Source organism: Papaver somniferum, unplaced genomic scaffold (genome assembly GCF_003573695.1).
Source record: "Papaver somniferum cultivar HN1 unplaced genomic scaffold, ASM357369v1 unplaced-scaffold_118, whole genome shotgun sequence".
NCBI lineage: Eukaryota > Viridiplantae > Streptophyta > Magnoliopsida > Ranunculales > Papaveraceae > Papaver > Papaver somniferum.
Window position 1 is genome coordinate 5,301,808 of NW_020620825.1, and position 72,089 is coordinate 5,373,896.

The 72,089-nt window shown below is 37.3% G+C and overlaps 2 protein-coding genes and 1 long non-coding RNA gene across 8 annotated transcripts; 2 read left to right on the plus strand and 1 right to left on the minus strand.

Moving 5' to 3' along the window:
- Positions 1-4,250: 4,250 nt before the first annotated feature.
- LOC113330721 (protein RADIALIS-like 4) lies at positions 4,251-5,130 on the plus strand. Its single transcript, XM_026577550.1, has 2 exons — positions 4,251-4,629; positions 4,900-5,130. The coding sequence occupies exons 1-2, from the start codon at positions 4,325-4,327 to the stop codon at positions 4,922-4,924; spliced, it is 330 nt and encodes a 109-aa protein (XP_026433335.1). The 5' UTR covers positions 4,251-4,324; the 3' UTR covers positions 4,925-5,130.
- A 6,013-nt stretch (positions 5,131-11,143) lies between these two features.
- LOC113330386 lies at positions 11,144-12,709 on the minus strand. Its single transcript, XM_026577214.1, has 3 exons — positions 12,631-12,709; positions 11,630-11,838; positions 11,144-11,504 (listed from the first exon to the last, which is right to left on the minus strand). Exons 2-3 carry the CDS (start codon positions 11,816-11,818, stop codon positions 11,412-11,414), a joined length of 282 nt encoding a protein of 93 aa, XP_026432999.1. The 5' UTR covers positions 11,819-11,838; positions 12,631-12,709; the 3' UTR covers positions 11,144-11,411.
- Positions 12,710-37,318: 24,609 nt separating this feature from the next.
- LOC113330734 lies at positions 37,319-40,707 on the plus strand. Of its 6 annotated transcripts, none has more exons than XR_003350459.1 (10): positions 37,319-37,546; positions 37,640-37,738; positions 37,813-37,884; positions 38,014-38,099; positions 38,181-38,296; positions 38,889-38,957; positions 39,218-39,365; positions 39,684-39,785; positions 39,899-39,971; positions 40,123-40,707. It is a non-coding gene; the product is annotated as an uncharacterized LOC113330734 (long non-coding RNA). The 6 variants fall into 6 exon arrangements; XR_003350462.1 differs by having other exon boundaries at positions 39,235-39,365; XR_003350457.1 differs by having other exon boundaries at positions 38,181-38,957.
- Positions 40,708-72,089: the final 31,382 nt, after the last annotated feature.

Here is a 72,089-nt window from a genome sequence, read left to right on the forward strand (position 1 = left end):
ATCATCCCGGTAATTCTTTTGAGATACTAGTGTATTTGTATACGTCTGCTATACTGCACATTTACAACACACATTAAACGCATCGAGTTTGACAAAAACCATTTCCTTCAGAATTTCTTCTGGATCCTTTCGATCATTTAGATCATATCAACCATCTTGGTCTTTCAGTCAAATCTTAAACATATCACATATTTCATAGGTGGTTGTAAAGCATATATCACATAATTGAAATTAATTATGTACCTCATGCATTCCAATCTCTGGTCTTCTAAACAGAGTATCCCTGTGTTTTCCCAGGTTAAACGCGGATAAGCACATCTACTGATCCTCTCATCGTTGATGGATTACAAGATCACATGTCTTATCCCCCACATTTAAATACTTCTCTTTGCATGCTTATTCAAAAGAATTGGAAAATTAACTTTCTCATACCGACGAGTACCGTTGTACCTTCGCATGATTTTATTGATGGAGAACACACTTTGATTCGCAAAATCTAGTGTTCCAATTCCACATCCATCGCCTCATCTTTGCACCTAGTCATTCACCTGATTAACTTATATACAATCACAACCAAGGTTAGTGATAAAAATTAGTTATTCAAGAATGTGGTACAATTTCGACCTCTCTCTTTGTATTCGTTCTCATAATTTTGATTAGACACGCCAGTCATAGTCTGCTGGCTTGTCTCTCGTGCCTTCATGTTTGCTGATTCAAGATCTGTCTGGCACTCTTCCAGGAGGACATTGCAGACTCGCTAAATCTTTGAAGCTCATCAAAATATGATTGAATATTTTGATATTCAATTGATCTCAATGGCAAAACATTACCAACCATCCAACTAGCTTTCTTCCCACAGTACAAAAACTGACCAATGTACATCCCCTCAGCCGCAAGGAACAACTCCTTCTGATGTTTGTACCTGAATGGATGACGGAAGGTAACTCTAGCTAATGGTGCACCACGTCTTCTCTCTGTGTTGCTCAACAACTTCCGCGGACAGTCTGATTACCGTGAGAACTAATTTCTTTTGAGTTTCAAACTCTGTCAATCTCTGCATTTTCTTTCTCTGTCTCTAAATCTATTCATAGCTCAGCTTCCCGTCACTGCCAAACACGGCTTGACTTCTCTCTAGCCCCAAGAGAACCCTGACTAACTTCTACTTCGTTCAAGCCACATTTTGTTCGCGACACCTCTTATTCTTCGAACTGCTGGTCATCATCCACTGTAGAGATTCAGATATATCCAGGATCGTATTTTCTTTCCTTTGTGTCACCAAGCACAGGTATACAAGCACAAGTCCAGTGTGTCACCTAGCACAGACTCTTGCAAACAGTAGCGATCTCACTGTCTTCTAAGTACATTTTAAATGACAGTCAGGGAAACATTGGATTTCTCTGGACGCTGCTTTGGAGTTGGTCCCAGATTCGACATGTTGGCAGAGTTGTCAAGACGAGAAAAAAAAAGGCGGGGATAAAGCCAGATCCTGAGATCGATGCATTCATGAAGGCAACAGCCGTGGAAGGACAGGAGAGCAGTTTAGTCACAGATTATGTTCTTAAGATACTTGGGCTGGATATTTGTGCTGATACAATGGTGGGTGGCGCCATGGCAAGGGGTATCTCTGGTGGACAGAAGAAGCGTGTGACAACTGGAGAGATGTTGGTTGGTACAGCAAAAGCACTCTTTATGGATGAAATATCAACCGGGCTAGACAGTTCGACCACCTTTCAAATTATTAAGTTTATGAAACAAAATTCTGGCAACAGTCGTGAATTGTCGTTGAAGAACAACGTTGAGAAGGTCTGTAGAAAGATCCATAACAGCATCATCTTCCGAATCTTAAGCAGCATCTTCCGAAACAATCATAGCCCCATTCACTGAAGCAGAATCAACAGCAACAACGTCCACAAAATCCGAGCACTCAAAACATCTCCAGCAGGTTTATCTAAACCATGCAAAAGAAATTCAACTCCTGCACTGTTGCAAGGTCCTTCCACGACATCACCATGAACAACTCCTTCACGGCCTCTACACGCCTTCTTCCATCCACGTTGATGCATACATCAATGTTTCGCTAAAGAAACCTTTGGAAGACCTCTGCCATTAATCCATCCTGACAGCCATGTAGATGTTTGAATGGGAAGTGACAAAAGTTATCATCAGTTGTGTCTGTTTGAGAAGAAGAGCTTCCAAGTATTCAATTGTCAACTTCCGGTATTCACTTGTCAGTGCTTAAGTGTTCGTCGCAGCTCCTTTGTCTACTCGACACCAAAATATATAAGGCAACCGGCTTCAGCTCCTGCTCCGCTCCTGTCGATCTCCATTTGAATAAGGTGAGTCACGACGAGCATGACGATATGGAGGTGGAGACCTGCTAAAGCTACGGCCTCGTCGAGGTGTGATGCTACGACGTCGTGGAGGTGGAGATCTCCTTCCCTGGGGGCTATTACCACTGTAGCAGAATGGAGCAGAGGCAGAAGACAACAAACATCTGTGGCTTCTAGTGATGACCTATGTAGGATAAACTTCGCATCTTCAACTAATCCGTAATTGTGCAGGTGGGAAAGGACTACCGTCCTTCAAGTAACCGAATGCATCATACATGCCGGTATATTTATGTTGTTGTATATGTACCAGGCCAGATGCCCACTATTCCTGACTTCGATTATGGCAGTTGAATGACCATAAAGGTTGTACCTCAGTAGATTCGTAATGAAATAGCACAAGGACGTATTCCTTGCTCAAACGCCAATTAATTCTAGTACTCACTTGTCAGCTCCTTAGCATGTGTACCAAGTTGGAACGTCGAAACCCTCGTGTAGGTACTAGACCAGATGATGCTTGCTGCTGTCACCTTTTTCTCCCAAATATCAAGTCCAAACAAGGTACCAAAAGATGTGGTAGATTTTTATTGACCAAAGAACCAAACACACGACAACTGATAGATCTACGAACATTATCAGATTGACCCGCCTGATTTTCGTCATAATGAAAACGATCAGAACTTTGTGACATACCAATAAAACGATACAACAATAAATTTATGGTTTCAAAAGGTATGGGAATAATTTATCACTGGTAAGGTAACGAACAGCTACTTGAAATAAATTTTTGGTTCGATCTTATCACCTACTAACACGTTTGATATATAGGGCCTTAAAGAAGAAATTGAGAGATAAGCAATCTTTAAAACAAACTATACAACACATGCTGTTTACGAATTAATCTTTTCGATTCAGTAGGCTAGACACTAATTCATTAGTCAATTTTACAGCACATACAAGCTCTTTCACGTCCATAATAAAGCTTCATATTTAGCTAGATTTTATGTTCCCCTCATACACTTATTTAGTCTACAAAGTGCGCACAAACAAATCAGTTATGGATTCTGGGACGAACACCCATGTAAATAATTACGTGGTGCATATTTTCTTCTTAGGGTTCAAAAGAAAATTTAGATTCATGAAAAATCAAGACCTATGCTCCACTTTACCGGTCCTAATCATTAAACCCAATTCTGCAATTTTAATTGTTGTTTATGAAAATTCTTGTCTTAAGATGTTAGTGAATAACAATTAAAATTGATATTATATCAAATAACTAATTTATATAAGAGGTACTTATCTGATTTTCGTGTCGTCTCCGATTCAATTGTTGATGACTTGAACATCCCTGTTAAACATCATGGAAACAAGAAAACGGTAATGGTAGATTGAGGCGCATGTTCAACATACTGTCCTTAAGACAAGAATGCCCGGCTACACTCTAAAAAGATGATGCTATAGCCCTACGGGTACATCTGCCTCCAAGATACAACAATCTTAACAAGCTTGAATAGCACATTCAAACTTGTCCTTCTAGAACTTGGCAGCGGAAAACTCACGAATCGTTAGCACTTAAAACCCCCGTATCAAAGATCGGAAAAACGAAGAAGAAGTACTATAAACCCTAGGGGATATTAGAGAGGTTTTTCTATATATATATACAATAAAAAATAATTCTTCATATATATAAAACCCTAACCCGATAAAATTTGGAAGGTGTTTTTATTTTTGGAAAAACCTTTTTATTAGTAATTTTTATTCACATAAAACTGTATTTTTTCCAACATATATTCCAAGAATCCTTTTCCATTAGGATTTATTCTCGATTGAGCCAGCTGGCAAAAACCCTTCCTTCAACCCCCATATATATATATATATATATATATATTCTTCGTTCATATCACCATTCAACACCCACTTTGATCTTCCATTTCAAGTTCTCTATCTCCAGAAACATAAACCCCATTATTTTCTCATTCTCTCTCTCTAGAACTGCAATGGCTTCTAGGAGTTCAACAACATGGACTGCTAAACAGAACAAAGCTTTTGAGAAAGCATTAGCAGTTTATGATAAAGACACCCCGGATAAATGGTACAATGTAGCGAGAGCAGTGGGTGGAAAAACGGTCGATGAAGTCAAAAGACAGTATGAAATCCTCGTTCGAGATCTCCAGTATATCGAGTCCGGCCAGATTCCCCTACCCAACTACAAAAACACTACTGCAACTAATACTAATTACCATCATCACCATGGTTATTCCAACAATGGAAGCAACATCAACATCAATGACGAAGAACAAAGGTAACCCAAAAAGTTTTCAATCATTCCAACATTTTTCTATCAACCCATAAAAACTAGGACGCTAATGCGTTTCGAACTCAGGATGAGAACAAACACCCCAAGACTTTGCGACTGTACTAGAGAAGCCGCAATTTTTCAGTAACCCCTAAGATTGAAATTCTTAAACTGATTCTTGTTCACTTAATCCTATTTGATTTGACTTCAATCATGTATTAGAATTCCTGACAAGTTAATGCCAAATTTCCATTTCTCTGTTTCTCTGAATTGCAGGTTAAAGTATCTAAAGCTAAGATAAAAAACAAAGAATCAGAAGCAGTACAAAGACAACTATGGTACATCAAGAATTAAACCTTTTAAAATGAACCCAGCTATTTTCATTAATGCTTGTTTATTATTTACTTAATTTTGTTCCTGTGGCTGTATTATCTTCCTTCAAGCGATTCTAAAAATCGCCCAAGTGTACTTAAGAATGAAAGAATAAATAATAACCGTAGTAATAGATTTCAGCTTGTTCCTCTGCTGTCATTTGTGTATATGCTCAGGGATGAATTTCATTCCAAGACAAATTCCAAAGGAAACAAGATCTAAGTTCCATGAAAAATGAATAACATTACCTGACATGACATGACTGATTGGTTACGAAATTATTTGACAAGGTAACTCAAATTGTAATAAGCTAAAGGGTATTCATAAAGACGATCCCCATCATTATGATTAAATCATAAGTAATAGAGTTTTAAGTTAGTATATAGGATCTGAAGGAAAAGTTTCTTACTTGAAAACGATTTCTGAAAGCAATGGGAGAAGGCAGGAATATGCAGAGTCGGTAAATGGAAATAAGTGGCGGGAAGGTTATTTATTTACTAAAAGGCCCAAAATCTGAAAAAAGAAGAAGAGAATAATGCATACATTTGCATCGACACAAGGCACATACAGTAGTTGGGTCGTATACATAACTTTAAAGCATAATATTTCAGCAAAACTTTTATATCATTTATATAAATGGGATATACATCTTATAAACAGTTTGAGCTTTTCTTATTAAGGTCTCTCATCTAAAAGGCCCAAAATCTGAAAAAAGAAGAAGAGAATAAATGAACCATAATTTTGGGCATACCAAAATCTTTCAAGGCATACTGAATGAAGACAAAAAAGGTTGTTGAATAGCAAAATCAGATAATCCCTTAACCCAAATTTTTTTTAATGGCAAATCTGCCCTTTACGTATTAGTGTTAATAATCTTGATTAGTGATTAAATATTTTGTTTAGAGATTAAGATAATTTTCAGAATTATAAGAGTTGTTTAGATGAAAAATATGAGGAAAACAAATCAAAGTTTTGGTTTGGTTAAGAAGGAGAGAAAGAGAAGGAAAAAGTGAGAAAATTATAATTCTTGATTCAATGGAGGATGAGGAGGGTCATATATCATCTAAAAAACCTAGGAAAATACACATCAACTACACCAATGATTCCCAAATGGCTGATTTCTTAGATTATGAATCATGGTTCGGCGAAACAGGTTGAGGTTCGGCTCACATCTATGAGCCGAATCTACCAATTGATGAACGGTTTGGCTTACTGAATCTGTTTACTGCATGCGCCGAACCTATAATTTCCAATTCCCACCCTTTTGCTAGACACTAGTTCGGTTTATATGAAAGTTTCATAACATCCTGAATAGCCCGGAATAGAATCATTACTAATTCGGCTTACATATCCAAATTCGTATGTGCCGAACATAATTTTTTAATTTCTGGGTTGAAATATTGTTACTGGTTCGGCACATATGGAGAATATCGTATCAGCCGAAACCTCTTATGTTCAAGGTTCGGCACATAATATGATTATCGTCTGAGCCGAACATGAATTTGTTAATTTTTGGGTTAAAATATTGTTCGCGGTTCGGCACATATTGAGGATATCGTATAAGCCGAAACCTGTAAATGTTCATAGTTCGGCACATAATGTGATTATCGAATGCGCCGAACCTGAAGGACAAATGATTCGGCGTGTAACTAACATTAGAGGATAAGCCGAACTCTGTAAATTCGGCACATAACTGCTAAGCTATTCATTAAAACATGAAATTGACGGTGTCCATAACCCAATCCCAGCACCATTAAAAACAAAGTTCAGCACCTTAAAGCAAAGGTGTTTGCAACACCATAAAAGTGTACTTAAAACTTAAGAAAAAGTGTACCATAAAAGTGTACATAAAAGGGCATTTAACCACGACCCCTCTTCTTAGTTCCACGACCACCTCTTCTTCCACCTTGGTCTTCATCTTCCGACGCATCATTACCGGGTTGGACGGTAGCACCAACTTGGCTTGTACCTTCACCAACTTGTCGAGACCTCTTAGTGGTAGGCCTTTGTTCGGGTTCCTCGGGTCCTTGTCCTTTGTTGATGATTGCATCCCACTTGTGGATGAGGTAGTTTTGTTCTTCCACGGTCATTGTTGTTTTGCAACCAAGTTTGGCCTTCATTTTCTTCAACATCTCCCTACCCGCGACAACCTATTTTTCATTTGAGAACAACTTATAACCATGAGGTTGAAGACATTTTTACCATAACTAATATATGAAAACAGTATAAAGTGAAGTCATTCTTACCATAACCTTGAAAGCCTTGACTACATCTTCGGAAGTAGACTTGTTGGTGATCTTGATTGGCCTCGCCTTCCCCTTATCAGATATCTTTTGCCTTTTCTTATTGATAATGAAGGGATGAGAAATTTGGTTATACCAATCCATATAGCCCGGATCCTCTTCACATGGATCATCAAGTAAAGGTGTTAACTTGGACGCATCTAATGTGTGATTGTCTAAATTATTCCAAAACTCAACGGTGGGATCAGGATCATACTTTGGTTCCCAAGATGAAGTGGTGCTTTTAGTTCCCTTACCACTCTTTGGTAACAACCTGAATTTCTCGTCAAACAAAGGAACCTTTTGGACACATCCTAATTGACGGAGTACTCGCCTAGGATCGTATATAACATAACCACCGGGATACCACAATGGCCCATGATACATACCTACCGGCATATCCTCATCTTCAACAACTTCATATTCTTCATCTTCATTCTCATATGGTTGAAAAGCGACATCATCAACACCAAGACAGTCTAACGTCTCTCTCAAACTTGCCACCAACTTCTTTTTGTTCCTTTTCTTGGAGTCCTCGTACGCGTACCGTGCTGCAGTTGGCTCAGTATCAACATAATCGACATCTTTCTCAAATACTTTGGCCAAGTTCAAAATTGGGAAATGGTCATATATCCACACCTGCATCGAAAGAACCACATTAAAAAATCAAAGGAATTGAATTGATAGAAACAAGTTTTACTTGGAAACATCAAAGTAAGACTAAAGTTTGCAAACTCAGAGAACTGTTCGGCTTATATGGATCAAGTATTATAAGCCGAACCAAGTAAGAAAAAACTTCGGCTTAAAAGGTTTTATGGTTATAAGCCGAACCATACTCTGAACTCCCAAAAGTTACCTGGAGCAAAGTGAAGTTCCCTCCGATGTTTGTACTTGTCAACCTAGACGCGGTGGCAAGTTGGTCCAGCAGGTAAGCGAGCGTAGCCGTTCCCCAAGCAAACTTGTTACAAGTTTCAATATTCTTTACCAATTGGAGATAATTAGCATTTACCTTGTTTACGGTAGTGTCGGGAAAGATGTCTCTACCAAGAGTATAAAGCAAGTAGGCAGTTCCGGTTTGCTTCACTTTGACGGGATCCATTATCAACAAACCTTGTGTGACTCTTTCCTTTGTGTTCTCAAACTCCCTTTTCAAGTTAGTCAACTTGATCTTCTTATTCTTCTTATTTCTGCCACCTAGTATGAAAACGGTATCGACATCTTTAACTGATCGACAAAACTCCAACTCAGTTTTCATTGAACCCCAACCAAGGCATTCCAGGTACAAATTGTATAGCTCATCCCAACTCATGTCATAAAAACCAGCATCCACACTTACACCCCTTGTTTTAAGACCTGTAATCTTACTAGCCTCATCAGGAGTGATTGACATCTCTCCAAAAGGTAATTGAAATGTGTAAGTTTCTGGACAAAAGCGCTCGGTAAATGCAGAGGCCGACACACTATCATATTCCTTATGTCCATAATTGATAGCAGGCCATAAAGCACTGGCTTGTACGTAAGCAATCACCTCAGGAACCTCTTCATAAAGACTCCATTACGCTGCCCTCTGGTGTCTCAATACTCGGACTGCACGGTTGTGATCAGGAGTCTCATAAATTCTCTTTGCCCAAGAATCGACATAACCAATCAACATGTTTCCTCCATCTTCCGGAAGACCATGAGGCAAACCATCTGATCGAGGTGTAATTACGTCATCTTCATCAGGAATGTGTAAACCAGTGATCCGTCGATCATCATCGTTCTTCTCTTTCTCGGGTTCTGCCACCTTCTTACCTTTCTTGTCTTTCTTGGGTTTTCCTTGGGGTTTTGTTTCTTGATGAACTTCTTGATTATCATAAACTTCTTCATCTTCAGTTATTCCTTCTTCTTGTCTTTCAATTCTTACTTCTTCTAAAGTTCCTCCTCTACCTCCCGCTCCCAATTTTTTCTTACCTCCTCCTCTAGGATCGGGAGTTTTAGAAGTAGAAGGTGTTACCTCCATCTTCTTCCTCTTTGTAGCTGCATTGGTCCTGACACAAGTATGAAAGTTATAAGACTAATTCGAACAACAAAGAGATTTGGAAAGCCAAAAACTTGTAAGAAAATAAGAAGGCTCGGCTTACCCGAAATAACACATATGAGCCGAATCATGTCTTGAAATTTTTATTAGCTTACACAAAGAGTGGATCGGCTCATACCACAAAACAATTATAAGCCGATCCCATATATTCGGCTCACAACCGATACCGTCGAATAAGCCGATCTATGATTATGAACTCAAACATGTATTCGGCGCAAAACTAATACAACCATACAAGCCGATCCTAAGCACATGCAAAAATTCTGAAATTCAAACAACAATTATTCGGCACAAAACTAATACTACCATACAAGCCGATCCTACGCACATGCAAAATTATTAGCCGATCCTATATATTCGGCTCACAACCGATACCGTCGAATAAGCCGAATCTATGATTATGAACTCAAACATGTATTCGGTGCAACATGATATCATATAAATAAGCCGATCCTACACACTAGTAAAATTTATGAAATTTTAACAATGATATTCGGCGCAACCCTAATACTATCGAATAAGCCGAATCTAGACTTATGAATTCAAACATTTATTCGGCACAAAACTAGTACTACCATATGAGACGATCCTATACACATGCAAAAATTCTGAAATTCGAACAACAATTATTCGGCACAAAACTAATACTACCATACAAGCCGATCCTACGCACATGCAAAATTTCTGAAATTCACAAAACATATTCGGCACAAAACTAACACCATCGAATAAGCCGATCCTAAATATAAGTCTCTGTGTCACCAAGTTCGGCTCAAAACGGATTTCAGATATACGCCGAGCCGTTCAAATGCACTTTCAGGGTTCAGTTTCAAGAACAGCTCGGCGCACATCTAAGATTTTTTTTGCGCCGAACCATACCCTGTAACCGCCGCAGAAACATGATTTTGACGAATTAAATCAATCAAACCAATCAAAAACATCAAATACGATATGGGTTTGTAAAACTAACCTTCTTATTCTCATTTGTGGAGTTGGTTCTTCTTCAATCTCTTCTTCCGGTTGATTTTGTGGTTGATTTTGAGTTTCTTCTTCACTCTCTAAATCTTCTTCTTCTTCTTCAATGGGTTGTTCAATCGCTCGATTAGAACGAGATACTGGCTTACGGCGAACCATTATATAGATGAGTTTAATCGTCGACTAAATTTTCACGAATCGACGATTAAATTTTCGCGATGATACGATGAAAAAAAAGGAAGAAGAAGGGTTCGGCTGTTGTGGAGGAGGAAGAAGAAGGGTTAGGGATATGAAACTGATTTTGGTTTATTGATTATAGGTTTTTGTATTAGGGATAGGGATAGAGTAGTAGTAATTTAGAGAATTTAAGGACATATAGGTAATTGAACCACCCCATAGGGTACCCCTTATAAGGTCACCCAAATTAGGACTAGTCCTTTGTATGTCTTGAAAGTTTTAGGCATGCCCAAAATTAGTGTTCGAATAAATGCATGCATTTGAATAGATATAAGGCACATACAGTTGTTGGGTCGTATAAATAACTTTTAAGCATGACATTTCAGCAAAACTTTTATATAATTTATATAAATGGGGATATACATCTTATAAACAGTTCGAGCTTTTCTTATTAAGGTCTCATTTTTCAAGCGAACTCAATTGAAAGATCGTAAGACAATTCCGGTCTTACTCATTTGATAAAACAAAATTATAGTACAACTAAATTTTGAAAGTAAAGAGCTTTTACCCATTTGATGAAACAAAATTATAGTACAACTAAATTTTGAAAGTAAAGAGCTTTCTGTGTGGACCATTCAAAAATCGCTACGCATTGGTGTCTTGACAAACTCATTCCAACATTTCTACCTTCTAGGTGAACCACATTACAAGCACAACTATATATTTCCACATTTATTTGGTCGAGGCCTGTAAGCTTCCGAGACCGTAACTCTAGAACTAAAAAGTACAGAAATTAAGCTAAAAAAGTGGATAAAACTAGATGATGCATACATACCACCATCTGCAGTGCAACAATAAACCTGACCCCAAATCTTTGACTATATTAACTGGGAGAGATTTCTTTAGTCGGATAGAGTTGTTTGAAGGGGCAGAACACTCTCAACTTCTTTGGCACCTATATTCTTTTCCGCAACAGCCTTCGACATTCCAAACATCTGACATCCACATAAAAATATTATTAATCCTTGTTATAAACATGTATTGTTGAATTGTTAAATGTTTCAAACCGTGCATCTTGACAGAACCAATTTTTGCGTTCAGACTAACTACACTCACTAACCTTCTGAATGGTGTTTTTGAAACAAGTTTTGTGTTCGTCCATAGAAGCATTCACAAACTCATCAATATGATCCCTTAAATCTGCTAAGAAACTGGCATCGTCTGACTTTTTCTTTCGACAAGAAGTGCTGACTGGATTTACAGGAGTTGGCAGCAGTCCTGATTCAGGTTTGCTTTTTTGAGATTCCATTTTAGGTAATACTGACTTCACTAAAAGAATCAAAAGAGATAATTACAAGCAAGCCACAAATTCGTCAACTCCATGCTATTTACACATCATGAACACTATAAAAAAAATGATAATAGATGCAACTGCTAGACATGAAGTTGTTCCTAATGAGCAAACAAGACAAGTTCTAACTACACCCGCATGCTTAGGAATTAGGATCTCATCCATCAGCTGCAATCTTATTTGGAAGGACAATGTATTCAGGCAATTTGATGGGAGGGAAATAAATGTTCCAACCATTGTTTCATGAGCTGATTTTTCAAGTAAAAATGCTCCCCAAATGGGAAATTCACTAGCATAAGTAAGTCGGGGTCGTATGCCTTTTGACTCTGCAAGCCGTACTACTAAATCAAAATTGCTCATGGGTTAATTGTGCTTCCTCATTAGACAACCAGCCAAATTCGGCATATCAAAGGAAAATACAAAACAAATGAAAACTACAAATCTGGAGCGTGGAATCAAAAAAGAAAGCCTTAAAGAAAATAGTAATATCAAACCCTACACTCTCAGTCAAAATCGTTATATTAGTCGGCTCATAGACTCGACCAAAATTCACAGGCATGATTAAGAGAACTAAATCTTTCGACCCTAAAAACATTTTATTAGCAAAATCAAACCATAAGTTACCTAATCATTGATGTTTTCCTTATGTGCTATGTCAGCATCGAAAATGAATCAAACGAGATTGAACCAACAATGTTCGAAATGAAAAGGAACATCAAAGAAAGAAACAATCAATGATAACAAGTACTAAAGGATAAAAAACAACTTACCTTCCTCAAGATAGTTCCAGGGTTTTGTTCGTTCAACCTCGAAAGGCGGTTGCGAGATCGTGATTCGGAGGAAACGAGAAAAACGGGAATGCGTGGTTTTTCCAGAACTTTCTTTCCCGCGTTTTTATATGCAATAAAATGTTGGTTAGGCCGGTTCCATCATGTCTAAAAGCGGACATCAAGAAAAAAAATCTCCAATGCAAGGTATTGAAAGTGTGCAGCTGACCGTGGTTGACGTTTTTCGTTTTTCGTTTTTAGAAAGCGATGCGTTTGTCGAATCGTGAAGCATCGTTTCATGGTTGATGTTTGAAACGGATATTTTCTTATAAATAAATTAGTCGTAACTAATAGTAATTATAAATTTATTAAGAAGATAATATCTATATAAATTTTATATAAGTCTAATGTTTTTCAAAAACAACGCGTGTGTACACCAGTTCAACCTACTCCAGATGACTGGGAGGTGGGGTGTTCAATTCCCCCTTAAAACATTCATATTTTCCTTTTAAAAGCTTTAAAAACTAGGCGAAAATTTAAAAGCTTCATGAAAGATGCGATTCACATGACCGTTTCGGAACGGAATGCTGAAATTTGAAGCGAAGCGTACGCTTCATGAAAGATGCGCTTCACATGACCGCTTCGGAGCGAAATGCTGAAATTTGAAGCGAAGCGTACGCTCCGAAGCGTGAAGTGTACGCTTTTAAAAACCATGCTCCAATGAGTGTTAAAATTTGCACGTGGAGATTTACACATGTGGTAAGAATAGCAGAGTGATGGAGGTTCCGTCTTCGGCTAAGTCTTATAGATGAACAATTAATTGGGGTATATTGGATATAATTGGGGATATTTATACTGTTCATGCCGGCATGATTTTCGATGCCGACATGGACAGTTTAATATCCCCGACCATGCGCGATTGGGGATACTAAAACTAATTGGGGGATAGAGGAAAAGTACAAAAATTGGATTTAAATATCAAATTAGGGTCACCCCTTTTCTAAGTATTTTATGTAATTCCTAATCTAGCCTTCACTAATCAGGTTTAGTGTTTAATTATAATTAGAAAAAATCTTAAGTATTTATTAAATGATTAGTGTGTATTTTTATTTGTATTTGGGTGAGTGAGGTGAGAGTAGAAGGAGAGAAAAAATATTTGAGAGGAACTTTTTTTGGTGAAAATGGAGGATGATTGTGAATAGAGAATTGTTGTTGCTGAATCTTTAGCTCAACTACAACAAGGAGCATATCTTGAATCTTCAGCTAATGCCAACAACTCACAATTGCAATTCTTTGTTGAGCCAACAACACCCTTGAATGATGATTTTTACGAGCATAGAGAGTTTTTTGAAGAACCTACACAAGAAAGTAAACTAGCACAACATACAAGCATCCCCAATACACAGGTAAAGCTGCTAAGAGGTTACAAATTTGATTTTTTTCTTTGAATCCACCATTTTTGCAGCTGAAAAATCTCGGTGTTGGCGTGGACGTGGTATGAATACAATGCCGGAAGCAGCCATACCAGCATGGTATTCATACTACGGCCATGCCGACCACTCGATATCCCCCATTTTGAAATTCAAGCCGGCATAGTATTCAACCAAAAAACTACGCCGGTACAAAAGTTACTTTTTACCTACCATGAAATATTTTATGGAACATGCTACCGGCATGGTTTAATTCTAAGGTTACCATGCCGGTATCTTTTGAAAAACATACAGGAAGCAGTGTCTTCCAAAGCTAAATACCGGAGTAGTTGATTAATTAACGAGCATGTCGGCACTCTGTACCGGCATGGAACCATAGGTAACGAGCATGCCGGAACCAGTGTTTACGGCGTTGATTTCAAATGAAATTTTAGTCCCGGAAGCTTCTCAAATTTGGTCTTCAGTTTCGGTTCAGTTCGACCATCCCGGAACTTTGGTCGAGCATGTCGGAACTGTGGTCCGGCATAGTACTTTTACTTTTTTTGGTACTAATTTATTTTCTTTTCATTCGATCCTTAGGTTGTGACATATATTGATCCAACAAATGCAAGACCGCTTGGTCGGGATACGTCGGAATACTATAAAATGCCTCTGGTATGTTACCAAAGAATACTTTTCACCTAGTATCTTGAACTTTACTAATGGATTGCTTGTAATGAACCTTATAATCTCCCATTGTTGTCCTTATGTAGGGAATAAAATCTAAAGAGAAAGCAATTGCTTGGGATGAAGAGATGGCTCTTAAGAACATGTGTGTGTTGGTGAGGAATACCCAAGGTTCAAAGTTCCGTTTTGAGATGGCTTGCGAGAGAAGTGGGAAATACAAGGAGAAGAATAGCCACAAGAGAAAGGGTTATGCATATCCAAAGAAGACTAATACGGTATACAAGACTCGTACGAGGAAGGATAATTGCCCCTTTAAGCTTGTATCCCATTTATGAGACAAGGACAATGAACGAGATTGTACGGTGTGGTTTGGCCGTCATAACCATTCGGATCCGGAAGATTTTGTTGGTTACTCCCTAGTTGCGAAGCTAAAACCTCATGAAATGGAGGATGTAAAGAGATTGACCAAAGCATTTATCAAACCGAGACAAATTCTCAGAGGCTTCAAGGAAAAGGATCGGACGAACGTGTCTTCTCTAAGTACAATTTATAGCGCGCAAGCAAGTATTAGAAGTGTGGAATGGGAAGGGAGGAGCGTTATGCAAGAATTTGAGAAGATAGTTTGGGATCACAACTACACGCGTATCATTAAAAGAGGATCGGGAAACAAGCCCCTTCAAATATTCATTTCACATCCTTTGCTTGCAAAATTGGCTCATACGTGTGTGTGGTGTTCATATGATGGATTTCACCTACAAGACATCCAAATACAATATGTCGTTGTTCAACATCGTGGGGCAAACATCGGACAAGGTATCATGCACATTGGCTTGGTGTTTAATGGAAAACGAGAGGGATTATAATTATAATTGGGCATTACGACAATTGAAATTATTTTTCCCGGAAAATCATCTTCCGAGGGTCATAATAACCGATCAAGATGACGCATTAATGAATGCAATATCCGACGTCTTCCCGGATGCATAAAATTTCCTATGTACATATCATATATGTAATAATGTGATAAAATCTTGTCATGCCTCGTTTGAACCCACTAAGTCGGATATTAAGAAAAGAATGATTGTTCAACTAGAGGAAGACGTTCGCAAGAACAAACTATCTCCCGAAGAAGAAGAAGATGAAAGAGGCAAGATCAAAGAGCGAGTGAACAAAGAACATGAGGAAAATCATAAAAACTGGTTGGAATTTCTAAGATATTTGGAGAAATTTTATTGGTCTCTTACCGAGGATAGGTACGAAAAGAATTTGGACAAGTTTATTGCCAATTGGAACGAAGTTTATCCAACTACCGTCTCGTATTGTCGGAGTCAATGGTTGGATAATGTTAGAGCACTGCTCGGTCGAACTCGCATGCATTGATATCTCAAGCATGTTTGTCAATGTTAGTGATCAAAACTATAAGTCTTGATTTCTAGTCTACTTATATCTAAGTCTCGGACTAGGATAGAAAGTGTAGTTGAGCTCTAGACTCCATTGCGATCAACATACAAAGACGAAGAACTACTCAAGGAACTGGTGGAACTTCATCAACTAAAAGGTATGTGGAGACTTGAACTTATCTATCGCTCAAAAGTCTATCTACTATATCTCCTATCTTGAGACAAAAGTCGTATTGCTATATAGACTATGTGTTGGTAAGCTTTCGATTGTCCCAAGTTCATCTTTACTAGTGACGAAGGTCATATTAAGTTTCAATTACTTGGAAATTTCTTTGACGAAAAATGGTTTGTGAATAACAACTATATAACGTCCTCTAAGAATGTTTCAATGATTAAAATGAGAGTTTAGAATATATAACCATTGTTAGATATAAACATTGTGTGATATCTCATACATGTGTAAGTCCTTATTCCTTGAACCAAAGTATGCATAATTTGCTGATCAGGAAAACCTAAACTAAAGTCTGCACACCAGTACGCGCACCATCGGAAGTTCACGTCCCGTGAAAATCTGCTGGAGTTTGTGAATTGAAAACAAACTTATTCCGGGTACTTAAGTCCGCGTACCAATCCGCGTACTTAGTTTGGTTATTTTCTAAAAACGATTATTCGTGAACTTAAACTTATATAAACTAAGGAATGCATATTTGCAAACCGTGGCTATAAAGTTCATGAATCGATGCGAGTGAATCAAATCGATTTTGCTTCAATTGTGTCTTGTATATTTCTATAATATCTAAAAAATTGAACAACTCTCTAACTAGTTCATTTGAGTCATTTGAACTAGTTATTGTAAAGAAGGATATGGTTGATATGAAAGTTCTCATATGGCTAACCATTTGGTTAACTATTGTTGAACCAACTAAATGTACATGTTTGGGTACGGTTAAACAAACCTAAAACGTGCATTTCATTTGTGTGTAATAAGATAAGTTTCGATCTAACGGTTGAAAGATATTAGCTTGAATCTAATATGGTTTTCATCTAACGGTGAATATTGAATGCTTTGTTACCAAGGTAACTTAGATTGCAAACCCTGATTTGAAAGGCTATATAAAGGAGAACTCTAGCAACTGGGAAACCTAATCCCCACACCTCATGTGTGATACTAGTTGTATAAGCTATAGTCAATTCTCCTTTAACCTTAGGTTTCTACCGAGACCCTGTAGGTTAACGACTTGAAGACTTCATTAGGATTGTGAAGCCAGACCCAACTATTTTTTTATAGTTGCGTGATCTGATCTTGTTGTTTCTATCGTACTAAGTACAATCGTAAGATTGGCTTGAGATTGATTTCTCCGATAGGCAAGATTAAAAGAAGTCACAAACATCTTCGTCTCATCGTTTGTGATTCCGCAATATCTTCTTTCGCTAGTCGATTAAGATTATTGTGATGTGATTGATAATTCTAGGCTGTTCTTCGGGAATATAAGTCCGAGTTATCAATTGGTTCATGTTCACCTTGATCTATAAAAAGACGGAACAAAAACTCGTAGGTATTTCTGTGGAAGACAGATTTATCTATTACCGTAGACTTTTCTGTGTGATACAGATTTGTTTATTAAAGTCTTCGACTTTTGGTCGTAGCAACTCTTAGTTGTGTGTGAGATCAGCTAATGGAATCAAGTGCGTAGTATCCTGTTGGGATCAGAGACATAAGGAGCACAACTGTACCTTGGATCAGTGTGAGATTGATTGGGGTTCAACTACAGTCCAGACCGAAGTTAGTTTGTAGTAGGCTAGTGTCTGTAGCGGCTTAATACATTGTGTGTTCAATCTGGACTAGGTCTCGGGGTTTTTCTGCATTTGGGGTTTCCTCGTTAAAAAAAAATCTGGTGTCTCTGTTATTTCTTTTCCGCATTATATTTTGTTATATAATTGAAATATCACAGGTGGTGCGTTTGAATCGATCAATTGGGAAATCCGGCCTTTGGTTGTTGATTGAAATTGATTGATCCTTGAACATTAGTTATTGATACCGTTCAAGTGTTTTCTCTTTTGTTCAATTAGACTCACAGATTTATATTTGCTTGAGTAAGTATTAAATCGAGAAATAGAGATATAACTCTTTGATATACTTTTATTAAGATTGAGTCTGACTGTCTAGTTGATTCTCTTAAAAGTATATTGAAGTTAGTCCATTCAGATTGCTAATCGGAATATTGGGTGTGGTTGTTGTACCCCCACTTTTTCAATTGGTATCAGAGTAGGAAAACACGTTTAAAGACCTTACAAGTCTTTGTTTGTAGCGATCTGACTCTATGGACATAAATTTTATCTCCATAAACGTACCACCAGTCTTCGATGGATGAAACTACTTATGGTGGAAAACTACTATGCGTTCTTTTCTTCAAGCTCGTGATTTTCAAACATGGGTACGTGTTGTTAATGGCTATGATCCTCCGGTTAATACAGAAGGAGATATATCTATACCGAAGGATATTGGTAGATATAGTCTAGAAGAAATTCCTGCCGCAAAGAAAAATTCTGGCGGCTTGAATGATATCATACATGTCATTACCCCGGATCTTCAGCACCATGTGACTACGTACACTAAGTCTAAAGAAGCCTTGGATATCTTAGAAACCGTATTTGAAGGAAATACCAGTGAGAAAGAAGCTAGGATTCAGAACCTAAATTCTGATTGGGAAAACCTTCGTATGGCAGATGAAGAAACATTTGATGAGTTTAATCACAAAGTTTCTGAAATTGTTAATGCATCTTTTGCATTGGGTAAGACCATTCCTAAAAAGGACATTGTGATGAAAATTCTCAGATCGCTGCCATATAGATACGATTCTACGAAGCATGCCGTCGTTGAAGGAAATAATCTCGCAACGCTGTCCAGAAATACTCTGGTGGGAAGCTAAAGATCTTTAATCATGAGCATACGTCCAAGTCTAGCAAGGATGTTGCTTTCAAAGCACTAAAGAACACTAAATTACTTGATAAAAGTAAAAGTGTTTACATCTCTGAAAATGATCTTTCTGAGGTTGATTCATCAGATGAAGATCTTGACAAGTCAGTCTTGTTGATCAAAAGACAGTTTAGAAGTAAACGGTTCTCCAGAGATAAATCCAAGTCATCAGATAAACCACGTAATCGTGTTCCTCCTAAAAATAGGTATAATGATGAAACTGATGACGAGGATATGCCTCATTGCTTTAAGTGTAAAGGTTTTGGTCATTTTGCAAATGAGTGTCCAAATCGAAAGAAATACACTGGGAACAAAGGTCTTGTTGCAACTCTTGATAAAATGTCTGACAACTATGATTCTAATGAAGATGAAAAATAAAGTGTTGCACTTCAATGTGAAAATATTGGTTTTGATACTTGTAGCAATACATACATCAATCTTGATATTCTTTCAGAAGAAAAATCAACCAATCTGGAAGATGAAACTGCAATTTCTATTGGAAACTCTGTGAATAATGTTTCAGGTTCAACTATGTGTCTAGCAGCTTGCACATCTCAGATGCCTGAATTATATCTAAGGTTGACGTGCTCATATTTTTCACTCAAAGGTCACGAACTATCAAAGTGTTACAAGTACAAACACAAATTGAGACATGTCAACAAACTTCAATGAAGAGCAAATCGATTAGCAAGCAAACTTAAACTTGCTCAAAAGACTACCGAGGTATGTAATATTTTATCTTCATCTAAGAAGTTAGTTTCCAAGGATAAAATAAGACCATTAGAGAAGAAAGTATGGTCAAGTCGTTTTGATAGACAGAGGTCTATGGATTCTTCTCAAAAGGAACATGGTGGATAGATTGTTGTTCACCGCAACACAACTTGATTGTATTGAGTTACGTATCTTGTCTCATGTGCCTGATCAAAAGAGACAAGGTTGTGCACCTCTCAGGCTTTAGGAAAAGTTTTGTTTCTTATTTTCTTAGTTTTCTCTATCAATAAAGGAGGGTTATTCTCGACAATTCTACTCCTTCTAGTGTTCAGAGTTGTGCGTGCACGAACCTGTTAAAGGTTGTGTAACCCTACATTCCTTTTTCCTTCTCTGAAACTCTTTCCAAGACTACTTCTTGAGTTTAAATTGTGATTTCCTCTCACAAACCCATATTCTTATGGATACTCCAAGCATCATGTCTTATGATGGAAAAGATGTTAATATGATTGTTAAGCCATCAATCATGAAGGAAAAAGAGAAATCTCCGTTGCCTCCAACTTTGAAAAGAAAAAGAAGGAATGTGAGGAAGACAAGAGTCGTTCCTTCAAATTATCAGAAGTTTTCTGATGTTCTTGAAGTGTTGAAGGAGACACGAAATTAGATTCAACAAATAAAAGCTTTTGTGCTTAATACTCATGAGATTCAGAAGGCCCTGGTTCGACAACAATCAAAAAGGTTTATTGATATTAACTCCTATCTTCATGAACCTTATGTCCCAATGGTTGTTGACGACAAGGAGTTCGGGTACGATAAAGAATTCTTCAAAGGTCTTAACATCTCGTAAATCTTCTGATGAGAAATTCTTTTTATTGTTTGTTTAGAAGAATAACTAGAGTTTGGAATAGCCATTATTGTGATTACACATAGCTATGTCCAACGTTTTCATCTTCATTTTTTTAGGTTTATTGGTTTAAATTCTAAATTTTTTTTGGAAGATGATATTTGCAGTATTAATCTTTATGGTTTTATATATTGCAATTTGTTATGGGATATGTGTGTTTGCGTCCATGAACTATGATTGTCTCATACTTTGTCAAAAGTTAAGTCTTTCATTTGTCGATATGCATGTATTGATAAAAGAATGGATTGCATCTAAAAAGTTGATATGTTCTTGCTTTTGGTCATGAAATGTCTCTATGGAAATTTCATTAAGATCCCACTAGTTTTCGTACCTTTGCCAATTTTATTGACAAAAAGGGGGAGAATTAATGTGTAGTTCACACTACAAATACATATGGTTTTCGGATCACTATGTAAGGGGGAGTGGTTTCCATGTGAGATGCAGTATTGACTAAGGGGGAGTGATACATATCACCATAGTATTGTTGTCGAAGTTGTGATACAAGTGAATTTTGATGATGTACAATAATACTATGACACTGTGTAACAATGATTGAGAATTCTTGTTTTCTCATTGTTATGGCTACGGATTTTCAACAACGATGATACTAAACTTATAACCTTTGGGATCATTGGAGTACTTGGAAGTGACGAAGATTTCGAGTAATGTTGAGGAACCAAGAAGATCATGTGGAAGAGAAGCTATAAAATTTTATATCTATTTTTATATTCCATATGTATTGATAGTTTTCACGAAGATTTAGAGCACTCCTCGGTTGAACTCGCATGCGTTGCTATCTCAAGCATGTTTGTCAATGTTAGTGATCAAAACTATAAGTCTTGATTTCTAGTCTACTTATAGCTAAGTCTCTGACTAGGATAGAAAGTGTACTTGAGCTCTAGACTTCATGGAGATCATCATACAAAGACGAAGAACTACTCAACGAACTGGTGGAACTTCATCGACTAAAAGGTATTTGGAGACTTGAACTTATCTATCACTCAAAAGTCTAGCTACTCTATCTCCTATCTTGAGACAAAATTCGTATTGCTATATAGACTATATGTTGGTAAGCTTTCGCTCTGGCCAAGTTCATCTTTACTAGTGATGAAAGTCATATTAAGTTTCAATTATTTGAAAATGGCTTTGACGAAAAATGGTTTGTGAATAACAACTATAAAACGTCCTCTAAGAATGTTTCAATGATTGAAATGAGAGTTTAGAATATATAACCATTGTTGGATATAAACATTGTGTGATATCTCATACATGTGTAAGTCCTTATTCCTTGAGACAAAGTATGCATGCTTTGCTGGTCGGGAAAACCGGAACTAAATTCAATGTACCAGTACGCGCACCATCGGAAGTTCACGTCCCGTGAAAATCTGCTGGAGTTTGTGAATTAAGAACAAACTTATTCCGGGTACTTAAGTCTGCGTACCAGTCCGCGTACTTAGGTTTGTTATTTTCTGAGAACGATTATTCGTGAACTTAAACTTATATAAACTAAGAAATGCATATTTGCAAACCGTGGCTATAAAGTTCATGAATCGATTCGAGTGAATCAAATCGTTTTTGCCTCGATTTTGTCTTGTATATTTCTATATGATCTAAGCAATTGAACAACTCTCTAACTAGTTCATTTGAGTCATTTGAACTAGTTATGGTACAGAAGAATATGGTTGATATGAAAGTGCTCATATGGCTAACCATTTGGTTAACTATTGTTGAACCAACTAAATGTACACGTTTGGGTATGGTTACACAAACCTAAAACATGCATTTCATTTGTGTGTGACAAGCTTTCGATCTAACAATTAAAAGATATTAGCTTGAATCTAATCAGGTTTTCATCTAACGGTGAATATTGAATTCTTTGTTACCAAGGTAACTTAGATTGCAAACCCTGAATTGAAAGGCTATATAAAGGAGAACTCTAGCAACTGGGAAACCTAATCCCCACACCTCATGTGTGATACTAGTTGTATAAGCTAGAGTTGATTCTTCTTTAACCTTAGGTTTCTACCGAGACTCTGTAGGTTAACGACTTGAAGACTTTATTGGGATTGTGAATCCAGACCCAACTATTTTCTTTGTAGTTGCGTGATCTGATCTTGCTGTTTCTATCGTACTAAGTACAATCGTAAGATTGGCTTGAGATTGATTTATCCGATAGGCAAGATTAAAAGAAGTCACAAACATCTTCTCATCATTTGTGATTCCACAATATCTTTTTTCGCTAGTCGATTAAGATTATTGTGAGGTGATTGATAATTCTAGACTGTTCTTCGGGAATATATGTCCGGGTTTTCAGTTGGTTCCTGTTCACCTTGATTTATCAAAACACGGAACAAAAACTCGTAGGTATTTCTGTGGGAGACAGATTTATCTATTACAGTAGACTTTTCTGTGTGATACAGATTTGTTTATTAAAGACTTCGACTTTGGGTCGTAGCAACTCTTAGTTGTGGGTGAGATCAGCTAATGGAATCAAGTGCGTAATATCCTGTTGGGATCAGAGACGTAAGGAGCACAACTGTACCTTGGATCAGTGTGAGGTTGATTGGGGTTCAACTACAGTCAAAACTGAAGTTAGTTTGTAGTAGGCTAGTGTCTGTAGCGGCTTAATATAGTGCATGTTCAATCTGGACTAGGTCTCGGGGTTTTTCTGCATTTGCAGTTTCCTCGTTAACAAAACTTCTGGTGTCTGTGTTATTTCTTTTCCGCATTATATTTTTTTATATAATTGAAATATCACAGGTTGTGCGTTTGAATCGATCAATCGGGAAATCCAACCTTTGGTTGTTGATTGAAATTGATTGACCCTTGAACATTGGTCTTTGGTACCATTCAAGTGTTTTCTCTTGTATTCAATTAGACTCGCAGATTTCTCTTTGCTTGATTAAGTATTGAATCGATAAAGAGAGAATAACTCTTTGATATACTTTTATTAAGATTGAGTCTGACTGTCTAGTTGATTCTCTTAAAAGTATATTGGAGTTAGTCCATACAGATTGCTAATCGAAATATTGGGTGTTGTTGTAGTACCCCCGCTTTTTCAGATAAGTTCAAGGAAAAATTTGTGCGTGCATAGACAAACCGGTATAGACACTACTGGAATTAAGCAACTAGTATAGCGGAGTCCGCTCATGGGATATTTAAAGATCTCATCGAGTCTGACCAAGGAAACGTGGTTACGGTCACCGAGGCAATTGAGCAATACTTTAAGAGTGATATCGATAGGATCAAGAAGGATTTTGAGAAAAGCTCAATGGAAAGGATGACTTCATATTTACAATATGGTAAGTTACTCCGAGGAATATAATTCAACGTCTCTCATTGGGCAATAAAACGTATGATGACAGAAATGCAAAAGGAGATAAACTATGGCAAACCGGGTGATGTGTGTATTTGTCCCGACATGTCTTCATTGGGGCTTGTGAAATATGAAGAAGTGATATCTATTGAGGTTATTGATCCGTTTTGGAAGCTACTATCTTTCACCCCCTCCCCCTATGGAAGCTCACGGACAATCACTATGGGATATGAACGAAGCAAAAGAATTCTTCGAAGCTTACTCACGTGGAAACTCGGCTAGCCGGTAAGTCTTGTTCAGCCAACTAAGGCAAATTACACGCCCATGGACAACATAAAGTGAAGAGCTAACAAAGGGAGATCCTCCCGGTAGACCACAAACCAGAACGACAAGGAGAAAACAAAGGAAAGAATTGAAAGAAATGAGTCAACGTGAATGTGAACTCGAGGCAAGTAAGAAACGAGATCCAACCGGATGTGAGATTTCGGAAGCAAGGTTCGCGGAAGCGCTGGTTCCAAACAAAAAGGGTAGGCCTAGGAAGGAACCGCTATCAAGTCAACAACAAACGGCAGATTCCGTATCCACACCAAAAGCCGATGGATCGGAGGTTCCAAAGAAAAGGGATAGGCCGAAGAAGGTACACATATCGATTGAACAAGAACAACAAGACGATGAAGCGGATGCCACACCTAGAGTCGATGTAGCAGGGGTTACAAAGAAAAAGGGTAGGATGAGAAAGGTACCAACATCAAGTAACAAAAAACAACAAGGTGAGCATTCCGAAGGCACACCCATAGTTGATGAGGCGGCGGTGCCAAACAAAAAGGGAAGGACGAATAAGGAACCTACATAAAGTCAAGCACATCAAGGTGAAAATTCCGAAGCCATACCAAAGATAAGTGATAGCAAAGGTAAGGGACCCATGTCTAGTCAACAACAATACAATGGTGACAACTCCGTAGAAACGACCAAAGTTGATGTAGTTTCGGTTCCAAAGCGAAGGGGTAGGCCAAGGAAGTACGCACTCCCATCACATATTCAACCAACTGAAAGCCTAGAGTTTGCAGAGGATGGATTGGAGATAATAAAGCTACCAGCTGGTAATATGAAGATGTTTAAAGATTCCAAAACAGGTAAGACTTATAGACATTACCATACCAAAATAGAGTCTTATGTAGATCAAGTTCCCGAGCTTATTCGTGAGTATATTATATATACGGACGATGTCGATGGAGATGGAAATTGTGGCTATCATGCCGTGACCAAACAATTAGGAATCTTTGAGACGGAGGTTAGTAAAGGGATGACACCCTTCCGACACGCTAGAATAGGATGGCCGCTCAACTTATTAAAAAGAAGAGCTTTTACGAGCAATTTCTTGGTGATGATGAAGATTTTGATAGTTTGTATGCTCGAGTGTTAGGGCCCGAGAACGAGATGAAGTCCCTTCCTACTCAATATTGGATGAGAATGGCGATTTGTGGGCATCTAGTGGCGGATACATTTAATTGTGTTGTTCATTATTTTTCCCCCACCATACAAGCAATATATATACCAAACTGGCAAAAGTGCGAAGGATCTCTTAAGAATAGAAGAGTTGTTTTGGCGTTCGTGAACGGGAATCATTTCATTATTTTAAAGCTCAAGGATAATTGTCCATAGCCACCGGTTTGTGGGATGACTAAAAACAAGGATATAGATCCCAATCTCTAGAAGGAATGGATGGCATTGTATGGGGAGAATCACCAATTTTAGGATGTGTTTCCCTTATCAATAAAACCTCTCCAAGAGAAGATGCAATTTCATACGTGTGGAAGCGATGATGAGTAATTTGGATATATGTGGTTCGCTGATACGCAATATTTTGTTTTTTGGAAGTGTAAATTGTAAACATTAAATCATATTTTGATGCCAATGCCGGCATGGTTGTGTTTCAATACTACAACGTCGTAAGACTGTATCAGCGTAGAACTGAACTTTCGGAACAATGCCGGAATTCCAGAGAAATTAGTAAACATTCCGGCATTGAAGTTAAATCACAAACCGTTCCGGTACTATGACAAAAATATTTTGTGCCTGGAAAATGCAGACTACCGGCATGGTAGCCAAAAAAAATTCAATGCCGAAACTCCGTGATTTTGAAAATTCAGAGTGCCGACATTGTTTTAACTATTTTTGACCATGCCGGTACTGTCAGAAAAACTCTGAAATTTCTGTGATCTTGAAAATTCAGAGTGCCGGCATTCCAAATATATACCGGCAAAGAGTTAATTTGACACTGGTTTATCAACATAATAAATCAAATAACAACACTAGATTTTTTTAAAAAACCATTTCCAAACCTAAGAGGTTCCAAACCGAAAACAAATCAAAGATAAACCAAATCAAGCAAAGAGTTTAGCAAGACACACACAAAAAAAACACATTGTTCAAGACACACAATCAAACATAAACCAATACTAGATTGTTCAAGACCTAACTAATACTATAGAAGAAACACACGATCACTCGGTCCTTGGCTTCTTGTGTACCCTCTTCTTCCTTTCGCCCACAAGTATTTTTCCTCTGGATCTTCAATTTTGTCTATCTTTTGCTCGACTTTCTCCATTTCTTCAGGGTCAACAAATCTCCTTTCTTGTTATTTTTCTTAAAGAACTTTAACAAATTTCCTATCCGCTGATGTTGTTGTCATATTTTTAAACATGTACTTAGTATGTACACTTATATAAGTTCAAAGATATAGATTAAAACAATAGGAAGTGAACAAGAAGTACGTACCAACAACGTAAGGATCTTTTGTAGTCCAGGTACAGTAGTTTCATCCGGAGTTGTGGAGGGAGGTTTTGCTTGTGAAGGAACTTCTTCGGTAGCTGGGCGTACAACATAAGGATGCGAGTACCTCAGATGACCTTTCAGGAAGTCTGGTTCGGTCTCATAACCTTTTTCCGCCAATTCCCAACCAACCCTATCTAACACAAGTCTTCATTCTACCCTTTCCCTCTAATGTGCAGGAATGGGATTTGGGTCGTAAACTACCAGAGTATGCTTCTCATTTACTTGGCATCGAGGAAAGTTATGACAAAATTTCTGATAAGATGTATCTGTAAGACTTTTCTGCTTGTACCCAAGTTGGCGCATTACACGGCGAGGGTTGTGCATAACAAATCCTTTTGGATGAAATAACGGTCCGTTGTAAAATGAAACATTGTCACGCCTTACAAAGTGAACTCCTCTGGCATTCCTATATGGGTCAAACAAAACATCTTGGGCAGCCACGGAGTCCAAACCCAATCTCATGGCGAATAACCGTTTCTTGTTATTGGGCTTCGAGGCATTGTTGAAAAATTATTTCTGAGTTAGAGGCTGTTGCGGTTGATATTCATGTACTAACTTCAATCCTTTATAGTTCGGGAACAATGTTGGGAAGTGTTCATAAGCCCACACTTATGTCGATGAAAGATCGTTCCAATGAAATGTATAAGAAAAATAATAATTGGAAACTAACAAAATTAATGACAATGATCACAAAATAACTAGTTCACTATACCTGAATTACAGTGAAATTCCCATTAAATTGACAAGTGTTCGCCTTAGAAGCTCTACGCATTTCTGCCAAAAAATGTGCCAAGAAAGCAGTGCCCCATGAATACTCATAAACCTTATCCAAGGGATCCAAGTATTTTAGGTTGTTCATATGCACCCTGTTACCATTAGCGTCATGGAATATTGCGGAGCCCAAGGTGAACAACAAATAAGCAGCGGCAGTTTGCTGAATTTGTTCGGGATTCAATTCCCCGCCCTTCGTATTCCCAAACAATCGAACGAGATCGACGAATTTGATAGTCTTTGTCCGGGAACGATCCGTCTTGTACATATTTTCCATAGTCGTTTCTTGGTCCCACCCAAACAACTTTTTAGTCAGCTCATAGTTCTTGGCCCATTCTAGGTCCTTACAGTGATCTCATTCCTTAACGGCTTTCCCAAGAACCTCTAGACCAAGTATTATTTACACATCATCAAGGATAATAGTCATCTCGCCATAATGAAAATGCATGGTATCAGTTTCACCAAAAAACCACTTCAAAACGCAGTTCGCCGTGACTTGATCAGTGGCCACATAATTTTCTACCGCGGGATACAACCCTGATGCTCTGACTAATGCTTTAACAGCTTCACACTCAAGCTCCAAAGGCCATATATCCATTGATTGATGGCGGCTAACACGAAAGGATTTCTTGTGGTCCTACAAAAACACCAAACTAAATTAAATTCACTTGATCATAGATAAATAATATAATAACAAAATAAAAAGGTCTTACATAAGTTTGATAGATCCAACGAGCCCAAGAATGCTTGTAGTCATATAAGATTTGCGGGTTTCTCGCTTCACCCCGCTGTTTTCCGTCTGGAATCATGTCATTTATTTTAGGAAGGTGGGTTGGGGGTCCCTATTCCTTTCTCTCACCGGCTTCAACTTCAACTGCAGGTTTTCCTAAGCCTTGTGAGGATGATCCACCTTCTCGGTCTGGTTGAGGAGGTACATATTTTTCCCACTCTTCATCTTCACTACTGCTTGTGTCCCCCGTACGCTCCCGAATGATGACCTTACCATGTTCCGGATCAGATCGACTACGTCGAGGCCGAGAAGACTTAGGTTTACGCTCTTCAACAACTTTACCCTTTCCTTTCTTGATTTCTGCTGCTCTAGAACCATGTCCCAATATATCAACTGAGTTATATACATAAATCCGGCATGGATGGTAAACATAAAAGCAGTGCCGACAGATGTGTCGGGATAGTAAACAACTGAATAACAATGCCCGTATTTTTGGAATTTTGTTCAGAGATTTAACAAAAGAAGAAAATCAAAAATGGCATGGATGTTAAACAAAACGACACTGCCGGCAGCAGTGCCAACGTTGCAAATTACAGAAAAACTATGTCGGTAATATGGGAAATTTATACAGAGATTGAACAAAAGAAGGAAATCAAAACCGACATGGATGTTAAACAAAAATACACTGCCGGCAGCAGCTCCGACATTGCAAATTACAGATAAACTATGACGTTAACATGGGAAATTTGTACAGAGATTTAACAAAAGAAGGAAATCAAAACCGGCATGGATGTTAAACAAAACGACATTGCCGGTAGCATTGCCGGCGTTGTGAATTACGGATAAACTATACCGGTAATATGGTAAATTTGTACAGAGATTTAACAAAAGTAGGGAATCAAACAAGGTATGGAATTTATGAAATATACAAAGCCGGCAATTTGTACCGGAAATTCTATTGCTATGTCGGTAGTTTCATGCAATAAAAGAGGGATACAAGACATATAATCCGGTATGGTATTCAAATTGAATTCCACGCCGAAACTAAATTGTAACTGAATTTCAATTGACTATATTGCAATTTCAAAATTTTCTTTTAGTGTAGTTAAATGCCTAAAGATGCAACTATCAATTTGTGTTTTCTAGTATGGGATAAACCCTAAACATGCTTTAATTTAACATAGATATCACTTACCGCATCAAATTTGTTATTTCCTCTTCATCTTTTTCATCTTCGTGCACTTGTTGCGTTTTTGATTTCCATTTTCCACGATCATCAATTGCCCCTTCAGGATTAGGTATAGGTTTTTCAGGAGGTTTGTGACGACCCATTCTTCTTTGGGTTTGAAGAATTGAATGAAGTTGGTATAGAAGATGAAACAAAATAAGGGAGTTTAGTTTTTTTGGAAGGTCTTTTGGAAGAGCCTAGAAGTACAAACAAAGAGAGATGGAAAGATGGAATACTTCTTTTTATAACTGTCACTTAAATAGAATTAAGGAGTTTGTAACCGACATATAAATGGAATTAAGGAGTTTGTAACCGTCACATAAGTGGGATAAAGGAGTTTGTAACCGTCACATAACTGGAATAAAGGAGTTTGTAACCGTCAGAATACCGGTATGGAAATATGGTACAATACAATGCCAGCATTCTGACAATAAGTTTAAATTGAGTCCAGGGTATCGACATTGTATGTTGATTAAAATTCAATGCTAGTACTTGTACCGGCATAGTATTAGGTTATTAATCAATGTCGGCTTACTCACCACCAAAAGAAGTAGGCACCAAAGGTTTAAGCAAGCAAACTGACCCAAACTGGCTTTCGTATTAATCTTACCGAATTAAACTTAAAAACATTAAACACATAAACAACGTTATACATAAAGTGAAAGATCTTAAGCTAATTGCAACTAACATCATTTCTTGGAACGAGATTCAATAAACAAATCTGCTTCGAAATTCCTAAAAGGCTCTTTTCTCCACTTGGTATATGCGTCCTGAGGTTGAAGCCTATTATCTCTGTATCTTGCGAGAAACTCGTTGTATTTGCGACATAATTTTATGAGGGCAATTGTTCGATTCTTTACAAACTCATCCCCATAATCCATTTTGCGTTTCTAGCACATACGTCCACAAACTTCGGGATATAAGGACCATCCGTAACAAGACCCAAAAAAAGGTTTAAAGGGAGGTGATCTTCCGGGAGATCCGATACTATGTAGAAATTTTTAATCCATCCGGTTTCTTCCTCAACATCCGCTTCTATCTTCGCTTGTTTTACACGTTCGTATATTTCCTTAGTTTCCTTGCGATATTTTGCTTCTATTGATGCTTCTTCTTCTTTTCTTTTCCTTTTAAGTATCTCTTCTTCCATTGCGGCTATTGACTTGGTGGTTTTTTCCTTCATTTTAAGTTTTTCTTGTATAATGGCAATTTAGTTGGTGGTGGATGATGATTGATTTCCTATTGGAGTGGATAATTTGTTCTTCTTAATTTTTATTTTTCCATGGCAATGATGAAATCGGTAGTTGGTGACGGATTTTCCGTTGGAAATATGTGTTAGAGCTTAATTTTTTTTTGGAGGTATGAAGCGCAGTGGGTGTATCCATTTCTTTAAATAGACGAGGACACAACGACTCTTTTTCCACTTTATCATTCCGGCATTGTCGGTAACCTAACATCCACACTAGCAGTTTCCTTTACAGGTTTATGGTTTAAAAAAATAACCGTTGGGCATTGAATGTTTAATTCTGGCGTTAAACGGAGGACAAACAGAATGCCGGTAGAGTGTGTCGGCATACAAACGTATATAAATCCAATGCCGGAATATGGTTTATTACACACAGAAACCATAACATTTTGACACTCAATTCCGGCATAGGATTATATATAATATCTATGCCGGCATCCTAACGGCATTGAATTATGTTAACATAGTACGCCAGAACTATAATTTATTTCAAATGTAATCCTTGTCGCAGGAAGCACGGATGCACTTAGCACGTGCATCAAGACACTTGGTGACTCAAGTGGACGAGTTATAATCTCATGAGGTTTACATAGAAAATACCCTAAAAACCTAACAAAAACACTAAACCTATCAATCTTCTTAAGAAGAATCCGTCTTCGATTCACCCAGCTGGTGGTACTCTGTGACTTTGGTTACCATATGGTTCACGTTTTCATCAAACATGAATGCTTCTCCCTTGAAAAAGCGGGGGTCTAACAACCACAACCAATATTTCTCTTAGCAATCTGTATGGAAAAACTCCAATATACTTTCTAGAGAATCAACTAGACAGTCAGACTCAATCTAGATAAAAAAAGTATATTAAAGAGTTTATATCTCAATCTCTCGATTTAATATATACTCAAGCAAACAGAAATCTGCGAGTCTTTATCAAATACTAGAGAGATAACTTGGATGGTACCAAAGACCAATATCCAAGTGTCAATCAATTTAAATCAACAACCAAAAGGTCGGATATTCTAATTGATTGAACAACGCACAACCTATGATATTTCAATTATATAAAAAAATATAATGCGGAATAGAAATAACACAGACACCAGAATTTTGTTAACGAGGAAACTACAAATGCAGAATAACCCCGGGAACTAGTCTAGATTGAACACACACTGTATTAAGCCGCTACAAACACTAGCATACTCCAAATTAACTTCGGTATGGACACTGTATCTTCATCAGGGAGACACTGTATTAAGACGCTACAGACGCTATTGATGGAGGTTACAAATCTTACATCCGTCGGATATATTTATCTGGATGGTCGGATGCAACGTTTGTCTCTCAAAATATTATCCGACTGTCCAAGGCCCCAAAACCCCTTCTGTTTTGTATCATAGATAAAATAGAATATCAAGTTAATTGGTGTGACACATATGTACCATAAATATGGATATATGCGAAGAAAAATAACTTTAATAATATCAAAAATACACATGCCTACCTAACTGGATAACCTAAAAAACAAATTCACCATTAATTTACACCTTAGGCGGAAGGTATCCAATGGAAATGAAAAACAAAATTTGGATCATTATCCGTAGATGATGGACATTTTACCATTGTATGTTAATATTTGATGCTCAATTACAATGACAAATGTAAAACACAAAACTAAAAATGCGTATAAAATGTAAATGATGAAGTTAAAAAAAAAAAGAAAAAAAAAACATTCGAATACACATGCAAATTTTGAACTAACACTTGCTACAGTCCTCTGGTTTATATTGAAAGACAGATGTTCAGTTGTCTTCGAAGGAATGGATCCTAACCCGACAATGCTGATGGAGATGATAAACAAATATCTACACTCAGCGGCTTCAATATCAATCACGAAAAAAACTTCAGCTAGAAATGGAGTAGTATCAACTCCAAATTGGAATACAATTAACACGGAGTGGATAATTTTTATAGATGCAGCTTTTAAGAAAGAAGATCTTTCAATGGGTTTTGCCTTTATCTTATATTCAGTGGACCAAGAGGAATTCATGCATATCGAAGCAGGCTCAGATAAATCAATGACAGCTGTTCATGCAGAAGCAAAGGCAATGCTTAAAGCTACATCTTGGTTAAGAAATAATATTTTATCCAGTGTTTCAATTATCACGGATTGAAAACTATTGCTGATTTCATCAACAAGAAGTGTAAGGAAATATCTTGGGAAGCTGAAAACACAATAAAAGAAGTTGAAGCGAATTGGATAACCTTCCTCAAGCCAAGGTAAGATATATAAACAGAAAATACAACTCAACGACGGATTCGTTAGCTAAGGAAGCAAGAATTAAGAGCCTCCAACATTTATCTTTACATATTAGAGAAAAAAATTGTAAGTCAAGTATTTTTGAGAAAAATGATGTTGTAAAACTATTGTACTATATTACTTGATTTATAATATATTATCTTTTCATCAAAAAAAAAACAAAAAAAAAACTAACCACTTGCTTTGAACACATTTCCCGTTCACAATTGTACTTCAGTTAAGCTCGCAATGAATTTGAAAAACAATATTAGTTAGTGGACGGGCTGGGTCATTTCAACCATTAATTTTCAAAATTTTAACAAAAGAACAGATTTGGATACGTGAATATTTGGGCAATGTGGCACAAACTCGTACATGTTTTTTTTTCAAAAATCTGCCTATACTTCAAGTGAGAGCTACCGACAATGATAAAAACAGGTTAATCGTTAACGTGGAGATGGAGAGATGCTGAAAGTCTGCAAGTAAAGTACTCATTCCCAAAAAAAAAGTTCACCTGATTACGGTTTAAGAAAAAGAAAAATCTACGGATGGAGGTAAACTGAATATATTCTCCAACTAATCTGGCACAAAGTTTTTCAAGTAAATAGGTGGATTTTTGCAGGGGACTTCTTCGTAAGCTAGAGTGTGTCCTTGTGTAATAGATGTGATACTTCCTAAAAGCTCAACGTGCTTTAGAGCATCCGCTCTAATTGGGAAGATAAATGAAGATTGGGAAAACAATTTGATACGCGAGATTGAAACGTGATCAGTTATTACATTCCTCTTACGTTTTGGAAAATCACAAATTCTCAGTGTAACTTTATATGGGCTTCTTTCTGTTGGTCAATGGTTTTTCTACATCGCTATTGACGGGGACCATCGGGTAATTAATGAGACTACTAAAACAGGATATTGGGAATGTGTAATTGATGGTGGACTAATGAAGATAAATACTAATAGGAATTTGTAACCGTCAAATAATGGTAATTTGTAATGGCTATGCCTTAAATAATGGTGACATACCATTTGGAGCGTTCTTTATACCATTTGTGAGGAAACTATAGATGTCAATCCATATGTAAAAATACATAGTAGTGGTTTGATCGTGACCGTCCTTTATGCTCCTAAACTGTCTGTTTTAAACACATATTATCGATTTGATCATGGCCGTCCTTTATGTGTCCAAACTATAGATGACCGTCCAATAAGAAAAACACCATTGTCCCTTATAATATAGATATATAAATTTATATTTTTTTGGCAAGTACGGTAAATGTGAGAATCTTAACTCCGCAAAGTTGGATACCTTTCTTTATCATTTTATCATATATACTAACGATTTTAATACCGGCAAAGAGAGAAATTATTGCATCCCGAAGGATAATGTAAATTTGATCTTCTCGGCTGTAATAATCACCAGAAATTTTGAATTCATTCCACCGGAAGTTGGAACATTGTGTGACATAGCGGCTAATATACAAGGCGCGCGCTCAGCTAGCCGGTCAGTCCCAGAAGTGACGCGTGACAAAGTGCAATTCTTGATATAACCTGAATTGATATTGAAGCAATTTTTACCATAACAAATATATCCATGTGCACGATTGTAAATTGATATTCTGTCGACCCTAAAGGTGATGAAAATGAAGATTTATTGATATTATATTGGTGCCGCATGTGTTTGTATTTTTATGCATCTTCTTTACACTTAATGTTGTGTTAATTATTTGTTTCGTAAATAATGGATTCTTAAAGCAATCCATGAGATGTTATTAATCTCAGAAATGATCCAACATAGAAGTCGTGAATTCTTGCAGTAATCCGTAAAAGTAGACTCCACAAGTAGTCTATGAAAATAATTAGATTTCAGGAATAATTCATGAATTTCCTAGTTCAAGATGACTCACGGTTATCAGTTGCTTTTGTTAATGACTATGTTATCTTTACCCCGTCTATTTGTGTTAAAGAGTACATATTCCAGAAGTAATATATCCAGTATATTAAATAGACGATTGAGATATTTGTCTAAGAAAACACGGAACAACAAACACAAATTTTCTAACCATTTTATATCCTTGTAGAGGTTTTGAAAAATGTGACATATAATTCCGAGTTCGAATAATATGATAAACGTCCTTGAAAGAGTTGTGTATCACCCTAGAGTGTAAAAGGTATTATCACACGGCTAGGTTCCAGAATAACGCCTTATATTCTGCTAGGTTCCAGAAGAATCTATTGAGTTTTCACTATCTTAAAACAATAAATTGTTATTTTGCGAAGTATTCATCACTTCATCCATCTTGTGCCAAATGCACGTTGTATAGAAGGTTAACGATCTCTATTATGGAATATGCTATACGAGAATTCAAACAGTTGGATCTCACGTCGACATTGATGATAAGTGTAACGACCTTGAATATTCTTTCTTAAGCATGTCTGGGTGGACACCCAGTTTCTAACAAGACGAGTAGAATGATACAAAATGGTAACATAATTTTTTTACAAAATTTGAAGCTTTTATTGAATTGGGACGTAAATTGTGTTATTTGTTCTTTGAGACATTTGGTTCTTTAAATAGGATTAACAATGGAATTGTGATAACCCGTTAAATCACCAACATTCCTGCAAAGGATTCATGGTGGAATGTGTAGAGCTTATTTACCTTGCAATGTGGACAGTTTTGAATATTTTACGGTATTGCTAGACGCATCCGCTTGATCGTCTCTTATTTGATTAATGCATAATGTTATGCTTGTCAAACTAATTGTGCAAATTATTTATTTGCATAATCATTTTTGGAATTTCTCTTTAAGCCCAATTATCTTGATGGCTCGATGCTCTGCTTTCAGTTGGTATTATGCCGAGCATTAAATAGCACATGTTAAACTCATCATGGTATTGTTGAGTTCTTCATCAAGCATCTTTAGTTGATTGCTCGACCAATTGTATATTATGCCAGTCGGGACTCTCAAAGTTATTCAATCGCAACCATTTATCCCCTAGTTCAATCAACGATAGAAACTTGGTTTAATGAGTCTCAACTGAATGTCAACCAAGCGATTACTATTTCTCGCTATGAAATCCTTTCCATATATCTTTGCAACTCTCATTAGAAGTTTCGTCTTTGTTTCAACCTCAGAACCTCTAATACACCCTTCGCAAACACCCACTAGACCCTCGAGAATCATGGCAGACCGCCAGCAAAGCAAATAGGCAATAAAACTGGTCGCAACTATACTTGAGTTGTGGAACTACTCGTTTAGGCCTTTTCACGAACACTGGATGAGTGTTTTCTGGTGGTGAAGAAGATATGAACATGATGTTGATTTCTAATATCATTTTATCTCCTTCCCTGCATTTCATTACACATTTAGAACAAACCCATTCTCATAAACCTATGGAAGCTCTGGAATACTCAGAACTTTGTTCTCAAATCAATGGCAACAACTAGTGTTGTTTTTACGACACTAAATTCTTATCAATCTTCGCCTGTAATCCAACCAAACTTAGATTACAACTCGTACCCACTTCTAAATCAAACTAGACTCTAATTGCTTCTTAATCTTCACCATTCATCATCAAGAATCAGTGGAAGATGATATCCGTTTCTCCCTGTTTTTCTGGCCATTCTCTGTTTGAACTAAACCCAGAATTTCCACAATTTGTACCACTTTCTCCATGATGTTCTCGGCTTCTAAAATATGCTCCAATCGACCCTAGAACTCATCAGACTTGAACTTGCCGGTGTAGACCCTTGGTGCAGCGTCTACTTGATTCAGTAAGAAGAAAACTGAATTTTTAATCGTGACCTAACTGCTTAAGGTGGGAAGAGGAGGTGGCCCTAATCCAATTTCGTCTGCTCTCATCCAAGTTAAATGTCTTCTCTATATGTATGCCTTGAGTAGTAATCTTCTGGTGCTCTAGTAATTCGAGTTTTCTTCGCAACATAGATCTGTATTCTTTCGCACCTTGTGCCCAAGGCTTCGAAACAATGCCATAAGCCTTTATTTTTCAAGAATACATGGCACAGTTTTGATAACTTTGCCTATGTAAAGAACGGTCAGGATCTGTTCTTGACAAAGATAAATCCATAGCTGAGATTGTCCGGACCAAACCTTTTTTCTACACGTGTGCCATAGCTTTAAAAGGGAGGAATGAGTAACCTTGTATGCCCAATCGTCTCTCTCGCTATCTTACTGCCGAAATCCTCCTCCCTCAATTTCTTCGTGCTCTCAAAAAATGTTATTATCATGAGAAAAAACAATAAAAGCAAGGGAAAATATTTTGGAGTTCTAAAACGTTGGTCATGTTCGAGAACTGAAAGATTGAAAAACCTAGCGATTTTGCGGCTCAAATCCTAGGAACAAAAAGCAACAGAAGAATTGAAGGATCAAACCCATTTATGAATCAAGGAGGAGGTAAAGATTCCCTTTATGTGCTCTCTTGGTCTCAAATTCAAGTTCATGGAATTGATCAGAATGATTGACTTTTGTTTCGCTGATGTTTTACAGTTCAGAAACGCTGGTCATGTAAAGAGAACCTTTCCGTTCACTCATTAACATTCCTTCCTACCCACCATCATCATCATTTTGCATCCCATAGATACCCAGGTACCTTTTTACCTCCTCCTCTCGATGTATTAGTTTGATTTTGAATATGCATAATATTTTCCGATTTTGTGCAGGTTGAAACCGATTGAGCACTTAATGCGGCTATTGAAGGATCACCTCCAAAAATTAGGAGTGAAATATGGAAGGTTTTTTATTTATCTTGCTCTTGAGTTTTGTATTTGGTTGAAATGATCGATGATTATGAGAAATCTGATGGTGGTTATCTCTGAGATTATTCTTTCCCACTTACCTGTGAATTGGCTTGTGGTGCATAGGGTATTGATGGCTATAAAGGACGTCTTCTTTGTTAATTTGTGGGTCTGGACTCTGGGTCTTATTTTGATTTTGGAGAGAGCACCAAGTACATTTCTTACTTCTTTTTAATAATTAATGATTCATTATTTGTTTTAGGTTTTGATATCTCTTTTATCTGTGTACACAGGTCTGCAACTAATCGAGAGAGATGCTAAGATATCCATTCAGTTTCATTTTGGAAATTTTGTCTAACCTATAATGCTCATCAACGATGTAACTAATAGAGTTTGTATGGGTTTTGAGGTACTTTTTCCTAAAAGTTTGGATTTTGGTGATATAGGTTCTATAACAAATGCCTGGATTTTTAATTTAGTGCAGAACATAAGGCCTTAATGTACTAAACATGCTTGAACCCATCTTAGGAAGGTCAATTAAAACAATTACAGAGTTTTGTTAGATGTCAAAGATGAAGATGTGTACATCTTTATACCGGGCGTAACTTTATGAATTTTTCTTATTTCTACAACATATACCCATCAAAATCCTTATAACTGTATATTATCATTTTTTCACTCCATTATGTAATTGTTTTACATCAACAAACTCATCGACCTAAATTCAACGTACAAATTTTACTTATTAAATATTTTTTTTATCGGTATAAAATATATGTTTTACTCGGTAGGCAGCCGATGTAGGCAGAAAAATCAAGTAGAAGTATTTTTCTTGGATTGAGTGGTTTCTTTTTGGGATGCTTTTATACTGTGAAATTCCACCGTAGCGCAATGTTACAATAATTTGTGAAACTGGGTTACAACAGTCTTTGTACCACACTTACTTTGGTTGTGATTTCTCATTCGATTTGTCGTCATTAACCTCAGTCGACGATGTGCAGCTCATCTTTGGTATAACCACCTATGTTCATTGTTCTTTTCCCTGTTTCATTGGAGGTTACTTCACACTGGTGAGCCTTTGTTCCTCCTTTTAGTAATTTTTGATCTGAGATTTTACGGCATTTAAAAATATTCCTTTTACACCGATTTCTGCTTTTTTTACCGTAAGTCCTTTGGTGAGTCTTTTTTTCCATTTTTTATTTAATCGGAGTTAACCGTGCCCAATAATGTCCAAATCATTTTTGGGTTTAAATATGGTTTTGGTCCTTTATTTGACTTTCAATGCTTTGTATGCTTTGAAATTTCATTCTTCCATTATGATGCTCTTCAGTGTTCCCTTATCCGTAGTCGTACAGTGTCGGATTCCATCAAATAGAATTTGTGATGCAAGAGGTGCGAGCACAGTTTCACTTTTCCAAGATTCAAAGTGTTGTGCTTCTAATTGGATAGGAGTATCATTATCCTCAAGAAACTAATCGGTGAGTCCTGTGGTCCACTTCCTTAGTACTAAATTCCCAATTTAGTTACCACTTACAAATCATGTGTTGAATATATGTTATGGCTTCACACATTCCTGCAGTCTTAGGCGATCTTTTGTAGTTTCGCCCAATCAGTAACATGTAGATTAAAGTTTCGAGTAAACCAAGAATCACTAATTCTGCGCATATAATTCGAGGCCAGATGTAACACTGTGTAATTTGGTGGTTAATTAAATCTATATTATGCTCTGTATGTACAGAATGATTACTGGCACAATGATTTTGGTTACTGAGTATTATAACTTATTCATTTTACAGTAAACCCCTTTATTTGTGTTCAAGTATTGCCTCTGGGGCCCCTAAAATGCATACAAAGTGGTTGAGTCTTATACGCTGGCTGATGGCTGATCTAACTTTAAGGTTTGTAAATATTCTCTATTTGCATTAGATTTATGTTGTCTGTGGCATTCGTCGTGTTTGGTTTAAATAACGTAGAATATATAAAGAACAAGAAGAGTTTGTGATTCGCCTAGGTCCATACAATGAAGTTCACCTAGGGTGGGATAGTGGAATAACTTCGAAGATTACATGATCCCACTCTTAAAGGTTTGTAAATTTTCTTACTTCTTTCTGATTCACTGTTAATAAAATTTGTTGGTTTGACATCAATCACACGTGAATGCAGAGAACACGTTTGATCTGCCAAGTATTTGGTTTAAAATGAATAAAGCATGTGGTATGTTGTATTTTTTTGCAGTTTATTAGATGTGAACGGAAGGGGATTGTGATGACTAAGAATGTACTTTAGAGATAGTGGATGCCTTCACTACTTAATCTTCTTATTGCGATTGTGTCAAGTTCTATGTAGAACGTGAATAGGGGAAATGTGTGTAAGATGTTAATGAAGGTTCGAGGCTTATCCTAACCTTTTTGCATTGTGGTATACTAACTGTGCTTCTCCATGATTTTCTTGTGACGAGCTCAAGCGTCCGTAATAAAACCATTAAGGAAAATTGTTGACAGTGTTCATGTTCAAGTTTTCAAGATAAGGAACGATCTTAGGGTATGGTTTCCATTCTAAGTTCTTGCATTGTTTAGTATAGTTGATTCATTGTAAGTTCTAGCATTATTCCCATTCTGCGAATGAGCTGAAAAGAGTCATTAAGATAAAAGATAAGTTCTGCGTTTCGTACACTCAACAATTAGTTTGGGTCTTTCGGTGTCCTTACAAGGATGAAATCAGAAAATGCTTTTTGTGTAACCTGTTTTTTGGTTTAACAATTTGTTGCTGTATATTTGAATCTGAACAATTATCAATTAAACGGGTTTTCTTCCTTTCAAACCGGAGAATTCTATGAAAATAAATACCTACACTTTGACGTAATAAAACAAAATTGATGATGAGGGTAGCACCCAGGAATACTACTCGGGCAGTAACATTTATAACTATGTTTTTGCGAAAGCTGAGGACTTGCTCCCTCTTTTCCACATGTGGGTTTTGGAGTTTTACATTGATTACGAAAAAAGAAGATGTTTAAAAAATTTCCATCCATATGTTCATAAAACAAAATTTTCCATCCATATGTCCATAAAACAAAGCCTTCAAACATTAATCACTAATGCTATGTTTTAAAAAAAAAACTTACCGCTCCAAAACAAAATCCAAGAATTTAAATTTTATTTTAGTTTGGTGGAAAATAAAAGAACCCTCAAGTATTTTTGAACTAAAATAAAATCTAAATCCTCATTTAATATAGAATGAAGGCCAGAAGAAATATTACATATCATCCGTCTTCTGTAAATGTTAATAGTCTAGCATAATACAAAAATATATAATTCGTCCATGTCGTTACGGCACGGGTTAAGTCCTAGTTTTTTTTCATATAACATGATCCCAAAATACCTACAAAATCGAAAACAAATGCAATATACACTAATTTAGAAGAAAAATACCAAAGAAAGCATAAATAGTAAATAGTAAATCAAGGTGTTTAAGTCGCCTATCAATCACCAACCGCTTTAGGGGGAGTAAACTCGTAGAATCTCCGCTGGACTTAAACGCACTGAACAATATAACTTCTCTAAAATAATACTCAATGGTATATTCTCGTCAAAATAATAAAATTTCTTGGTCCCAACTCGGGGCGTTAATCCTAAAACAATAAATTCGATAAAATCATAAAATAATACATTTAAAAAAGTTACCCTTAAGCATTATTAGGTCTCAAGTATATATAAAACAATAATGCTACTGGAAAAAATAAAACATAAATTTCATCCATATTGAATTTTCTCAATATGCAATTCAATATTGCTTTGTTTTTCTAATAAATTCAAATCAAGTTGTATTTCATCCCTAATAATTTGTAATGCAGTCAAAAGACCGGAATCACATTCTTGTACTACAAGAAGAAGTGTTAAAGTGTTATTGGTAGTTATATTGCTTGTATTTGTACTGTAATTACTCAATATTATAAGATTTCTTCAAAATTAGCCGATATTGTACTTACAATCTATAATTATTATTCAACATTTAAACAAAGAATTATTATTTAAAATAATAATTTATTATATTATCGATTATATAATATTTTTTTAGAATAATAAATTTTCTTGGTCCCAAGTTTATTATTTTATAGAAGTTATACCGTACTCTTTTTCCTTTGCTAAGGTTTTGTCCCAAGGAGTTTTCCTTGTCAATGTTTTACGGAGGTGTAGTAGGGAAAACACTGATTCCGAAGAAAAAAGTAAAAGTGGGAACCCCTAAACAAATGTAATGCACATGAGTACTTTATATTCGAGAGATCAATCTATACAATTCTGGCATAAACTAAGATATGATCGTTCCATTCTTTCTTCGGTCACAAAATGAAGGAGAAGGGTTGGTCTTAGAGAGGAAAGCAGAGAAGGTGTTGAGATCAGAGAGACAAGCTCCGTAAGATGTGATTGTTTGTGACTTATCTCAGAAAATTGAACTTTCTTGTAAAAATATAAGCTGTAAGTTCTCTATGTTCTCTATAAATTTTTGTGTTAGTTCCTAATTTAATAGATTAAAGATTTATTTATATCAAATCATAGTCGAACACCCTTATCTCGTAGGAAATGGAGGTTGTTGAGTAGTGAAGAAGTGGAGATCGTGTGGAAGTGATGAGAACCATGTCCCTATTGTGATGGTAATACTAGATGGTTCTACATCCACCATCCCTCTACTTTATCAACCATCCGTCTTTTCCTGACACTTTCTCATAATGGGTGTACTGCACACCGCATGCTGTAAACCGCCAGATCAATACCCTGATGAACATCCCCCAGTTCTGACATGTTTGATGTCTCGAGTGTTTTTAGTAGAGAGTGGCACTTAGTCGTAATTTGCATGACTAAGGCGTGCCTATAAGGATTCAAAACGCGGGGGTACTATACCACACCCAACTTTTTCGTTCGGAAATCTGTATGGACAAAAAAACTTTAATAATATTCCGAGAGTAAAAACTGAAAAAGTGGGGGTACAAAAACCACACCCAATATTTCGCTTAGCAATCTGTATGGACAAACTTCAGTATACTTTCTAGATAATAAACTAGACAGTCAGACTCAATATAGATAAAAGTATATCAAAGGAGTTAATATCTCAATATCTCGATTTGATCTATACTCAAGCAAATAGAAATCTGCGAGTCTTTATCAAATACTAGAGAGATAACTTGGATGGTACCAAAGACCAATATCCAAGTGTCAATCAATTTGAATCAAAAACCAAAGATCGGATATTCTAATTGATAAATCAAGGTGAACATGAACCAATTGATAATCCAGACTTATATTCCCGAAGAACATCCTAGTATTATCAATCACCTCACAATAGTCTTAATCGACGCAGTGAAAAAAGATATTGTGGAATCACAAACGATGAGATGAAGATGTTTGTGATTACTTTTTATCTTGCCTATCGGAGATAGAAATCTCAAGCCAATTATTACAATTGTACTCGTACGATAGAAACAACAAGATCATATCACACAACTACAAGAAAGTAGTATCGGTCTGGCTTCACAATCCCAATGAAGTCTTTAAGTCGTAAACCTGGTTTAGAAGAAGAAACCAATGGTTAAAGGAGAATCGACACTATCTTAGCACAACTAGTATCACACAGAATGTGTGGGGATTAGTTTACCCAGTTGCTAGATTTCTCCCTTACATAGTCTTTCAAATCAGAGTTTGCAATCAATGTTAGCTTGGTAACAAAGCATTCAATATTCTCCGTTAGATGAAAACCTGATTTAGATTCAATCTAATATTTATCAACCGTTAGATCGAAAACATAGCTTATTATACACAAATGAAACGCACGTTCCTGGGCTTGTGTAACCGTACCCAAACTTGTACATTAGTTGGTTCAACAATAGTTAACCAAATGGTTAGCCATATGATCACTTTCATATCAACCATATTCTTCTTCACCATAACTAGTTCAAATGACTCAAATGAACTAGTTAGAGAGTTGTTCAATTGCAAGGAAATTTCATGTACTACACAAGACACAATTGAAGCAAAAACGATTTGATTCACTTGAATCGGTTCATGAACTCTATAGCCACGGTTTGCAATTGCATTCCTTAGTTTATAAAGATAAGTTCACTAAAAATAGTTTTTAGACATAACCTACTCAAGTTCGCGGACTTAAGTTCCCGTATGGAATTTACAAACTCCAGCAGAAATTCTCGGGTTTGAGAACTTCGCCAGTACGCGGACTGGGTTCGCGGACTTAGCTCACGCACTTCTCCGGTTCACTTGATCAACAAAATTCGTAAACTTAGGTTCAAGCATTAAGAACTTATACATACATGTGTTTCCACAACAATGCTTATATCCTCCAAATGGTTATATAGTCTAAACTCTCATTTCAATCATTGAAACATTCTCAGAGGACGCTATATAGTTGTTATTCACAAACCATTCTTCGTCAGAGCAATTTTGAAAGTGATTGAAAGATAATATGACTTTCGTCACTAGGTAAAGATGAACTTGGATAAGCGAAAGCTTTACCAACACATATTCCGAGAAACAGATAGGCGAGGTAAACCCGACTCGAAATACCAAATGTGTATAATCTAAGTCTATATAGAAAAACGACTTTGTCTCAAGATAGGAGTTAAATAGACTTTTGAGTGATACATAAGTTCAAGTTTCCACATACCTTTTAGTCGATGAAGATCCACCAGTTCCTTGAGTAGTCCTTCGTCTTGTATGATGATTTCCATGAAGTTCTTGAGCTCAACTACACTTTCTATCCTAGTCCGAGACCTTAGCTATAGTAGACTAGAAATCAAGACTTATAGTTTTGATCACTAACATTGACAAACGTACTTGAGATAGCAACGCATGTGAGTTCGACCGAGCAATGATCTAACAGTCTCCCTCTTTGTCAATTTTAGTGACAAAACTATCAACACATATGGAATACAAAAAATATATAAATAAACTTTTGTAGCTCCTATTCCACATGCCTAATCTTCAACATTACTTGAAATCTTCGTCACTTCCAAGTACTCCAATGATCCCAAAGGTTGTAAGTTTAGCATCATCGTTGTTGAAAATCCGTAGCTATAACAAAGAGAAAACAAGAGTTCTCAATCATTGTTATACAATATCATAGTATCATTATACAATGTCAAAGTTCAATTGTATCACAACTTTAACAACAATACTATGGTGATATGTCACTCCCCCTTAGTCAATACTCCATCTCTCATGGAAACCACTCCCCTTTACATAATGATCCGAAAACCATATGTATTTGTAGTGTGAACTACATATTAATTCTCCCCCTTTTTGTCTATAAAATTGGCAAAGGTACAAGAACGAGATCCTAATGAAATTTCCGAAAGAGACATTTCATGACCAAAAGAAAGCATAAATCATCTTATTTAGATGCAATCATTAAGCCGAAGCTAAATGCATTCATCAAGGAGTTTATAAATATACAAGATAACATATTCCACAGCCGCACTCCCCACGAAGATTTGGCAATTAAGCACAAATTCAATTAAGAACTCTCCCCCATAAAATGTCAGTCCCGAAAGAACAACAAGAGCGACCTTAATTTCGAAAGAAAAGAAGGATTTCTTTGGACATAAAAAATCACATACGAATATGAATTTGAATCCAAACATACTCAATTATATTAATAACAAGAGAACCCATAATTATTCTAATCGGAAATATACAACCAAATTAACCACAAAAAGTTATGAATTTAATTGATCATGCTCGACATAAGAGAATCTATGGAGCAATAACTAAGTTAATCATAAGAAAATAATCAACTCAGTCAATAATGCTCAACATAAGAAAACTTACGGAGCCTCACAGTAATACATAAAGATTATGGACCAGGGAAGATCAATACTGCGGAATACACAAGGATTCATTCTATTTTCCATCACTATTCGCACAATGACATACAATATACATAATCCTTGTAAACAAAAGATTTTAACCTATATTCCATCAATAATGACATAATAGGCTTAACTTTTGTATTTTGTCAAAAGTCCATTCATTATTTTATCAATACATGAATATCAACTTACGAAAGACTTTACATTTGACAAGGTATGGGACAATCTAGTTCACGGATGCAAACACACATATCCCATAACAAATTGCAATATATAAAACCATAAAGATTAATACTGAAAAAATCAATCTTTGTCCTTAGAAGGTAAAATCAATCTTTTTCGCACGGATTTACACCAAGAGTGGTTACCAAAAGCGTATAAAAAGATTTTTTGAACAAAGAAGAACATAAAAAGTCATTAAAGACCATGCATCATAGTTCACATAAGATGATTGCGAACATTCAAGAATCCCCATAGCAATGCGTACTACTGCCCATTCTTGAATTTCCTTCTTTGTTATTCACCAACATCATTCTTGTAAAAGCTACAAATGAGATTAGAAGAGAATTACTCCAAGAATCCAAGTGCCCAAGTCAAGTAGAACAAGTGCGACGAAACGGTATACTCAAAAACAAGATACAAGACAAAGACCAACCTCAACACATTCACATTTAGGATTTCTCATCACCATTTTGAAGATAATTCAAAGAGGAAGAGAATCCAAAACAATGAGGTCATTCCGAGTTAGGACGAAGAAGTTACGGCCAAAACAAATTTACCGAATATCGACGTTAAGTATGCATACGGGTTTGCAAACGAATTTTCGTATCCTGGAGCAGTATGCAAACGGGTATGCGTACCTAAACCCTTGGATTCTTATTTTAAATGATTTTATGCATACCTGGTATTGTACCATGTAGTCCAAACATACCGAACTATTATTTTCAAACCTAAACAGTTAAGAACCTTAAACACGGATCAAGTTAGGTAGAAAGGAACGATAAGAAAGGTACGTGAATCATTATAAGTTCTCTAAGAAAATAAAAGCACAAATATTACTCAAGTTTATAGACATACCTTTTTAGATGAATCCAATTGAATTCTACAGCCTTACCAAACATAATTTGTGCGCCCCAATTTTCGTGCTTCCCTCACCATATACATAACAGGGCACTCCTTGGTGAGGATGCACTTAAAACACACTCAAGTTGTGTTGAGGTGAACAATGTCTTGCTCACCACAAGTGACTTTTGGATTATCATGAAAGAGATCACTTTCACATCCAAATCCATCTTTCCAAAGGACTCTTTAAGTTCCAACATCATGGATACTGCCTTCACCATAGTCATGGAATTTTCTGGGAGATCATTCCTTTTCACACTCAAAGTGTCACTGACTTTCTTTGGAACCCATTTATGAGTGTGTTTAGAAACAACCGGAACCTTCTTCCCGTTACTCTCTTCAATATTTCTCGAAAGAGGATTGGATTTACTGTTCTTTTGCAAGTTAGTCTTTCTCTAACTGGGAACATCGGATCTTGTCTTCGTCTTTACGAAGTTATCCTTTAGATAACCATTACGATTGTGAAAAGCTTTCATATGACGTTTATAGGCAAAAATAGGTTTATCACAACACTGATTAATTTGCCTAAAGGTTGGACGGTTACAACCTGTAGCATTAATGGGATTAGCCTTAACATATGATCTAGGTTTCACAACTTCTTGTGATGCCCTAACAAGAGCATCATGAAGTTTCTCATTCTTTATACGGAAACGACATCTCCTTTATAGGTGACCTTTATTTCTGCAATAGTAGCAAACATAAGGAATGTTCTTACCTCGATCCATATGTGCTGGCTTTGGAGGTTGATATACTTTGCTCTTTCGAACCTTAATTACCGGTGAAGGTATTTCACTTTTGCAATCAATGAAAACCTTTTGTTGAGAAGAATCACTAGCCTTGAAATTTTTTACCTCTTTGCTAATACTTCGAGCATATATTCCCTTACAGCCCAATCCTCGTGTATCACAATGATTTTTACCTGCTCCTAGCATAGTGGTTAATTTGCTTGAACTAGTATTGAACTTTTTATAGTCATCTTCCAACATCTTGATTTTATCAAGAGAAGCAGCTAAATCATCCTCAATGTGTTTTTCTCGAGCGAGACAAGCAATTTCTATATCATCGAAACTAATTTGTTGAGAGTTAAACCTTGCTTCAGATTCTGCAAGTTTCTCTTTCAACAAAAAGTACTTTTGATAAAGATTATCACATTCAAGTGACTTCATACATAGGTTTTCCTCAGAATCCTTGAGGATCGATTTGTTAGAACGATTCGAAAAACAAACACCTGCGTAACATCTTCTCAATTTATTGTTTTCTCGACAGAGAGGAGTCATAAGAGGTGAGACATGATAAATTGTAATCTTCTTCATATTCCACGAATCCAGAAACTTAACATACTCTGAGACTTCCTCATAAACATCTCTATCAGTATCTGAATCACCTTCATCAGAGTTCATCCAACTGTTCTTCTAGGAGAGTTTCCCAATCAACAGCTTTTACATCAAGAGAATGTTTAGATATTGACTTAGATGTGACAGTTCTGTCAGGTGAATCCAAGCTTTTAGAATCATCTGGTAATTTCTGAACTGGTACGTTATTAGAGATAGACTCGTCCATAATCATATCGCTACAAACACAGAATTATAAGCTTTATCGTGTTTGTCTTCTATGATACCAATTGAAAAGGCGGGGGTACAACAACCACACCCAATATTTCACTTAGCAATCTATATGGACAAACTCCAATATACTTTCTAGTGAATCAACTAAACAGTCAGACTCAATCTAGATAAAAGTATATCAAAGGAGTTAATATCTCAATCTCTCGATTTGATCTATACTCAAGCAAATAGAAATCTGCGAGTCTTTATCAAATACTAGAGAGATAACTTGGATGGTACCAAAGACCAATATCCAAGTGTCAATAAATTTAAATCAACAACCAAAGGTCGGATATTCTAATTGATTGAACTAACGCACAACCTGTGATATTTCAATTATATAAGAAAATATAATGCGGAATATAAATAGCACAGACACCAGAATTTTGTTAACGAGGAAACCGAATGCAGAAAAACCCCAGGACCTAGTCCAGATTGAACACACACTGTATTAAGCCGCTACAAACACTAGCCTACTCCAAACTAACTTCGGTCTGGAATGTAGTTGAACCCCAACCAATCTCACATTGATCGAAGGTACAGTTATGCTCCTACGTCTCTGATCCCAGCAGGATACTACGTACTTGATTCCCTTAGCTGATCTCACCCATAACTAAGAGTTGCTACGACCCAAAGTCAAAGACTTTAATAATTTTTTTTTATCACACAGAAAAGTATACGATAATAGATAAATCCGTCTCCCACGAATATACCTACGAGTTTTGTTCCGTATTTTGATAAATCAAGGTGAACATGAACCAATTGATAATCCGGACTTATATTCCCGTAGAACAGCCTAGTATTATCAATCACCTCACAATAGTCTTAATCGATGCAGCGAAAAAAGATATTGTGGAATCACAAACGATGAGACGAAGATGTTTGTGATTAATTTTTATCTTGCCTATCAGACATAGAAATCTCAAGCCAACTATTACAATTGTACTCGAACGATAGAAACAACAAGATCAGATCACACAACTACAAGAAAGTAGTATCGGTATGGCTTCACAATCCCAATGAAGTCTTTAAGTCGTTAACCTGGTTTAGAAGAATAAACCAAAGGTTAAAGGAGAATCGACTATAGCTTAGCACAACTAGTATCACACAGAATGTGTGGGGATTAGTTTTCCCAGTTGCTAGAGTTCTTCCTTATATAGTCTTTCAAATCAGGGTTTGCAATCAATGTTAGCTTGGTAACAAAGCATTCAATATTCATCGTTAGATGAAAACCTGATTTAGATTCAAGCTAATATTTATCAACCGTTAGATCGAAAACATAAGTTGGTTCAACAATAGTTAACCAAATGGTTAACCATATGATCACTTTCATATCAACCATATTCTTCTTCACCATAACTAGTTCAAATGACTCAAATGAACTAGTTAGAGAGTTGTTCAATTGCAAGGAAATCTCATGTACTACACAAGACACAATTGAAACAAAAAAGATTTGATTCACTTGAATCGGTTCATGAACTCTATATCCACGGTTTGCAATTGCATTCCTTAGTTTATAAAGATAAGTCACTAAACATCGTTTTTAGACATAACCCACTCAAGTTCGCGGACTTAAGTTCCCGGATGGAGTTTACAAACTCCAGCAGAAATTCTCGGGTTTGAGAACTTCGCCAGTTCGCGGACTTAGTTCACGCACTTCTCCGGTTCACTTGATCAACAAAGTTTGAAAACTTCGGTTCAAGCAATAAGGACTTATACATATATGTGTTTCCACAACAATGATTATATCCTCCAAATGGTTATATAGTCTAAACTCTCATTTCAATCACTAAAACATTCTTAGAGGACGTTATATAATTGTTATTCACAAACCATTTTTCGTTAGAGCAATTTTTAAAGTGATTGAAACATAACATGACTTTCGTCACTAGGTAAAGATGAACATGGCTAAAGCGAAAGTTTTACTAACACATATTTCGAGAAATAGATAGGCGAGGTAAACTCGGCTCGAAATACCAAATGTGTATAATCTAAGTCTATATAGCAAAACGACTTTTTTCTCAAGATAGGAGATAACTAGACTTTTGAGTGATACATAAGTTCAAGTCTCCACATACCTTTTAGTCGATGAAGATCCACCAGTTCCTTGAGTAGTCCTTCGTCTTCCATGATGATTGCCATGGAGTTCTTGAGCTCAACTACACTTTCTATCCTAGTCCGAGACCTTAGCTATAGTAAACTAGAAATCAAGACTTATAGTTTTGATCGCTAATATTGACAAACATGCTTGAGATAGCAACGCATGCGAGTTCGACCAAGCAATGCTCTAACAAAAACTCAATCAAAGAATAATACTAAAGAGTTTATCTCTTTATCTTTTAACAATCACAAACTTAAACAGTTGAATCCGTCAGTCTGATTATACGAAGAGACGCTTGGACAGTACCAAAGACCAATATCCAAGATCAACCAAAGTCCTATCCAAAAAATAAGGTCGGTTTTATCAACGACAATTGATTAATGCACAGCCTGTGATATTTCAATTATAAAGATAAACAATATAATGCGGAAAAGAAATAACACAGACACCAGAAATTTTGTTAACGAGGAAACTGAAAATGCAGAAAAACCCTGGGACCTAATCCAGTATAAACACACATTGATTATAAGTTATTACATCAATTTCCTACTACCTATTCGGATAGCAACTCAAGACTTCACACATTGGTATCCGGATGAGAAGAATCTTCTACTCCCTGTAGGCCTGTACTGCACACTCGAGCTAACACCAGCAACGGTCCAAGCTCTTGCTGTCAACTTCTCATATATCTTGCTACGGCACCCACTGTTGTCAATCACTGAGATAATAGTACTCGACTGACTTCTCTGCAATTCCATTTCTCAATTTCACCGTCGATCCTCCACTGCCTGCAACTGTATCGACCAAAGAACAACCTACTCTATCTCCTGCTGTTGCCAAACCCCTGAATTCGACCACCCATACTACAGCCACAGCCAAACTTCCCGTTACTTCATACGAATACCACCACCGGTCACCAGTTCAACCCACTTCGAACAGCAAACGGAATTTGCGGCCATTATTTCTGAACTGAGAGCCAAGAGCTCACAGAATCGGTGTTGTGTCTCATGCTGCATGGCGCCGTTTCATAACCAAACAGTCCATCAATCAATCGAATCCCAGCTTGTGTTCAATGCTTCACTTTCCTTCATTCAAAGCTCATTGATTTCTCTTAAAAACACTCGATAACCTAACCCAACAGTCCATCAATCAATCGAACCCAAATTTCAACTGTTTTGCTGCCAAACCATCACTACTGCGTTCGTCTTTTGATTTTGGGAGAGCATTTCGAACTCAATCAGTTGATGTTATTTCCTTCTGGTGGGAGTCTTGAAGTGATAAGAAGAAAAGAGATTTAGTACGCCCAAGTAGTATGTACTCCCAAGGTCAGGTGTCACTCAGATTGAATAAGGTGTAGTACCCCTCAGGTGCACAGTACTAAAATGTTCTTCCACTTTGAAGTGGAATATAGGCCAACCAGTTACCATTATTACCCAACAGCTCCTCTTCATTGGGTAAAGGACTTCGACACGGTTATGATAGTCAGAAACACCATTTTAGCTCTGATTTCTTCTAAAAATTGGATTTGCTTGTAATTCCTGTAAATAGCTTAAAACACTGTTATCAGTCAAGATATCGAATCCTAACTAATACAAATATGAGTATAAAATATAACACCTACGTGCTTATCAACTGTATATCAACGTTGGGAAGAGGAAAGTCATCTTTTGGGAACGCCTAGTTCAACTATTTGTAATCGACGCAGCAGCGAGTCTTACTGTTTTTCTTAGCGACTGATACTATATTAGCTAGCTATGGTAGGTGCTTGGTGAACCGGATGAACTTGGATTGCAGCAATCATTCAACTTCTTCTTGAATAGCTAGCTCCACCATGTGGTGAAAACTGCGACTTCTCTACTTGATTGGCTTGTTCCCCTGCATGACATGTAGTGCATAGACGACCATCGAGTGTCCAAACCAGGTATTTCATCATAACTATATGCGAACACATCTTTGTATTTTTTTAGCAGGGATACGTGTTAGTGCGCTCCTCTTGACTCGGACGGCTACCTTTTCTATCTTGATCATCTGTGCTTCGCCATCAGCTCCAATGTTAACTTCTTTAATGTCGTCAAGTATCAGCTGCTCTGTTACCACTTATTCTACTGATTCGGTGACGTCTTCACAATTCCCATAGAGCTTTCATATCTGTTACATCTCATTTTCTATAATGTCACCTTCTTTGGTTGGTCCTTTGGCTTGAGGTTCTGGGGTATCGCAGCCTCAGGGTCTTTAGATTTACGCGCTTCGTCTTGTGCACCCCGCTAATTTCTATAATGTGTAGACTGGTCTTCCATCATCCCACATAGTCCTTTTAAAATGAGCTTCTTCACGTTTTTGCTTCTTAGCTGAAGGAGAATTCCCAAGTCGTGACGGATATAAAGTTGAAACCTCTTCTTCGCTTCCTTTAATTGCTAGCCTTGATTGTGGAGCGACGATATTGATGTCTTTTCTTCTTCAACGTCTTTATCACTCCATTTGGGTAAGTGATGTATTTTCAATTGTGTTGTAGTAAGATGATTCGTTCGAGACTTGTGCACCAGATTTTAGACCTAATTTTAAAACTAAAAATATAGCAAACTCAAAATAAAAAGTGATGTGAAGATTTAAATCTAGACCAAGTCTCCGGATTCCACTATTCCTTCAAGTTGATTGGTTTACAATGATATTTCAAAAATTATTATTAAGCTCTTTTCTCATTAATTGACTATTAATCTATAAGGTGTTTAAATATTAAATTGTAATCCCTAAGCATGAATTACCGAAGAATTAATTCTAAGCATAATACATCAAATTGATTCACAACTAATTAAGAAAACCATTTTTATCTTTATGTTGATCCTAGTAAATTAAATAAAATAAATAATTAAAGAAATTGTAAAAAGACATTACCAATCAAGCATGAGTGAATAGTTTTCTCCATTGCCTCAGTCACCAGGTATTTTAGCCGCTCATCATGTTGAAACCCTTCTCAAAGAATTTATTTATGCTCAAAAATGGTTTACAAATGATGAAAATGGAGGAAAATGGTAAAACCGAGTTTGTAACACTTATATTTGTTACAAACTCAATTGTTACAGAGAACGATAAATGTAAAATATCGCTGTCACTGTAGCAAAACGACTGTCCTAAGCACTTTGTTCTTCGTGTTCTTTCACGCAGCAGCAGAAAAGTATTCTCTACAACTCGATCAAACCTCTCTGTTGTTGCTCTAAACTCTCCCAAACTCTTTGTACTCTCTCTCTGCTACCCAACATCGTATTTATACTCGACAGATCTAAGAATAACTCCTCATTACTCCGGGAAATCTCTCCATCACTCCGCAGTAAATAAAAATAAACTCGGGATATATTCTTTCCTTTCTTGACTTCTCATACGTCTGCAGCTACTCCAACATGATTCTACACGCTCCAGAGAACATCAAACACGCCTCTCCCAAAAGATAACTTCCCAAAACAACAGGAAATCCAGATGATATTTCACAGAAAAAAATATGCCCCTGTTTTCTTCACTTCTTATTTTCTAACCCAATTGGATCGAACATAAAGCCTATACCATCCCTATCTTGTAGAAACGAGCCTTCTCCAGCCCTTTAGTCTCCCTGAAACAACTCCACAAAACCAATCTCAAAATCTGCCTGCGCTTGTAATATTTTCTGAAAAACCCGGGGTCTAACAACCACACCCAAGATTTCGTTTAGGAAATCTGTATGGACTAAATCCAATATATTCCCAAGAGAATGAACTAGACAGTCAGACTCAATCTAGGAAAACACATCCAAGAGTTATATCTCAATTTCTAAATCTGCAACCGAACAGATAGAAATCTGTGAGCCGGATTAATATGAGAAATAACTTGGATGGTACCAAAGACCAATATCCAAGCGTCAATCAATTTCAATCAACAACCAAAGGTTAGATTCACCAATTGATTGAACTACGCACATCCGGTGATATTTAAATTATACAAAAATATAATGCGAAAAAGAAATCACCCAGACATCAGAAATTTGTTAACGAGGAAACGAATATGCATAAAAGCCCCGGGACCTAGTCCATATTTGAACACCACAATGTATTAATCTGCCACACACTCTATCCTACTACAAGTTAACTTCAGACTGGAATGTAGTTGAGCCTTAACCAATCTCACACTGATTAAGGTACAGTCGTGTTCCTTATGCCTCTTGAACCACGCCGGATTCTGCGCACTTGATTCCCTTAGCTGATCTCACCCACAACTAAGGATTGCTACGACCCAAAGTCGAAGACTTGATAAAAAATTCTGTCTCACATAGAAAAGTCTATTGAATAGATAAATCTGTCTTCTATAGAAATACCTATGAGATTTTGATCCGTCTTTTGATAAATCAAGGTGAACAGGAACCAATTGATACACCAGTCTTATATTCCCGAAGAACAACCTATTAATATCAATCATCTCATAATAATCTTAATCATATGGAAGCGAAACAAGATATTGTGGAATCACAAACGATGAGACGAAGATGTTTGTGACTACTTTTTATCTTACCTATTATAGATTAAATCTCGAGCAAATCTTAGAAAAGATAATACTCAATACGATAAAACAAAGTAAGATCATAACACGCAACTACAGAGAAAATAGTTGGGTCTGAATTCAGAATCCCAATGAAGTCTTTAAGTCGTTAACCTATAATGATTTTAGGAAAAACATAGGTTAAAGGAGAATCGACTCTAGTCGCAACTAGCATCACACATGAGGTGTGGGGATTAGGTTTCCCAGTTGCTAGAGTTCTCCCTTATATAGTCTTTAAATCAGGGTTTGCAACCAATGTTACCTTGGTAAAAAAGCATTCAATATTCACCATTAGATGAAAACCTGATTAGAGTCAAGCTAATATCTTTCAACCGTTAGATCGAACTTAGCTTGTTATACACAAATGAAATGTGACTTCATTTAGGTATGAGTAACCATACCCAAACGTGTGCACATAGTTGGCTCAATAATAGTTAACCGAAGTTAGCCATATGAACACTTTCATATCAACCTTGTTCATCTTAATCACAACTAGTTCAAATGACTCAAATGAAACTAGTTATGGAGTTGTTCAATTTTTCATATACTCATAAAAGTATACAAGACACAATTGAAGCAAAATCGATTTTGATTCACTTGAATCAATTCATGAACATTATTTCCATGGTTTGCAAAAGGTTGCATTCCTTAATATATAAATGTATTTGTTCATGAACTAAGCGATTTTAGAACTTAACCCACTCAAGTATGCGAACGGGTACGCATACTTAGAGTTCCGAACTTGGTCTGGGTTCGCCAGTATGCGAACCCGCATACTGTCGTACATGACCAAACTCAGTTGAATTCCCGGACTTGAACTTTTCAGCTGGTACGCATACGGGTATGCATACTAAGTTCTCGGAAGTACGGATCGGGTATGCATACTATGGTTCCCGGACTTGGAATAACTTGCAACAGTTACCGTACAAGTACGCATACTGTGCTATATCCAATCAATGGTTAATCGTTTGAAAATCCATCTTAATCATTGAAACATTCTTGAAAGAAGAGAATAGCCGTCACACACAAACTATTAGCTTCAAAGCAATTTTCAAGTGATCAATAGATCAATACGAAACATTCCTAGTCTATATCAAATGACTGTCTCACACAAATCATGTAAGATGTTACCAGGCGATTTTCACATGATCATCTTTTGACTTTCGTCAAGAATAAAGATGAACTTGGTTAAAGCGAAAGCTTACCAACACATATTTCGAGAAATATATAAGCGAGTTAAACTCAACTCGAAATATCAAATGTATATACTATAAAGTCTATATAGTTATACGACTTTTTTCTCAATAGGAGATAGAATAAAAATAGACTTCTGAGTGACAGATGAGTTCAAGTCTCCACATACTTTTTGTTGATGAAGTTACACAAGCTCCTCTTAGTAGTTCTTCATCTTCAATCGATGAATGCCGTGAAGTCTAAATCTCAACTACACATTCTATCCTAATCTGAGACATAGCTATAAGTAGACTAGAAATCAAGACTTATAACTTTGGCAACTAAACTTGACAAACAAGCTTGAGATAGCAACGCTTGCGAGTTCGACCGAGCAGTGCTCTAACATTTTCCCGCCTAAACTGAATTTTTGAAATGAAGACGAAGGGTGACCCTTATCCTCGGCAGGGTCCTTTTAGAAGTTGTAATGGGGTGCCCTTAGTGATTCGGTGGATGCCTTTAGTCATTTTTAAAGGGTGGATTTAACACTTTGGGTGTTGGTTGGGGGGAGGAGGTTCCCCGACTACTTTTCTGGGTGCCTTTAACACATTTATGTGGTGCCTTTAGTAATTTTCTCCGGGGGTGCAAAACATCATTTTTCGAGCAACTTTTTCCATAAGAGTTTATTTTTCCAAAAATACCTATACACACATAAAAACACCATAATTAGTACAAAAATTGAGCACTAACAATACAGACGTTGAAGACAATTCAGACACAAAAATGTATCTATCAAATACCTCTGCACTTATTATTTGCTAGTCCCCGAGAAAATCTAATCTAAAAATAAAAATAAAAATCCGAACTCACTGTCGCAGGTATGGCGATTGCACTTAGCGTGTGCACCTAGCCTTTGTACCCCTAGGTGGCCCTAGTGGTCGAGTTATAGTCTCCAGAAGGTTTACAGGAGGTGTACTCACAAAACCTTATACTCCAAACCCTAGATACCTATGCAGAACCTTGGAGTAGAACTAAAGAACCTTCTTGGTTTACATACTCACATTGGCTACAGGAGGAAGTACCCTGATGCAAAATTTCGATTGTTATACACGAGTTTGCACTCACATACTAAAATTCATATAAGTGACAGAGGTAGGGCTGCACATGGTTCGGTTTTTATCGGTTTTTGGCAAAATCTAAACCGAAACCAAAGTACTCGGTTTTACAATAAAGAAAACCAATGAAACCATATAGCATATTCGGTTTCATTGGTTTCGGTTTCTACTCGGTTTTGTTAAAAACCATACGGTTTTTGGTTAACCGAATGATTTATAAACAAAAATGTGCCAGTGCTTTATAGTTTACACAAACAGTACTCCCAATACTACAAGCGGCAGAAAAGTTTACTGGCAACATATCAGAGGCATAAATGACGAGCAACTAAAATGACAGCAAAAGGCTTTAACTCGAATAATCCTCCTAAGAGTCCTAACCATTCATTAACTACAATTCATCAGTGTGAAAAGATTCATTCTGCTATGGTCACTATTGATCGGTTAACCAATTGGTTTTTGGATCGGTTTTGAGATAAAACCTAAACCGAAACCAATACTTTTGGTTATCTGAAACTGACAACCATTAATAAACCATATCAATATGGTTTCAGTTCGGTTCGGCTTAAAATCTTCGGTTTCGGTTTTCAGTTCTGGTTCGGTTTTGTGCAGCCCTAGACATAGCTCTACTAAGATAGTCGCATTATGGACATCAATATCCGGAATCACCAAATCACATGAATAGATCAAGAAGATGGGTACATAGAAAAACATAGGTGGTTTTAGATGTTGACTAAGATGAACGGTGTTTCCCATATCTGTCTAAAGGCCACTACCAAGACAAACCTATCGTAAAACTGAGATGCCAGTCTGACTAATATCAACACAACTGGCATATACAAGGGAACCATTGGTCGATAATCCTAACTCTACATCAACTCAGCTGGCATATACAAGGGAACCAGTGGTCGACTTTATTGAATTTATTCAGGTTGGTCTGATGATATGTTTTTCCGAAAACAGGGATCTCAAAAGAAGAGTCTTCGAGCTCCCCGCCTTCACAAGAAGAACTACTAGGTTTTCCACAAATCAAACGACCTAGAGTGTCTATTTTTTAAGCCCGTTCTCTAATGACCTCGGGCATACACTAGAAAAAAACAAAAAGAAGAAAAATCCAAAAAGGAAGGGATGTTCTATGCAAACACACACAAGGATGACTCCACCAAAACAAGCCTATTTTATCTAGCAAATAAAAAGCATGATGACTCACTTAGTTTGTTTCCAGACCAGCTTCTATTCTTTCGAAAGGAAATTTGTCACAATTTCAGCAAACCTCTCTGAAATCAATTTTAATTAAAGTAAGTTAAATAGAGACAAGGGAAGCTCAGTGGAGCTTTGATAACCATGCCTCACTGGTAAAAAATTTCCCTGGGTTACAAGGCGACTCGCTCAACTTATAATAATCGGCATGAACTTAGAGTTAAGCTTAATAGAGCAACCAATTTTACTTTTGAACGACTTTCCTACTAAGCTCGTTACCCTATCGGTCTCGTTCTAGTCCAAATTTCAAGGCTTAGGTTCACTTAGGTTACATGTTCCTAAAGCGCGCAAGAAGGAAACGTTGATGAAATCTGAGTCCTTATCTTGATTTGGACAGACCTTGCCCTTTACTAGAAAGTAAATCAGTGTTCAGTTCCTCAATATATATATATATATATATATATATATGCATACGAAGGAAGACAGTAACCCGCTGACAGGGATTCGTGGGTGTTTAGATAAACTTACCTGACGTTCCAGACGGGGGATGAACCGCTGAAGTCGACTCGAGCCACCGACTCCTATGTCAATGTACGAACCCGAGTGCCCGAGGTAATATCATAATTGTCGTCCTTCCATGTGCAGTTTAATATTTAATTACCCTTCCTTAGGGTTTAAAAATAAAAAATAATGTCCCAGTGTCCAATGTCCAAAAAGTAAGTGCAAAATAAAAGAAAATTTATAAAAATAAAAGATATCCTAATATAATTACTAAAAATAAAATCTAAATAAAATAACACAAAAATAAAAATAAGATCTAAAAATTTAAAATAAATAAAATTCTATCTTTCTTTTCCTTTTATTTTAGCTTTTATCTTTGACTCCATATCTTTTAGTTACCATAGTCTTTGGCTCAGTTTCTTTTCGTTCCAAGTTCCAAACTTATAGCACAAGGTAAATACCCAAAAAGACGTAAAATAGAATAAAGTGAAAATGAAACCTAAAACATAAAAAATAAAATAAAACCTAAAACATAAATCTGAAAACTCTAACTTAAAAACAAGTCCGCGTCGGTGGCGCCAAAAATTGATGTATTTTCAATTGTGTTGTAGTAAGAAACTCGTTCTAGACTTGTGCAAGCAGATTTTAGGCCTAATTTTAAAACTAAAAATATAGCAAACTCAAAATAAAAAGTGATGTGAAGATTTAAATATAGACCAAGGCTCCGAATTCCGCTATTCCTTCTAGTTGATTGGTTTACAATGATATGTCAAAAATTATTATTAAGCTCTTTTCTCATTAATTCACTATTAATCTATAAGGTGTCCAAATATTAAATTGTAATCCCTAAGCATGAACTATCGATGAATTAATTCTAAGCATAATACATCAAATTGGTTCACAACTAGTTAAGAAAACCATTTTTATCTTTATGTTGATCCTAGTGAATTAAATAAAATAAATAATTAAAGAAATTGTAAAAAGAAATTATCAATTACGCATGAGTGAATGGTTTCCTCAGGTATTTTAGCCACTCATCATGTTGAAAACCCTCTCAAAGAATAAATTTATTGTCAAAAATGGTTTACAAATGATGAAAAGGGAGGAAAAATGTTAAAACCGGGTTTGTAACACTTATATTTGTTACAAACCCAACTGTTACATAGAACGATAAATGTAAATTGTCGTTGTCACTGTAGCAAAACGACTGTCCTAGGCAACACTTTGTTCTTCGTGTTCTTTCACAACAACACCAGAAAAGTATTCTCTGCAACTCCCAAACTCTCTGTACCCTCTCTATGCTACCCTAGCATCATATTTATACTCGACAGGTCCAAGAATAACTCCTCATTATTCCAGGAAATCTCTCCATCATTTTGCAGTAAATAAAAATAAACTTGAGATATATTCTTTCCTTTCTTGCCTTCTCATACGTCTGCAGCTACTCCAACATGATTCAACACGTTCCAGAGAACATCAAACACGCCTCTGCCACAAGATAACTTCCCAAAACAACAAGAAATCCGGATGATATTTCACGGAAATAAATACGCCCATGTTTTCTTCACTTCTGATTTTTTAGCCCAATTGGATCGAACATAAAGCATATACCATCCCTGTCTCGTAGAAACAAGCCTTCCCTAGCCCTTTGGTCTCCCTGAAACAACTCCAAAAAACCGATCCCAAAATCTGCATGCGCCTGTAATATTTCCCGCCTAAACTGAATTTTGAAATGAAGAGGAAGGGTGCCTCTTCTCCTCGGCAGGGGTCCCTTTAGTAGCTGTAATGAGGTGCCCTTAGTGACTCGCTGGGTGCCTTTAGTATTTTTTAGGGGTGAAAAATTAACACTTTTGGGGGGAGCCCTGAGTACTTTTCAGGGTGCCTTTAGCACATTTATGGGGTGCCTTTAGTAATTTTCTTCGGGTGCAATACATCATTTTTCGAGCAACTTTTTCCATAAGAGTTTATTTCTCCAAAAATACCTATACACACATAGAAACACCATAATTCGTACAAAAATCGACCACTAACAATAAAGACATTGAGGACAATTCAGACACAAAAATGTGTCTATCAGTAATGGCGTGGTGTGGACCCTTCTATATGCAATCCCTTTGTCATCGAGTTCATGGTAGAAGACAACGTCCGCCATATAAGCTTCCTCTGGCCCGAAGGGTTGTTTAGCATTGATGATACGTAGACGCGACTACCTTATGGTTGTGCAACCATCCTCGCCCAAGAAGCATATGAACAGTTGTGTCTGCATCTAGCACATAAAATGGTGCCAATGCTCTTATCAGTCTTATGCGTAAGAATAATTTTATAATCCCAATATCCTTCTAAGTGATTCCTCCAAATCCCCTGACGGTGGTCTCATGCATTCGTATCGCTTTGCGTTTCACACCAATTATCTCGAGGGTGAATAATGTGATCAGATTATGCGAGGCTCCGCCATCCACAAAGGCACGCTCTAGATGTTGTCCATTGGAAACCTAGGTAAGGTACAATGGTCATAAATGTTCACCTGGTATGTAGATGTCGTCGTCTGATACAGTGATAATGTTAGTTAACTCTGTTCTGGGGTATAATTGTGGTACATAAGGTAGTTCGCTGGCTATGACGGCCAAGGCCTTCAACGTTTCTAGAATTTGATCATCGTTGATCCCCCAACGAATCAAAGAACTGTTGTGCTATCACGGTTTTTGCGAAATTTTTTCGCGATTTGCTCCATCCCTCAGTCTGGTGGGTCGATAGCCATTGCTTCTTCAACTTCTGCGGCACATCTTTTTCCCACTCTTGCCACTTGTCTTCTAGAGGGTCATGCGTAGCTGTCATTGCCTGGTGTTGAGGTAGCATGTTCTCATTGATCTTTTGTCCACTTAAATTGATTTCTCCGGCGTTAAGCTTCTATAAGAAATTCCTCTAAGCGCAAGGCATTCCATTTTTAGGTGTAATACTTTTCTATGGTACTCGTAATACTTCGGGTGCGCTTTATTTACAAGTTCATGTCTACCGGCGTCCGTGGAAACGTGATTTAGCGATTAGTTACCCATTGATTTATCGACCCTAGTAATTGTTTCTTGAGTAAGGGACTGGTGGAACTGAGTCGTTTCCCCTTCATGCCTCCCTCGTATTTTCTCCTTCATAGCGAAGAGTGTTCCCATTGACAACAAGGACGCTTAGGCGGTCTGGCCACGCCGGCGGGACATCAAATGTCTGCAACACTCACGATCTAAACGGTGCAATTAGTTGACGCCCAAAATCACCCAACCCGAACAAAGGGAATAAAGGGTCATTTTCACATGATGGATGTTGCTCTTGTCGCTTGAGCCCCATCAGAAACTACATTGTCCGAGTGCTTCCATGCTTGTTCCATTTTGGTTAAGCTAAGCAGATCTGCGCAATCCAAGATCCTTGCCGCTCCTTCTTCGAGCTCTATGATGGTTGGATATTGGTGGACAAACAGATTGAAGCGGAAGGATACAACCATCCCTCTTACGCAGATATCCACCAAGGCTTCCTCAGGAATATCCTCCTGACAATCCAAAAACAGCTTAATTAGCTAATGCTTCTTGATTTTTGATTTTTGGTTTCCCTTTTTTCCTTACTTACATTGTAACTTTCTGTACTCTGCCATGAATACCACTTCTTTGTGGTATACATGTTTCATTTTAATACATCTTGCCCTTTCTGAGTAAAAAAAAACAACCCAAAAACAGCTCTCTAAACCTCGTAATGAACTTCCCGACATATTCATCAGGTCGTTGAGTGCATCTCCCTAGATCGGTGGTAGTGACCTTCTTTTTAGTAGAGTAAAATTTCTTTAAGAATAGTTGGACCATTTATTTCCATGTTTTAATGCTTATGTTGTCATACTAGGTGAAAGCGGTGTCAGAGAGTGATTTTAGGAACTCCTTCAAACATAAATTATGATCGTGTGCATTCATAGAAGATACGAAGCGGTTGATGTGATCGTGTGCGTTTCCCTATCCATTGTACGTTTTCAAATTTGGTGATGTATAGTCATCCGGGATACGGTGACTCCATCACGTCTTGACTATCATGCTTGATCATGAGATAACGTGCTTCTAGGTACGTGGCGGTAGCGTTTCGGAAATGAGGGGTGGCGGCGTTTCCTTAGGCGCGTCTAAGGTTGGCATTTCACATCTTCCTCCTTTGGATGAGTTTCCGTTATGATGTTTTCCTTGCATTTGTGTGAGATTAGCGTGTAATTCTTGCTGATTCAACATATGCACGTTAAAATCTTTATGGAGATCTTGAATATCCTTCCCCATTAAATCACTTCTACCTGACTCTGTGTTCTTCCATCCATTCAAGGTATCTTCTGTTCTAAGGGTGTTGGTTGATCCTCTATTACCCGTGGTTGCGTCTTTCCCTTTTTCGGTTTAACTTCGCACCATGACTACCTCCCCTTGAGTGAGCGATGGAACAATTTTTGCCACCATGTCATTGTTCATAGACTCCCCCTTGAACGCCTTCTATGGTTATTGTGTCTATGTTTGGTGTTGTTAGAGCACTGCTCGGTCGACCTCGCAAGCGTTTCTATCTCAAGCTTGTTTATCAAATTTAGTTGATCAAAACTATAGTCTTGATTTCTAGTCTACTTATAGCTATGTCTCCGATTAGGATAGAATGTATAGTTGAGCTTTAGATTTCACGGCGTTCATCGATTGAAGACGAAGATCTACTAAGGAGAGATTGGAGGAACTTCATCAACAAAAGATATATGGAGACTAAAACTTTTCTATCACTCAGAAGTCTATTATATTTTATCTCCTAATGAGACTAAGTCGTATAGCTATATAGACTTTTATATTATACAATTTGATATTTCGAGCCGAGTTTTTCTCGCTTATCTATTTGTCGAAATATGTGTTGGAAGCTTTTTGCTTTAGCTACGTTCATCATATTCTTGACGAGTTTAGTTGGAAATGATTTATTTGTTGGAAACTAAACAATAAGTCAAAAGATGATCATGTGGAAATTTCCTTGAAACATCTTACATGATTTGTGTGAGACAATCATTTGATGTCGACTCGGAAAGTTTCGTATTGATCATTCGATCACTTGAAAATTACTTATAAGCTAATAGTTTGTGTGAGACATCTATCATCATCTTCTAAGTAAGTTTCGATGATTTAAATGGGAGTTTAAGAACAAAACCTTTGTCTGCTGTAGATGGTGGATTTTCGACAAGGGAAAAATCATAAAACCATTATTATACATACTTCGGATCAGGCAATCAGATGAGTATTGAGACTCATGTCTCTCAATAAAACGGGAAAGCTCATGCCATAAAACCTCTGACTGAGAAGGCTGTCTCTCAGAGTATATGTAGATGTGTAGGCTCCCAGCTGAGGACACGACACATCTCATGAATACTGAGCAATTTCAGTAATTATTTCTATATTGAATCGAAAGATTGGACGGCTCCTAGACAGCGTGCCTGCTAGTATAAAGCAACAACGTCTTCAGGATGCAACCAGGTTTTCCCTGATTATATAGGAGAGATATGACACTCCAGCAAGTTCATATTGCTCAACTCTTAGATAATTAATGCTCCTAGATAGGAATCCCTGCTAGTATAGAGCCGTCAATTAATTATCTCTGATCGTAGACGAATATTCAACTATATTCTACGATTCGTCGAATGTTTCGTTACTTCAATTTATGGTTTTCCCAGCAGAATTCCATGGGTTAGTAATAAATATTCAACGTGCAGGCATCCGAGCATCGAATAAGCCCTGACTAAAAAGCTGCAAGTGTAGTTAGCAATAATGCACATACCAACATTTGAATGCGCAAACGAGCATTTAAAAATACGAATGAACGATGAACCTATGCAAAATAGGAAGGAAAATAATAATAATAAAATATTAGCAAAGGCGCCAGGGGACTGGGCTCACCAGCCGGCCGGTCATGTCGTGACCATTCCCATGCCCAATTTTATATTTTTATCATGTTTTATTATTTTTCCCTGATCTCATGAAAATTCTCTCATTCGAGCAAATCTCCTTCGTTTCAAGGAAATTCTCTAATCTCATGATATTTCTTTATGTCAAAGAAAATAATAAAATTAGGGAAAGGTGTCACGGGACCGAGCACCAGCCGGCCGGCCATGCTCTAGCCGTGGCCGGTCCCATACCTCATGGTTCCCCATTATTTTATTATTTCCCTCAATCCATGAAAATTCTATGATTTCATGAATTTTCCCTAAAAACCATGAAAATTCCCTGATTTCATGAATTATCCCTAAACCCATGAAAAATATTATAAAATTAAGAAAACTCGTGGGACCGAGCTCTAGCCGGCCGGTCATGCCCTAGCCGGTCCCACACGCCTTTTATTTTATTATTATTATTTGTTTTGTTTTTCTCATTCCATGAAAACTCCCTGATTTCAACAAAATACTTTGGTTTCAACAAATCTCTTTGATGTTATAAAAATTCCCTAAAATCATGAAAATTACATAAAATTGGGAAGAGTGCCCTGGGACCGTGCCCGTTGGCCGGCCGGCCATGCCTTGGCCATTGTCGGTCCCACACTTCATCATTCCGTATTTTATTTCTCCCATCTCATGGAAGTTCCTTGATTTCATAAAACTCTCCAGTTTCATGGAATTTCCCTCAATTGAGAGAAAATACATAAAATTACATAAAACTGGGAAAGTGTGAGACCTTACTTGTCAGCCGGCCGGCCATGCCCTAGCCGTGGCCGGTTCCACACCTTGCAATCCCCTGTTTTATTTATTATTTTTTATCATCTCATGTATTTTCCTAGTTTCAGCAAAACCCTGAATTCAGCATATTTTCTCAAAATGTTTCTTGAACGCGCATCGAAAAATATTGAAACTCTCAGGAATGAGACACGGACACTATGGTGACACAGGCACATCCCCTTGACCGACCAAGGGTGGCCCTAAGGCTTGCAAACATCCGGTCCCACACGTTTTAATGATTTTAACCTAATTTGCTCAATTGCTCATATTAGGTTCAAACTCTTTCCAAACAAAGGAAGGTTTGCTCAAACGACCATCAATTGGTCCCGCAGACACCAAGAGCCGGTCTCATGACCTCTTGGTCAAACCCTCATCTTTTCATGACTATGTTTTATTATCTGACGCTCACACGAGCATTATTTTAATAAACGATTAAACCAACATTTAATCATTCTTTCACCAACTAGTCTTCAAGAGACTTTGGTATTTTAATCATTCGAGCATCTGGGCGCTACATGATGGACTTATCATCCCAGGTAGCCGGTCCCTTCGCTCTGTGCGGTTGATTTTCAATAAATCATCAATTTAATTAAAATTAGGGTTTTTAAATCCAGAGCTTTGCAAAAACGTGATTCTGAGCAGATTTAAATACTGATAATTTTATGTTGATCCCACGATCAACACATTTATTTATTGCACTCGACCCAGCAGTCAATATCTTAAATTAATATTTTGTTTGGTCCTGCTACCAACAATTTATCAAACGAGTAATATTTGCTCAAACCGGCAATACTTGCTCAAACTAGTAATATTTTCTCAAGCCAGCAATATTTGCTCAGATTAAATAATATTGGTTCAACTATCAATATTCAACAATTCAGCAACACTTGCTCGTCTTAGGTTATCAACATAATAATACCTCGTCTCAGCAGACATTTAATTCATGAGTCTCAGAACATTTGCAAATTATGTTCAACTCAGCAAATACAAGGACTCATCGTCCCATAAAGTCAGCAACTGACTCCACAATCACGAGACATCAATCGTGTCACATGGGGGGGATATTAACTAGGGTTTTGGTCTGGCATTCTACGACTAATGTGTTCATACACACGATGAGAATGTGAGCAAGTCGTGCAATCAGTTGGAAGAGTCAGCAAAGTAGTGGGTGGAAAATTAACCAAGTCTCCGCACGATGAGCAAATGGTTTTGACATGATTTCCCACTTCCCCACACTCTGATTCCAGCAACTCTCACACTTCATGGGATCATGGTTTTTTCAGCTCCGACATTATAAGATGTCTCTGAATTCTGATTGAAAGGACAGGATTCGAATACTCGAAGATTCGTCTAAAACAAGGATTTTCTCGGCAGGTTCATACAGACAATCTTTCGTCTACACGAATTCATCGTCTGAGCAATCACTCTCAATTGAGTAAAATTCAATCATTCAGAGCGTTATTACGCTGAATTCACAATACACCTACATTCTCAGATCACCATTGATCCCGCACATTTCTCAGCTTCCCTCCGACAGATCAACCCATCCTCTCTTGTGACCGAATTGACCCTAGAACGACCATTGTTCTTGGTTTAGGCCGGAGTCCTACAGATTGATCTCTCTAACTTAAATCACTCCCTTCTTGCAGTGCGTCTGTGTGAGGTTCAACATTTCGCTCGGTTCAAGGGGTATCCACACGGTCGTCTCCTCAATTCCGTAAAAACCAGCAAATCATTTTCTCCCATCTACATATTGGCGACCACAGTGGGAGATTAATCTCTCGGTTGCAATCTCACATTCTCACAAAGATAGATGGTCTTAGGTATGGGTTAGTTACAGGTTCCAACACAAACGACGCTAGCACTAGCAACAATAACAATGGGGATATCCCGGAAACCATTCCGTCCTCTAACACTGACGGTGGTAACGTTATTCCTCCTCACGCTAACATGGAAGATCATCCCTTGTTCGGCCGACACCTTGAAGAAGTCAGAGGGAATCCACCACCTACCATGGCTGATCTCATCAAGGTACAGGAGACTCTTGCGAAGAATCAAACTGACATAGCTGCAACACAGAAGGAGCTATTTAACCAACTGAAGGTTCTCACTGACAAGATGTCAGAGAAAACTCAAGGAAAGGGAAAAGAGAAGGAGAAATCCTCAGATGTTGATCCTGAGGTGATTCAATTCATACAGTGGATGATGACGAAGTCCGCAAAGCTGCAGACGATCCATCATCAAAGGAATCATCAAGTTTCATTACTCGGGAAGATTTGGAGTGCCTTTTGGAGAACCGTGGAAAAGATAAGATATCACATTCCATCGTCACCAGTCTCCATATACTGCCGCTACGTAAAGAATCCCTCTTCCGAAAGGTTATACTTCTCCGACCTTCACTCTGTATGATGGAACTGGTAATTCTCGAGAACATGTTTCTCCTTTCCTGGAAGCTTTGGGAGAACATGAACACAACCATGTTGTTCGCCTCAAGGAATTTTCAAAATCTTTGAAAGGCAGGGCATAAACATGGTACAACAATATCGCACCAGGGACCATCATAATTGGGGAGATATAATCAATGCCTTCTACATAAAGAACTTCTTTGTATAAGAACAAGTCACTCTCTTTGATCTTGAAAGAATGTTTCACAGGGTCAGTGAAAATCCCAATGACTACGTGAAAAGATTCAGAGTCCAGGCCCTAGACTGCCATGATCCAAATGTCACGGAGCAACGGCTAGTGGAATTATTGATAAATGGCATGATCCCGGTATATAGAGCTTTACTAGAAAATCTTCGTTTCCATACTTTCTCGGAGCTTCACGAGGCTGCGAAGAGATCGGAAACTACTGCACCTGCACTGTTGGAAAGAGAAAAATCTACAAAGACTGAAGAATCGTGAGACACTCGAGGAAGCAGATGTCTGATCAACAAGCAGTACAACCTTAAGTCCTCCACGAATGCTGTTGCAGAAGGGAGCAAGCGCAAGGCCGAACTTCCGAGTAAGCATACCTCTGCTCCTCCAAAAACATAAAAGAAGGACAAACCAGAGGCAAAATACCTTGGCCAACGCACAGAGACTCCTGATCAAGATGCACCCGACTTTCCTCTTCCCATTGGAGAAGTGCTCGAGCTGCTGGACGCCTGGATCCAAGATGGTGCAATCAAATTGTCATATGTCAGGAGAGAGCCAACTGAGGAAGACATGTAAAATACTCATTACTGTAGCTTCCACAGGTTCGTCAATCACCCCACAAGTAGCTGCAAAGTTTTGAAACGTATATTTAGGGAAAAGGTTGAGTCAGGAGAACTTAATCTGGGGGCTGAAGGGGTGCACAGAGACCCCCTCCCAGTCAGGACTTTCTCCATCTCTGAAGAACCAGTCAAGGAAGCAGTCCAGTCATTGATAGAGCACGTCTGCGAATTACTCTATTTGTCAAAGGTGCAAAGGGGAGATATGTTCACAGCTTTGAACCACATAGTGTCTGGAAAACGCCTTCTGATTCCAGAAGTACCTCCTGAACCTCCAGCCACTGAAAAAGAAATGTATGACTGGGGACTGCTCAACGCAGTGCATATTAAAGGAAATAAATTCAAGAGAGCATTTTTTTATGTCAGCATTGCTGACAACATTATTCCTTTGAAAACTCTCAGAGCCGCTGGCATTACTCGACAAGAGGCTACTCACGCTCCCATAGCAATCAGGGATCATGAAGGGACTTCCAGAGATGCATATGTATATATCGTCCTCAAAGTCAAGAAAATTTGGCATACACCGAGACCAAGTTTTACATAATCCGAGAAGACTCGGGATATGACATGATCCTTGGACGAGCTTGGATTCATCCTGGAAAGAGGGCTCCAATGTATTCAGTACGTCCTGCTGTCGAAGAGGGCTATGACTCAGAATAAATAGAGGATACTCCACCTTTTGAGCATCTGGAAGAAGTTAAAGCTTTGATGGAACTCACACAAAAGCCTGGAGAAAGTGCACATTCTTTCATCAAAAAGTTCCAAACTCAGGCAAGTCTTATTCCACTTCATGCGCCAATAATACCAATGTTGAAATATGCTACTCTGGTCCGGGGACTTCTCCCTACTAACAACTTAGCGATTACCAAAAGCTACGAGTGGATAGTTTCACCTCAGCAATATTACACCAAATGGTTACGCTCAGAGCCCCTTCAAATTGGTCATTCTATCGAGAGGTTAATTTTTAAAGACATGGCTAAGCATGACCGAAAGTATGTTGGATACTCCCCTCTGCACGAGTGTCCATATATACCACATCCATGGAATCAACAGAAGATATTCAAGGCGCAAACTACTAAACCAAACAAATTCGAGGAAGGAGATTTGGTTCTCAAGGCAACTAAACGTGATCTCTATTCTGCAAGAAGCTCCAATAGGGAAGAACCATTTATGGTTGCTAAATCCATAACCGTAGGATACTACAAATTGATCAGCAAAGATGGCAGAACCCTGCCAATAATTCACGAGAATTGGCTTAAGGCATTTGTTTGAAATTATTGGGCGTTTAAGGTACCGGACGTTTGAGCATTCATGACGTCTGGATTTGGCATTTAGGATTTTATTTCATTATATTTCAATTCCTCCAAAACGTTTGTAATGCTTGCAATCAGTATTTGAATTCAGCAATTTATCAAAATTCAGTTCATTTTACTCAAAAGAAAATTTCTATTAAATCCAAAAGAAAATCCTCAATCATCTACCAATTCAAGCCAATATCAAAACCCAAATAAAAACCTCACATCTCTTAGAAGTTCATAAGTTCAAGAGATTATGAAAAGGAAATCAAAGAAAATCAACAAAGAAAGATTTTCGCTCCTCTGCATCCTTCAAGACTTGCAAGGCCGCTTTCTACTTGTTCAGCTCTTCAATCAGTATGGCAATCTTGTCTTCTTTCTCCATCACAACATAATTTGGAAAGGGTATGTTGTTCTCACATGAGTCCTTGATAGCATTTATTTTCTTACGAAGCCACTTTACATTGAAGCCAAGTCTTTCGGAATTCTCCAAGTTGAACTCTCAATCAAAGAGTACATCTGGAGTCACAATATTTCTGTCCCTAGTGAATATATCACTTATAACACACAAGATAACATTTACTTGTATGGTTAAGGCATAAGCATGTCCAGGATTCCTATCAACAATTATGTGGCCGAACTTCTTCCATATTTTCTCGTACAAGCCCGCATATCCAGTGATAACGCTGAACCCACCAACTATTTCATGATACGGGAGTGATGCATCAAATGGAGGATCAAAAGCAACTCCTGCACTTGGATATTCATGCACCACTATACGGTTCTCGATTACTGGAGAAACTTCTACAATCGTGGCAACCGTTTCTTCAGTCTCCTCTACTGGTTCGGTTTTTTCTGTCATTGAAACAACAAAAATCGAGGTTTCCATAACTTCAGTGACAACCTTCTCATGACCTTGAATTGCAGGGATGGTTGTCTCTTCATTAATAACTCCACAGCAGCTTGAGTTATCCTTATTGGTGTCAATATCCTCAACTTCGGTATTTGGCACCTAATGCGAAGATTACATGAGGTTAGATCAATCTAAACATGAAACCAAATGATATCATAAAATACAGTATGCAATAAGTCCGACATAATCAAGGTTCATCATTATACACTCAAGGTACGAGGAAATAGCATGAAAGTCATGAAAATACGTTTTGCGGCAAGCTCGTCTGAAGAGACTGTACTCTGCCCTGTACTAAATGACAAACTGGGAGCAATCCACAAGGAATATGAGGATGCGTTATATACCATTCTCTTCATATGGATGTCCTCTACCAGATGTCAAAATTTCATAACAATCTGATAAACGAGCAAGAATATGTGGTTGAAACATTAGACAACGTACAGTCTGAAAAAGTTCTGAAAGTCTCCTGGAAGTTTACTGTTTCGCCTTTTTCAAGCCCTAAACGTGCCCAAAATTTAAAAAGCTTCAATCAAAGAGATTGGAAATTCTCCGGGCTTAAAAATACATATGCAGATCACGAAAATCCGACTTCAGATGAAGGTTTTATGGTGCTTTTGCTAAAAAGCTGGGTTCTGAATTTTCTGACGACGAATTTCGACAAAGTTTTTCGTATATGTACATGGATTCTTATTCATTCATTCACAAATCAGAAATTTCATACTTCTATGAAGAAGTTACAAGATATGTACTTACTT

Excerpts from the sequence above, each read along its gene's own strand:
- LOC113330386 (XM_026577214.1), bottom strand. The coding sequence starts at position 11,818 with ATGGAATCTCAAAAAAGCAAACCTGAATCAGGACTGCTGCCAACTCCT. Across the intron at positions 11,505-11,629 it reads TCAAAAACACCATTCAGAAG|ATGTTTGGAATGTCGAAGGC; the intron begins GTTAGTGAGTGT and ends TGTGGATGTCAG.
- LOC113330721 (XM_026577550.1), top strand. The coding sequence starts at position 4,325 with ATGGCTTCTAGGAGTTCAACAACATGGACTGCTAAACAGAACAAAGCT. Across the intron at positions 4,630-4,899 it reads ATCAATGACGAAGAACAAAG|GTTAAAGTATCTAAAGCTAA; the intron begins GTAACCCAAAAA and ends TCTGAATTGCAG.